Source organism: Lepidochelys kempii, chromosome 2, assembly GCF_965140265.1.
Source record: "Lepidochelys kempii isolate rLepKem1 chromosome 2, rLepKem1.hap2, whole genome shotgun sequence".
In the NCBI taxonomy this organism is placed as follows: domain Eukaryota; kingdom Metazoa; phylum Chordata; order Testudines; family Cheloniidae; genus Lepidochelys; species Lepidochelys kempii.
Genome location: NC_133257.1, coordinates 129,963,688 through 130,035,776, shown reverse-complemented (window position 1 = coordinate 130,035,776; position 72,089 = coordinate 129,963,688).

The window sequence follows — 72,089 nt, the reverse complement described above, 5'->3', positions numbered from 1 at the left end:
ATGTTCTATAATTAGATTTTACCAACTCAGTAACAAGTGTGAACTCCACAAGCACTATAACAGACTTACCATGGAGTCACAGACAGTACCCTTGGGCATTCCAGTATATCTTGCCCACCAAGCAAGCTGGACTGTGTGATAGATGGTCACTTTACACCAAAAATTACAATAATATTCAGGTAACTTTCAGACCCAAAGAACCAATCACTTAACCCAGGACAATTGTACTCAGATCTCAAACCAAAGACAATGCTTGCATCCAATTCTGTAACAAATTAACTAAAGGTTTATTAACAAAGAAAAAGAAACAAAGAGATATTTACAGAGTTAAAGCAGGTAAGCATACACATACAACTGAGTTACAGTCAAGTTTCAAAAGGTAATACAAACTTTTATAGTAAGCATTTAGGCCTAAGTCAGGCAAACCACCTGGGGATTCCTTGCTTATGCTTAGAAATCCTTGCCCCTCAGAGTTCAACCAGCACTGGAATACGTTTTTTTTTTAAATAGGCATTTTTATTCCCTTCCCCCCAGCATTCACGCTGTGATGCGATGAGGGCTTGGGCATATACCTTCTTCAGAGCCAAAGAGGAAGCAATCAACAAAGTATTTTGTTCACAATGGCTTATCTGATGTCTGTAGATCTTCTTTTGTTGGGGAGGAGACAACATCTCTTGTGGTAAACTAGTATTTTGTACTTGATAATGCTTCTCCCATGGCTATGGGGGATTTACAGTTCCAGGCTATGTCTACACTATCACTTATGTTGGCAAAATGTATGTCGCTCAGGGGTGTGAATATTCCACCCCTCTGAGCGACATAAATTACGCTGGCGTAAGTGCTAGTCTGCTGCTCGCGGGGGTGGGGTTTTATGCTGATGGGAGAGCTCTCTCCCATTGGCATACAGTGTCTTCAGCACACATGCCCTTAGCAAACACTTTTATAGTCACAGAGCAAACATTTAAATATTAACGTATCACATGGAATGCAGATATTATAACATATGTTTCCTCCTACAAGCTATTCGAAAGGTTTAAAATCATCAAGTTATCATCTATTTTAACAATACTAACACAGAGATGAACCAGACTGGTTTCCAGCTATGCATTTGTCAGTGTTCAACGAGGCCCGGGGCCTTGGCATGAGCTGGCACCTGGTCTGCCAGCATCGCAGTCATCTCTCCCCCTCTTTACTGCTGTCGTTTCAGATGTGGGACTTCAGGGGGCCACTACAGTCAGACTCAGATTTTAGTGTTCAGATGCTCTATACTGTTTTTCCACAGTGATTCAAAGAAAGCTTTATGGATGCAGGAGCAGATTCTGAGAAATAGCCGATGCACCAGTAGCTGCCATGCCTCAGTTCTGTCCCTCTTTGTCCTCAGCGTACCCATCATTTCCCAAAGGACGAGATGCCATTACACCCAAAAAGACCAGTAACACATGGGGTGGAGTTAGAGAAAACTACCCATGAGTTAATAAAAATATTGATGAAGAAACAATCTTTGGCAGTTGCCATAAGAGAATTTGTATGCCATGGGGTAAATTCAACTACTCACATATCCGCAGGGTAACATATAAAAGCCAAAAAGGCATAATCGAAAAAGCTCCTCTCTTATTACACAGAAGACAACTTTATCATCTATAAAATAACCAACTGGAATGAACCTGTCCTGGATGGATTCCTTAATGACAGAGAGGAACTGACTAAGAAGCTTGGTAGGAGTCACTATGAGCTACTCAACTTCACCTTAGTAAGGAAAGGGCTCAGTGTACAACAAAACCATAAATATATTAGGTTTCAAGAAGGTACTTTTTGCAGGAATTAAGAACTCTAGTGATTAAGGTGCAATACAAATAATTATTATAATAGGAGGGGGCTGAGGGGATAGATTATAATAAGGCTATAGGATAAGAAAATCCAGATGACATTTCCTTTGAAAATGATAGAAGGAAAAATGTGGATTCATGAGAGACTACTCAGAGACCTGAGGGTAAAAATAATACCCTTTACTAGAAAGACTGAAGTGGGGAAGCAATCAAAAAGATGTGAGTTTATAGCACAGAGCTAAACACATCACTCTTCCTCTCATGTCTAAGGTAATTTGCATCTGTTATTTGAATAGCCAAAAGATTGGCTGCCTTGTTGCTCTGTGGAGAGTGCATCACATTTCCACCTGAGATACCAAGTTTCTATTTCCAGATCCAATTATTTACTCCCTTAGTGCGGCAAGTGTTAGGAGCACTGAAGAGATAAAACAATCTGGGCTTCCTAAAGAGAGCAGAAAATATTTTGTTTTGAAGTACCCCTTGTAGCAGAGCAAGGTTCAGGTTTACCGGAAAAAAAAGAATCCCACCCAACCCTCCAAGGCCAATGAGAGTTGCCAGAAGGGCGTGGGGGACTTCGGAGAGTTCTGTAAACTGAACTGTTGGGTTGGGGAGAACACAAGAAGATGTAAGGGTTACAAAAGCATTTTTTTCTTAAGAAAAAAAATCAACCCACATATCTGATGCAACATTCATTTGCTTCTTTAAAACTTAGAGCCTTATTTCTGTGGAACACCCATGCAAACAAATGAAATATTCCAGTGGATCTCAACTTTTTCCATCCCAGAACATTCCTTCCCATCTATCCAGAACTCTTAACCCGTTTAGCAATATGGGAAGGACAGTGTGTTTGTGGTGCCAACATGTGTTCTCATCCTCCCTAGGCTGAGAAACCATGAAATATTCAACCACGCTGGATACACATTTTAGTCAAGAATGATGATCCGTGGTTTACAGTATTATGAGTACACTTGATGTGAATATGTTCAGCAATGAAATAGTTAATTTGACATTTTAATGTCATCATTATGTTTCAAAGATAACATCTCATTTGGATGAATGCAGAGAAATGGCACCACTTGCAGAGCTATTATTTCAGTTTCTCAGAAGACAGTCTTGCATCTGCATCACATTCAGAAGGTTTATGTTGAAATTGGATTGGTTGGAAACCTTGTTGTTCAACATAGAAAGCTTAAGTTCTATGAGAAACAGAATATCAGAAATAGCAAAACTTGTGGGAAAAACCCTAAATGTGTGCAGAAATTTTACACACACACACACACACACACAGGTTTCCTTGAAAATAGCTTGTAAAGTTATTTGCTGTAGGTAACGAGTTGGCCACAGTCAGACAGGATGTGGCTTCAACTCTTGAAAATAATAATAAAAATAATTCTGCTCCCTTAAAAATGCAGGAACAGTCTAGACCACAGGCTCCCTGACTTCTTCTGTTCTGGCTGCCTAAGCATTCAAGTGGTTCTCCACTAAAGTAATTTTTTTGCTAAGTATTACTACCACAGTAAAGGAGTCATCATAATGTGTAATGCTTTACTAGTCATCCAAATTAAATTAAGATACAGCTTGGCACAATAAAATCTTATCAGCACCTCTCCAGAAATCCAATTATTATATTGATTACACATATCCAGGAGTTTTCTTGCTTTTATAAAAATAATAATTTCCTCATAGATCAGACCTCACTACACAAAGCTTTTGTTGTATTTACGGACATATAAAAAAGAGATTGTACTTGTCTGTCTGTCTTCTGCTGTCCAGCACAAGTGCTGCACATGAATAGCACTTATACATGCAGCAATTAAATAATCCTCCAGAACCCTTCCTTGATTAAAAGGTGGAAACCATCTTTGTCAAGGTGGAAACACGCTGCAAATGTAGCTTCACCAAAATATTTTCTTTCCTTTTGAGGCTACTGGGGACAAGATCTCTGGCTACTTCCTCAGAGTACCTTGTGTTTGAGAGCCACTGTTCACTATGGACTTGATCCAGCTCTCATGGAAATCAGTGGAAGTCTCCCTAACACGAGTAACACATGAGTATGTGTTAGTCATTTATTTAGATTTTTTTTCAGTTCTGCACATGCCATACTCCAGGTCCATAGCAAAAATTAAAATACAAACATTTATCAAATATCCATTACAGAACTCTTTAAAAATACTCCCCAACCACCAAATTGCCTCCATCCTATCTCCCATTCATGGCCACTCCCTATTCTCACCCCAATCCAGGAAAACCTTGGGCAGGGAAGCAGGGGATGCACAGAGGAGAGAATGACTCTTGCAGCATTCCATGAAGGTAACCAAAATCCAGGGTTTGACAAACCAAGTGGGAAGGGGAAGTTAACCCCAGAACCCAAGATCTCTGAGGGTCATCCTCCTGCCATTGGCCCCTCCCTAGCAAACCGGGGGCTGGTAGCTCAAGCATCTCAGATTACAGCAACTGCCACAGTATTTCACTGATTGCCTGTCAATCAAAACTTACACCTTAACTTCACCCAGAAGTTAAACAAGTGCAGATGACAGAGCACACATCTAATGCACTCTGTACATGAAAGCATCATTCAGAAAATGGGCAGTCATGCTCTGTACTAATCACAATTTCTGAAAAGCTTTAAATAAACAGTGCATTGCAATAATCTAACCTCAAAATGACAAAGGCATAATCTACTTTTATGGGGTCTGCATCAGAGGGTCCAGGGCACACAACCTTGTCAGCAAGTGTAGATGGTAAACAGAGTATGCTTGGCAACCTCTGTTGCCTGTGCCTCAAAGAGCAACTGAGGATCTAACTGGTCCCTAGTGTAATTTACAGCATCATTTAGACTGTTCTACATTATTTTGGCTAGTCCTTTTAAAAGCTGGTGTGCTGGCCTGTGATCACCCCTTCATGACTATAGGAACACCCCCTATACCTGTGGAGGGGAAGGGGGTGCAGAGTTGAGAATGGGTGGCATGGAGCTTCACAGCACCTGGAAATTCCCCTCTATAGCATGAAGCTGTCCTACTGGGACAACTCGTGATTCCCTTTGCACTGCCAGAGTTTCTCTGGCACCAAGTCCTATTACTGGGGAAGGGAGAGGGGGAGGATGAGCAGGGTTGAGAGTGGGATGGGATGGAACTGGCTATGCTGGCTTTACAACACTCAAATACTCCTTCCTTCATCAGGAGGAGGCCTGGCCCCTTGTTAGGACAACTCTTCAACTCCTTTGTAGTGCCAGAGTTTCTCTGGCACCTTCCCTTCTCCCTCAGAATGGCACTGAAAATTACCTCAGAACCATGGCCCCAGCACTTCTTTGCTGTGCAATTTTGTCCACCTTCAGCAATGAAGTGTCAAAGAAAGTTGCTGCCAGGGCAATGGGGAAAGAAATGGCTTTTATAGCTCTGGTTCTTCCTGGCAGGCTGCAGAAGGAGCACAGTGATATCTTTGCCTCTGCCCTTAGCAACTGTGGGAAGAGAAACGAAAAAGTAAAAGTAAAAATTAAGCTTTAGCTACAGTGAAATTTGATGTGGGACAAAGTACTTCACTGATTGTTTTCTGCAGGTAAAAGTAGAGAACAAGTTGGTGAAATTTCCTGATGATGCTAATCTATTTAGTTACTGAAACCTATTAGTATTATTATAGTTTATTATTACTGTAGTGCCGAGGAACCTGACGATCTTAGCCTGAGGACCTCATTGTGCTGAGTGCTGCACAAACACAGAACAAACCTCTAGTGGATTATGAGAAAGTGAAAAAGGATCTAACTAAACTAGCTGATTTTATAACATCATTGTAAAAAGAAATTTAAAATACGTAAATTCAAGGCAATCCAGACTAAACAATATAATGTAAGTGTAAGCGGGGGAATAGTCCCGCTATTGTGGGGATCTTTCCTGGCTTCTGCAATACCCCGGTGAAGTGGGCTAGCGAAAGGATCATAGAATCAGAGAATATCAGGGTTGGAAGGGACCTCAGGAGGTCATCTAGTCCAACCCCCTGCTCAAAGCAGGACTGATCCCCTATTAAATCATCTCAGCCAGGGCTTTGTCAAGCCTGACCTTAAAAACTTCTAAGGAAGGAGATTCCAGTGTTTCACCACCCTCCTTGTGAAAAAGTTTTTCCTAATATCCAACCTAAATCTCCCCCACTGCAACTTGAGACCATTACTCCTTGTTCTGTCATCTGCTACCACTGAGAACAGTCTAGAGCCATCCTCTTTGGAACCCCCTTTCAGGTAGTTGAAAGCATCCGAGTCCTCACTCCCACTTCCTTTAGCCAGTGGCCTCCCTGCCCTTGAGGACTCCCCTTCCACTCTCCTGTCTGGCAGAGTCCTCGTAACCCCAACAAGGCTGGGCGCAGGATTCCTGGGGGGCTCGACCACCAACCCTGCTGCGGTCACCTAGGACAGGGGCTAGGGTGTCCCCACTCCGGGGTACTCTCTCTGCAATGGGCACCTCTCTGACCCACTGATTATTACATACAATTTGAAGCAAATGCAAGTTATTTAATCAACAATTAATTTTAAAAAGAATAAGGGGAAATGGGAAAGGTGAAAGGAAACACACCAACCCGCTCTGTGGCGGGGAACATCACAAACGGCGTCTCTGGAATGTCAGGGCAGTTCACAGTCTGTTTCTTGTAAGTCCCAGGCCTCCTTCTCAGGCCCTGGCTGTGCTACAGGGATGCTGTGGCTTGGACACTTGCTCTGGTGGTGGCCACAGACTCTAGGTGGCAGGGCACTTCTTCCCAGCATTGCCCCCGCCATGTCGGGGTTACCAATCCCCCTTCAAATCTGGCCTGCAGAGCCTCCTGGCTGAGGCATCTCCCTGTGCTGGGCCCACTGCCCAAGGTCCCCCTCGGTCTCCCCAGCTGCTCACGACACCCAGCTCCAGACTGCACCAGCCCCAGCTCCACCACTCTGCTCTGCCTCCAGCTCCCTGGGCTGCTTCTCTGGCCCCTCTGGCTCTGGTTGCTGCAGCTCTGCTCCCAGGGCAAGTCTGCTCTCTCTGGGCTGTGCCTCTGGTTTTGGGGCTGCAGCTCTGCTCCCAGAATAGGGTCTGCTCTCTCTGGGCTGCTTTTCTGGTCCCTCTGGATCTGGCACAGCTCTGCTTCCCAGCTCAGCTCGGGCCCCTACTTTCTCCTTAGCTCGGCCCCACTCTGTCTGATCCAAACAAATCCAGCTCACACCAAGGACGGGACCTCCCTGGCCTCCTGACTCCCTGATTAGCCTGCGTGCCCTGTCATTCAAGCTGACCTGGAGCATTGGCCTCTCCCCATTGTTCCTGGGATCTGTCAGTCTCAGGATCCTGATTCCCCATTGACCCTTCCCCTTTTTGGTATTGGGAGCTAGCAACTAAAACACCCCCACTAAATGTTAGTAAGGGGGCAACAGCTTCACATGTACATGGATAGGGAGTGAAATAAATACTTTAGATTCACTCATTGAGATAATAACATGGCATAGGTTGAAAAAAATCACAACAGTAATGGCTTTTAGGAGAAGTGATGATTGTTAGCACTAGCTAAATTGTTAAAAGATGCACCACGCAAAACTCAGGAGCTCAGAGTTTACCAGCAGTAAAACAACAGTCAACTGCCACCTGCTGGCCACTGATTGAAACAGGAAGTTCTATATAGTTCTAATTCAAAGATCCAAACATGCAAATTCTATTATTATTGTTACTACTACTCGCATTAGGGATGGATTCATGCATAATGAGAGACTACAAAGTGTGGTATTATTTATCTTAGAAGGCGAGGAGTCAGAGGAAATTTAAACGAGGTACCCAAAATTGTCAAAAGCATAGGGTGCAATTCACCCTTTCACAAGTCAGCGCACAGCCCAACCACCACTTAGATGCTCCAAGTAGGGCTTACGTGGCATTCAAGAGGTGTTTAGGCCTTGTGCTGGCCCTCTGTACAGGGGTTAATTTCACTTATATTGAATAATGTATCTGATGCTCCTTTTTATCATGTCCCATACAACACGAATAAAGGGAGAGTCCATGAAATTAAAAGACAACCAGTTTAAGGATACAGAATACTTCATCATGCAGCATATAATCAACTGGTAGAATTCACTGCCCCGGGAGAGCATTGAGACAAATCATGTATCCTTGTACATATTTTTGAAAGGATGAGATGTTTCTCTGTGCTGTTAAAATTTGCAGCTGTACAATCTAAAAAACAGTAGATATAAGGGAAATGGATTTCATGCTTCAAGACATAAACTGATCAGCTGAGAAGTTTAGGGAAGAATTTTTCTCTCACACACTGTATTGTACTGTTGGCTAGCTGCAATAAGGAAGTTCTTCACTTTCATTCAAAGCAGTGTTTCCCAACTTCGATGGGAGGAGGCAGGCTTGACCTTGGTGGGAAGGGGGCATTTAGGGCACAGAACAGTAACACTAAAGAAAGCTGCATGATCCTGGATTTGTCCCTCACTACCCATCCTCCGACCCAAATTCAAATATGCTCATGTGGCTGCAGGTAAAGTAGATCCACCTTCCATCCCTGCTCACACAGAAATTCCTGTTGCAGTCTGTGACAGGAGCTAACTGTACAGTCTGTGATAGGACTGCTGGATTATGCCACAGTTTAGCAACCCACGTTTCTCTCCTCTGTTCCCATAGCACTCAGTTACACTACAAATGCATGTATGACTTGTTACCATAAAGCCAGACAACAGCAGATGCTGCCACCTAACGGACCAGGCAGTCTTGTGCCTGCTGGGGAACAGGGAGCTGGACTGACGAAACAAGAGAACAAAAAGGTATAACCTTGAAAAAGCAAAAAGAAATACAGAGTAAAGGGGAAGGAAGAAAAAGAAAGAAAGAAAGAAAGAAAGAAAGAAAGAAAGAAAGAAAGAAAGAAAGAAAGAAAGAAAGAAAGAAAGAAAGAAAGAAAGAAAGAAAGAAACGCAACAGTCACCAGGTGGACTTCACCAGAAAAGGTTTGTAATAAAGCATCAAGGATAAGCCACCAACCCAGACAGTCAGCTCAAATATGGCAATTTCACTTAGCTCAGAAATAGACTGTGGTCTAGAACAGACTTTTCCAGTCATTTTTAGTGGAGCCCCATTTAAAATAGATTGGCAGATGGACGATCTTTGTATGTGCAGTGATGGCTCCATGAGCCTAAGTCATATATTTTCTTTCACTTTAGCTGGTGCCATCGGAAGAAACTGGGGCCTGTGGCTTACTGATTTAGCCTTCAGTCCTACACACAGGACCTGCTTCTGTGTCCAGCAGTAAAATGTGCTTTCAAAGTACTAACCTCCTGTTTTGCCCACAGTCTCAGGAGCTCATTTGCACTAGAGGGTGAGGATGGAAAGATCCAGGATTATATAGCTTTCTTCATCATTACCGTTCTTCCCTGTACTGCACTTGTCCTCAACTAGTCTGGTGCCAGTCACAGAATGTGAAACACTGGGATAGAGCCACTGAAAGAACAACAAGCAGCTAGAACAATGAGCACGAACTATGGGATGTTGTTGTTTGTCACATGTATTGTAGCTATTTGTCTGTTAATGCTTACTTACACACCATGTGCAATGCATATTTTTGTGCAACGCATCAGCTAAATGGTATATGCATGAACATACATCCTTTGTTTGCACATATTACCTGATTCATATGTGCAAATGAATACTCCGAGGGCATGAAAATGGGGGTGCATTTTCTCTTGCATTTGTTGTGTATGTGAGACTCCACTAAACAAACTTCATCAGGCCTTCAACTAAATTACATGAGTGAATAGTGCATACCTATGTATTCAGAACCACTCTCCTCTATAGCAGCAATATATGGACTATTTTAAAGTGCCACATAAAATGCTTGGACCAATTCCACTTACAATGTCTATGGCAGATAGCTGGAATTAAGTAGCAAGATTTGGTTCCAAACACCAATGTATTTGACTGCATCTCAGACATTAAAACTTTTATAGAGAGAGTGCAGCTAAGATGGTGTGGTCATGTGGTCAGTATGCCTGAAAGCAGAACACCAAAGGCCATGCTTTACAGAGAACTGCAAATGGGAACTTGTTTTAGAAGCAGACCAAGAAAACATTACAATGACACTCTTAAGGCCAATCTTGCAATGTTGACCTCAACACCTGGGAGCTCTTAGCCCATGACATGATCTGACAGCGGCAGCTCTGGCACCTCAGTTGGAAAGGTTTCAAGAGTTTGCAAGATTGCTGCAATCCAGGAGAGACATGAGAGGCAGAAAGCAAAAAGCAGAGCACATTCATCCATTGTTTTCTCCTGTGGCACTTGTGGACAGGACTGCAGGTCTGAAATTGATCTTTGGTCTCATCTCAAGACCCACAATAACTGACTGTCGCTCATCCATGGAACTCAATAGAAGACTCCATCATGTATTTAGAAACCGGCAGAATTTCTTCTTTTTTCCTCTTAAAATTACACAGATTAGCTTTTCACTGAACATAAGCATACAGCAGGCACCACAGCACAACCAGACTGGTAAGATGTAATCGATTTATATAAAAAAAAATTAAGTCTAAATTAAATTTTGTACTCAGCATTTAGACTCCACAATTAAGCTGCAATGACTTCAGAGACGTGTTATCATCATCATCCATTTGGCCCCCTGGATGTCTTTTGATGTTAAGCAAAGTATGCAAAATGTATTTTATACAAGCCAAAACCAAGATAAATGCACTGCTTTCAGGTGCAGTATTGATCCACTCCAGTACTCAGAAATAGAATATGAATAAATATTACATATTGAAAAAATGTACTCTGTCATTCTACAAGAGAAGCATTTAATTTACTGTAATAAATTACTTAGCTGACAGATTGCAGACACAGTAATGTTTACTGTATTTTAAGGTCTATCTTGTCTCTTTGTTCTTTGTGATATTTGGCCCTCAGAGATAATTCATGATTTACTCTTTATCTTCTCACAATGGCAAGTGCAGTAAATAATATCTGGAGTTATTTTAGCCAATCAGGAATCCTGATTAGTTGTAGTCTAATTAAGGAATAATGAATGGGGAAGTGAAAAATTTCCCCTTCCTCATTTATTCTTGTAATTAAATTACATCAATCAAATCTATGTTACTAGGAATTGCAAACTTTTTCAGGGGTTCAAATGTTGTTTCATTGGCAGGGAAATTCATCAGGTTTTAAGGCCACCTGTCAGATAATCACAAAGCACAAACTTTAAGCTAACTAGCTAATTGTGACCTCAAGGACAGATGGAAAACAATTAACCAAAGCTGTTACAAGAACTTCATGGTCTTACTTCTTCCCAATCAGTGTGCCATCATGGAATTGTGCAATGCTCTCACAGGGCACTGAAGAGAGTCAGGGCACTGATGATCAAGTAATTATTTAGTATGCCAGCCAAAGATTGAGGTGCAATACTTACCCCTGGATCTTTAAGTCATGCACCAATTTAACACAGCCTAGGCTGCCTATTGTCCTCACACAGTGTCCCCCCTAAGACTTGGCATGGATTGAACAGTAATGGACTGGAATGCGATGCTGACTAAACTAAAAGCAAATCCTCCATAGAAATAAAGCCAGACAGCACCCTACATCCCATCACATTTATCAGTAACACATATAATGTATCCAGGAGGCAGAATAGTCTAAAGAAATAAGCACAAAGTTTGGACTCAGGAATTCCTCAGTACTAAAACTTCGAGCTGGTCAGTAAAGAATAATTTTTCAGTGCAAAACTTTAATTTTTCAGAGGAAAAAAATAAAATGGAGATATTTTAGCCAAAATCAAAAATTCACAACTGCAACTCCAGTGCATCCTGAGAGTTGTAGTTTAAGTGCCTCATGGTCCTTTTCTCCTGTACAGACTTGTGCCCTGGTCAGAGTATGTTTCCATGATGCACCATAATGAGATGAGGCAGTGCATCATGGGAAATGAAGTCCAGCTGGTAAGCCTGGCCCACAGAGGAGAAAGGGGACATGAGACAACTGAACTACAATTTCCACTATGCATCACGGTGACATTTCCCATTAGAAACACTTTCTTTCAGGCATTTGGGATTTTGATTTTCAAAGAGTGGAAATTTTCCACGGAAAGAGGACACTTTTCACAAAACATTTTGTTTAGTGAAAATCCTAGTTTTCCATCTAAAAATAGTTTTTAATAAATTGTGATTAGCCCCATTACAACTGCTGCTAATTCTGACAGTGCTGTCTGACTCTGTGTAACTCACTTTGCTTCCTGTTATAAATTTCCCCATCTGTAAAATGGGTAGAATAACACATGATTACCTAATAACCGTACAGGAGTGTCATTAATCAACATTTTAACAGTGCTTTCAATATGCACACTGGCATGCAAGTACTAAATATTGTTATCTTCATGAGAGTCTGTTCTCAAAATTCCCCTCCAAAACAGGATCCAGTCTCTTGCATATGGATCAGATTGTTTTAGCTGCCCTTTTTAATGTGGAATACCTGCTATATTCCTCTTTTTATGGTTTGATGCTTTCATTCCCTTTTGTTATTTCATATTCCACCATGCCAACTCTGATTGCTGCAATTGGGTGACTTAACCAGAACTGTGGGATACAAAATAACAGTAATAAAAGACCAGAATGCAGAAATTGCCAGGTGAAATATTTATGCATAGAACATAAGCACCAGCTGTGTTATGCCAGTGTCAACAGCCAATTGATCCATGCTAAGTTCATCTATCTATGGCACTTGTGACTTTTGTTCATTAACCGAGTATAAAATGAAGTTGCACTGAAATGTTGGAGTTGAAGTAGACACCCACAAGTTAAGAGTGGAACTGAAGTAAGTTCAATTTTGCCCCACTCCTGTATTCCAAAATACACCAGAAAAAAGGTCACACTGGCCTTAAAATTGGTAAATAAGAGCTCAGGCAGAGGTATACCTTTTCTATAAAAGTTGAAGTGAAATGGACAAGAGGTTCCTGAATTATTATACACTTCAAATAGAGGTGTTTACCAAAGTTCAAAAAGCCTCTCTCTTTTCCTTGTATTTAGCTGTGACGCTCTGAGTATCTTTCCTAGACCTGAAGAATAGCTTTGTGTACCTCGAAAGCTTGTCCTTCTCCAGCGGAAGTTGGTCCAATAAAAGATATTTCACCCAACTTGTTTCTCTAATATTTCTTTTCTGCACAGAGTTTTCAAAATGGAAACCAATCACTAGGAAAGTTGTGAGTAGAAAAATAATTATTTCCACCAAATGTTTCCACCAAATTTCCACCAAATGTTACATTTGAGCCAATGAGCATCCTAAGACTCAAGAATTTGTGGGCAACAAACATTCTAATGCTCAGTGGAGATATTCCATTCCTGCTGACAGCAGGGAGATCCACAGGAAGGATGGGTGGAAATCTCATCCCAGATTGCTTCCCTCCAACCACCTCATCTCTCCAGCACACTACCCTCCAAAGGCTGTGTGTGCATCTCAAAAAAGACACTGACTCTCATTCAAATAACAACCACAACCTTAATTCTAACCCAGAAAAGACAACATCAGGGTAGTGATATCTAAAGTATATAATCACACACAATATACACATTAAAACGCCACAAATCATTCTGTAGATCTTAGATCTTTCTATAGACTCACTCCCCTTACAGGGTCTTGTAGCCCAGGCTCCAGCCCGAGCCTGAATATGTACACTGCAATATTTAGCCCCAAATCCTGCAGCCCAAGTCAGCTGACCAGGCCCAGTTGTGGTCGTTCTCTGGGTCTTTTATTGCAATGTAAACATACACTTACAGGATGTCTACACAGCACACTAAGCCTGGGCTCTGACTCAGGTTTGAGGCCAAGCCCCCTTCCATCCTCACACCAATCAGTCCAGCTTGGGTCAGCAATCACTCAGGACTCAAGTCCTAGGTCCCTGCTAGAGGAGTGAGTCAGAGCCTGAGTCCCACTGTGACTCAGGTCCAAGCTCTTTCATTTTATAGTGTGGATGCAGCTCAAGCCGCAGACATGAGTCAGAAGGTCTGTGTAGTGCTGTACAGACGTGTTAGCACAGCTGTGAGACCCGGTTCAGCAACTGTAAGTGAGGTTTACAATGCAGTGTCAACATTCAGGAGTGGGCTTGGAAAAACCAGGTCCACAAACCCAAGTGCCACAGACCCGGAAATACAATTCAGTGTAGACATAGTTTTCGTCTCTTGGTCCCTCAGTTCCCCATATGTAAAATGACATTAATGGTTCTTCCCTACCTCACAGAGACTCCATTATCTATAATGCAATTTCACTTTATGTTCATCAACATTAATAAAAACTTCCAAAACACAGAGTTATGAAACATACTTAAATAGCAAGAAGTACAATGCTATAAAACTATTGGGCAGAATTAAGGCTGTGGTTATTCACTGAGAAAATCTATGTTTTGCTTGCAAAATGGCTCTTTGTACCCTCAAGCCATTTTTAAATAGCCTTGGAAATGTTGTAAAATGCTAGTAATCATAATGTGAACTGAGTCTGAAAACTTTCCAAATTATCTCTATCACGTTTGAAAACCTGAATGTTCTTGGAGACAGTAATTAACAGTGAGATAGAAATTGGGAGTGGGGATTTTGGCCTGCACAAAGTGGCATGTACAACCTCTGTTTGAATATCGTATTAAAGTTTAAGTAATCCATTTAGGATAGAGCTTACGTATCAACAGTACTTAAGAGACTAAACTAGCATGGGCTGTAAACTTCAAAATGAATGAATACTTATTGATCTGTGAAAATGATTATGCTGCTGATGTAGGGGGAAGAAAAATCTCTTTCTATTAAAGTTCAGAGATAAACATCGTGAGGGACTTTCAGGAAGTGAATGAGCTGCAACTATTACCAAATTAGAATATGCAAAACTTCCCAGAATTTTGATGTGGTACACATTTCAAAAACCATTTTCTCTTCTTTCACTGTAAATATGTAGCACTAAGCAGCTGGGAAATCTAGTTTAGTTTGAAAATCCGCTTAAAATTTTGATATTTTAATATTTCTAGGGAGAGTCCAGCATAATGCATTTAGATTAGAATAAAAACATAACATAATGAGAGATGAATGCATTATAAAGGAATAAAATTATTTCATTCATTGTTGCACATCCGCAACTTTTCCTCGTATTCCCCATACATCAGGGGAACATGATTTTGATCACATGGAATTATGTTTCCAGTTTTTGATGTAGATAGCTGGGAAAAGCAGGCACATTTCCAAGGTTTATGAAACTGGTGGTGGGGGGGAGGAGCGTGTGGGTGTCTGTGTGTAGGCGGAAAGGGGTATTACCAGGTTTAAATGAATTTAGAAAAATTGGCTACTAGTCCTGCCACTAATGAACACTTGTTGTCTCTCTGCAGTTACATTTATCATTGTCTAGCAACAAGGAAAGCTGAACAACATTTACAGGGGGTTTTCCATTTGGATTTTACAAAATCAGTTGTTTTTCTCAGGAAAACATTCTTGTACCATATAATACTTCTCTCCCTGTCTCTCTCTCTGTCCTCCCAGTGACAGAAACTGATTGAGCTTCTTTAAAAACAACAACAAAACTAATTCACTTGGAGATAGAGCATCATCTCTAACAACAATCACTCCTTTATCAAGGTTACTTATGGAGCTGGTAACAAAGATATTTGGTGTTCTGATCCCTCACCCTTGATCATAAAATTTAAGGTAAGAAAACATAATGAACCTACTTCTTTGACCATTCATATTTTAGCTGCAGTCTGTATTAACCAGTAGTGTTTTATGGTTAGCCGATGAGGGTTATGGCACTTTTATTGGAAGCATTTAACAAGGTTCAGTCCTGGAGCAGCCTGACGGTCACTTTGTGTGACTGCAGTGGTTGGTAAGAATAGCCAGACTATTTACAAACAAGAGAGAAGGGGAGGTAAACCTTAAGAACGCTCATACACTTCTACAAATTTTCACTTGTCCATTCCTGTCACCAAGAGTGCTTCAGATTACTGTTCCTCTGTGAGGAGTGTCCTGCAGAGTAAAAGACAATGTGACCGTATCGAAAAAAGACACTCTCGTGTTGGCACTGCTGCAGTGTCTTCACGGTTAGAAAACTTTCCTCTCAGTGCTTGTGCCCGTTCAAGACTGTTCGACCTGACACCAATAAATCAATAAAAAGCCTTTGGAAAGTATGAACATGCTCTCTCTCCTCATCAAAAGCTGCTGCACAAGCACAAAGGAAATAATACTACATATATATGAGCCGCTTTCATTGTAAATAATCTGCCACAGAAGGTCAGGATCAGCTAACCTTCCCCACCAGAAGAAGAAAAGAGGGAGCAAAAGACAGAGTGAGGCAGAGATCTGATTTCTGCTAATATCCAGCCCGTCTGTTCAGCCAGATGGCCCAATGGAACCACAAGAGGCAGGTGTCACAGTCAGAGAGAAGCCTGACCCTTGCCTGGTTTCTCATCTCTGGAGAAAAATAATAATTCACCAGCAGCTAGCAGAACCCTCAAGGCTTCATGGACTAGCATAGTGAGCTTTCCTGTAATCACTGGGATATCTCCAGGAACAAAGGGTGGCATGACTCATTATTTGGCTGTGATAACATGACCCACACAAACACTAGGGGATAGTGGGCAAGTCTGCACTCTGCAAATCAAATCGCACCATGATCTATCATTAACCTAAGTGATCCATTGTTTTACTGAAGTAGCCCTCTAAATGAACAAGTCACAATCTAGTTTAAAAACTCAGAGATTTGTCAATGCTCCAAGGATTTATGTTCTTTTAGAACATACAGTCTGAGCATAAGTTAAATTGTAAGCATTCCAAGAGTGGGGGAAAGGAGGAGGAGGGATGGGAAACACATGATTTATTTAACTTCTGAGCTATTTTTAAAACATGTCTCTGTTATATTTAGATATATAAGTATATGGACAGATATTTTTATGTATAATAGTAAATTAGGGATTTGTATAGAAAAAAAAACGAGAAAGAAATTCACCATTTGGAAAAAAGTTTCCACTCCTTGCAGGATTTCACAGTGCAAGGAGTTCAGAAGAGACTCTGATATGGTGTGGAAATTAAAGCACTGCCAGTTAATATGAAGCAGCAATTCATGCAAAATTAACATTGCCCTTCAGAACAGATCTACTGAATTGAACCTAGGAGGAGTTTAAGATTAAGCCATTTAATTGCTACTTTAGGAACTCTGGATTTTGCATAGACATGAGTCCAGGTGTTAAATCTGATTCTTCTCTGTTCAGTTCAGATAACAGGACTGAGCCTCAGAACCAACTAAGACAAATCCTTCAAAGATTTCCTCTTCTTTTCAGTCCATCTTGGGAGTTTATTTTAATTGTGGACACCACAGGGAATTGGGACCATTACACTCAGAGTGTTGAGTCTTGAAAGAAGAGAGAGTTCTTTCTCTTCTAAATTATTCTGAACTAACATTTATAACAATAATTATTAATTTGGCCTTGTGATAAATATAAAGGGAAGGGTAACAACCTTCCTGTATACAGTACTATAAAATCCCTCCTGGCCAGAGGCTCAAAATCCTTTTACCTGTAAAGGGTTAAGAAGCTCAGGTAACCTGGTTGGCACCTGACCAAAAGGACCAAAAAGGGGACAAGATACTTTCAAATCTTCAGGGGAGGGTTGGTCTGTCTGTTCTGTGTGCTTGTCGGACACAGATCAAGGAAGCAAGCAATCCAACTCCATTTGAATTAGTAAGTACTAGCAAGGGAATGTGTTATCTTATTTTTGTTTTGGCTTGTGATTTTCTCTGTGCTGAGAGGAAGGTGTATGCCTGGTTTTCTTTTTGTAACTTTAAAGTTTGACCCAGAGAGAAATCCTCTGTGTTTTGAATCTGATTGCCCTGTGTCATAAATATAAAGGGAAGGCTAACCATCTTTAAATCCCTCCTGGCCAGAGGAAAAAAACCCTTTCACCTGTAAAGGGTTAAGAAGCTAAAGATAACCTCGCTGGCACCTGACCAAAATGACCAATGAGGAGATAAGATACTTTCAAAGCTGGGGGGGGGGGGGTGGAGAAACAAAGGATTCTCTCTGTCTGTGTGTTTTTTGTTTGTTTGTTTGTTTTTTGCTGGGACCAGAGCAGGAATGCAGGTCAGAACTCCTGTAAAGGGTTAATAATCAATCAATCAATCTAGTTAGATATGCGTTAGATTCTGTTTTGTTTAAATGGCTGATAAAATAAGTTATGCTGAATGGAATGTATATTCCTGTTTGTGTGTCTTTTTGTAACTTAAGGTTTTGCCTAGAGGGATTCTCTATGTTTTGAATCTGATTACCCTGTAAGGTATTTACCATCCTGATTTTACAGAGGTGATTCTTTTACTTTTTCTTTAATTAAAATTCTTTTAAGAACCTGATTGCTTTTTCATTGTTCTTAAGATCCAAGGGTTTGGGTCGGGGTTCACCTATGCAAACTCATGAGGATTTTTATCAAGCCTTCCCCAGGAAAGAGGGTGTAGGGCTTGGGGGAATTTTTGGGGGGAAAGACATTTCCAAGAGGGCTCTTTCCCAGTTATATTTGTTAGACGCTTGGTGGCGGCAGCAATAAAGTCCAGGGACAAAAGGTAAAATAGTTTGAACCCTAGGGAAGTTTTAACTGGTAAAAATAAGCTTAGGGGGTTTTTCATGCAGGTCCCCACATCTGTACCCTAGAGTTCAGAGTGGGGAAGGAACCTTGACACCCTGTAAGATTATTTTCCATTCTAATTTTACAGAGGTGCTTATTTTACCTTTTTTCTTTCTAAAAAACCTTCTGTTTCTTTTAGAATCTGATTGGGTTTTTTTTGTGTGTGTCCTAAAATAACAAGAGGTTGGTCTGTGCTCATCTTGTTTATTCTCAAGCCTCCCAAGGAAAGAGGGTGCGGGGACTTGGGGGGATATTAGTGGGGAGTAGGAACTCTAAGTGGTCCTTTCCCTGAGTTTGGCTAAATCACTTGGTGGTGGCAGTGTTACCTAATTCAAGGTACAAGGGAGAATTTGTGCTTTGGGTAGTTTTTAACCTAAGCTGGTAGAAATAAGCTTAGGGGGTCTTTCATGCAGGTCCCCACGTCTGTATCCTAGAGTTCAGAGTGGGGAGGGAACCCTGACAGGCCTTGCAATCCAATTTATATTCTTTGTTTTCATCTTGATGACACCTAAGCTCACTCAAGTTGTTTACATGTTGGATGCTAAATGAATGAGTATGACTGGCAACAGTTACACACTCAGCTGTCTCAACAGAGACAGAGTTGCGTGGGAGTCAGCAAGGTGCACTGACCACATGCTGTGGCCTAAAGGGAACATGCTGGGCTACAGGACAAGAGGTGCCCTCCCCCACATAGGAAATGCTGGTGGGAGGATGCTGGGCAGCATAAATTCCTACATAACAATGGTAATCCATGTTCCTTCCCATCCTGCTGCTTTGTTTTTTTGCTTGCACACACCCAAACTCCCCCCACCCCCAACCCCCTGGGCCTGCTAGTGGTGGCAGACCCCTTCTACTCTCCCCATCACAGTCAACTCCATTATGACTGTCCTTGAGTAGATGGGCAGGGAGGTAAGGGGCTTCTTGAACACTCTCCTGCTTCCAGGGCATCAATGCAGGGGCAGACTTTATTTGGCTGTATGTTTCTAAGGCAACGCCAAATAAATAAATACATACATACATACTTCTGTACAAGCTGTTTTGTTAGTTCCTCATCAAATGTATTTCTTCTATTCACCATGTACTTCTTTCCCTTTATTCTTCCTCAAGCTCCTCTTAGAATTTTACCTACTGGATTGAAATTCACTATTCCAGGCTGCTTTTATCAACTAGGGTGAACAATTTTCTTCTCCACCTGTAGCTTCAAGAACATAATAAAACATGCATGCTTAGGGGACTGGATTCACTCTTTCAACCATCCTCCAGTTGGCACCCACAGCCAGATGAGCCAAAAACAATGAACTAGCTTGCATGTGCATGATAATGAAATCCCTGTGAACCACTCACAGCTTCTGCATGGATCTCGGAAACCTGAGTATGTACTTGTGTCTGCCTCTCCTCTGACTTCAAAACCTAGCTTATACTCATATTGAGTTAACCTAACTGAAATAATAATGATGATAATAATGAGACAACTAAGCCAGATTGTTAACTTTTATTTATAGAGTTTATTTACCTTTGAACATTTAGGTTTCAATATGTGTGGTGAGATGGGCCAAATGCTCCCGTCTGCTAAGACTACTTTGCACAGTTTACGAAATAGACTTAAAACAGCCAGCAATATCTAATGGAGAATTCACTGTCCCTTCTCAATCAGCTTCCCCACCGCCTGCACTAGCTGATCCTGACACCACCCTTTCACCTTCAGGGCACATCTGCACTGCAATCAAAGGGAGTGTGTGCAGCTCCAGTAGAAATACCCAAGCTAGCTATTATAGATCTAGCTCAGGTCCTGGAGTAGTGAAGTAGTCACAGCACATGCTTCAGTGTAGGCTATCGCCGCGAGTAGTAAAAGTGTCTTTGGTAAGCTAGTACAGCCTGTGCTGATGCCAGTGTTGTCATGGTTTCACTGCTCTGGGACTCAAATTTGCTAGATTAAAGCTGGCCTGGGTATGTTTACTGGAGATGCACACACTCCCTCTGATTATAGACATAACCTCAATGCAGAGAAAGTGGGGAAAATAAGATACTCCCCTGCTGCTCTATCTTGGACCAGGATAAAATGGTTCAGGATCAAGAAGCTGTAACCTGCCCCCGATGGCTTCCTGCACCAAAGCCTCTCAGTGGGATATAGAATCTGCCTCATTAGCTTAAAGCCACTTCATGCTTTGGATGGGGCATAGAACTAAAGCATGGCATCCACTTTGAGAGGACTGAGGGAGCACACATGGCAATGGGATTTCATTTTATTGGTTGTGCATGGCCCAATCCCTGAATCCATCCTCTATGGCATTTCTAGTGCCATTGTTGACACTACGGACCTGATTCAGCAAGGTACATGAGTAGTCTCATTGAAGCCAATGAAACCATTCAAGTGCTTACAGTTAAGCATGAGCTTCAGCACCTTGAAGAACTGGGACCTGTGTGAGCTCAGTATAGTTTGGCGGCTCACGGGGATTCATGCAGACCTCTTCTTTGGTTTTAATCAGTGTGGTTTCACTCTTGTGTTTTGCTTTGAGTTGGGAGGTTATTCATCAAAGCCACAAATTTTCAACTGTTCTGACAGTGCAAGAACTGGAAACCAAGAATTGGCCCAAGGCCAGGCTCAGGTTCATTTGAAAAATTTACATTATCTTCTTAAGAGCCTGGATAAGTTCTAAGTTAGTAACAAAACCTGACATGAGGACAATTTTGCCACAAAGATTTTTATAGTTCCATACTGATAGCAGTTTATTAATAGATATTATTAGAGAAAAGATTTGTTCCTAATACTCAACAGACACATATATGATGTATGTCATTTGCAGAAATTGCTCCAGAATACAGAATTTTTTAGGAATGGGATCATAGGTAGGGCTAACCAGAAATCAAGAATTCTTTTTTTTCCCCAAGAAATAAATAAACAAAATAGATGTTTTAGAATTTCTTTTTGTTCTGTACTGGGGTCTTTTGAAATATTTTGCAAAAAAAGAGAGACATCCACCACTCCAGAATAGCCACCAACCCACTGGTTAGATACTTTACTTGGGATGTGGGAGACCCTTGTCCCAGTCCCTGTTTTCTCTCTCTCTCTCTCTGTCCTAATCACTGGGTTGTTGGCTATTCTGGGATGATGGGTTGGTGTGTTTCTCTCTCAGTTTGACCTATATTCCATCCTGGACCTGAGAAACCTTCCCAACCAAAGTTCATTGAAACATACATTTTTGTGAAAGCTTTGGGTTTCACATTTACAGAAAAGCGTTTCATCCAAAAAAATCCTGACCAACTCCAATCATAGAACCAACATTTTTGATGCATTAAGGCACAAAGTTTCTATAGGTCTCTTTTTTATTTGCACACAGACACACACACACACTTATTTACACATGCAACAACTCCAACACCACATGCAGACATTCCATTTAACTAACTGCATACATGACCATAGTACCCAGTTTTTACATGCAAACAGCAGTCTGCACAATGTAAATGTGGGTTTTCAGTATGTGTGCACACCTGTTTACAATCTGAAAGACCTTTAAAGGTCCACATTTTCAACATATCCCCACAGGAAAGATGTGTGGGAAAAACATATGTGGAAATTCATGCAAAAGACTAGTACTTTCACCTGGGAAGAGCTAGCTAAGCACCTAACCCCCTTTGCATTTACAATTGTCCAGTTGGCACATTTGACTGCAAGTAACTTTGCACTTCAGCAAGGTGCACGCTTTAAAAAAAAATTGGTCCTTGAATCTCCATGTCCTGAAGGTCAGTTTCAAAGGACTTCCATTTAGTCCACACACAAAATGTGTGCACTGTCATTCCTGTGTGAAGTCCTGCACTGCCTATGAAAATATGCCTCCCAATTTCCCAAAGGTACAGCTTTAGGCCACAATATGGCACCTAACGATTATTTGTGATCAAAGAGAAAGAATGCATGATAGGACACCTGGGGCTTGATCTAAAATGTATTTTTTAAGTGAAACCAACAGAGAGAGAGCGAGAGGGGGCGGGGGCTAAGTAGACTGGATAAAGTACTGGTACAGATCCTTGCCCAACACTTAACTGAATCTTCTCTTACCACTTCAAATGTTATTTTTCCTCCCTTGGTATCCTGCTGTTAATTGATTTATCTTGTTAGACTGACCTCACACTTGGTAAAGAAACCCCCCTCCTTTCATGTATTTATACCTGCTCCTGTATTTTCACTCCATGCATCTGATGAAGTGGGTTCTAACCCACGAAAGCTTCTCCCCAAATAAATGTGTTAGTTTCTAAGGTTCCACAAAGAATCCTCGTTATTTTTTTTTAATCTTCTCTGAAGTTCATAAATTTTGGCTACGTTTTAGAATTACTTTTCATTTTCATACATCAATCCAGCTAAGCCCAGAAGAAGGAAGCAGCAGAAATTTCAAAGGAGGGCAGTCTCATGGCTATCCTAAGTTTCAGGAGTTACAACAATTCTACGAGGGGCTGTTCCGGCAGGCAGGGATTATCAGGGCACAACAGCAGCATTCTAGCCATGTTTTCTTTCCCTTGACAAATACCTACCATGTGCCAAAAACACAGCTGGATATATTGCTTTAGGATTCCCCAATGCAAAGAAAATACCCAGCAAGTTGGTTCAATCACCTTTCTGCCTGCTCTTTATTTCCAGAATGGTCCAAAGTAAATGAATCAGGGCTCAGGATGTGGTCCAGTTTGCATAGGTGTAAATGACTACTCCTGGAACGCAAAGTGTGAGGTCTCCATCAGTTCCAGGAATATTTAGATGACCAGGTTGAATTTAATCAGATTGAATTAACTTCTCCAGCCAGAGTCTTTATACTAAGAAGGTATATTAGAACTGTCCCTTCCCCAACTCGCACCTCTGCTTTTTCTCCCCCTAATCCATGTGCCCAACTCAGCAACCCACTCAATCCAGGCCATTTTTATTTTCTTTCAGAAATGTGTCTCTCCTTCTGCTCAGTCATGTGCAGGGACATCTTCAGTTCTGAACACATTGCATAACCCTTCACATTGACTGCAGTGACACCAAGATTCCACAGTGCATAGGAGACCCAGAGGTGCCCACCTACACAAAAATGAGCAGAAACAGAGTGTACATCCTTTTGAGAGTGAAAAGGGATCACAGGTTAAAACACTGCAGTCAGAAGAGACTAGACTGGGAGAAGCCTACTGGTGAGTTACTAGACCTGAGGTGCCCCCTTGGAAGTCATGCGCTAGGCAGCTGAATACTTAACTGATGCTGAAGGCAGACTTTGCAGGTGGAAGGAATTTTTCCATACAGGAAAAGCAGATAAAAATATAGAAAAATTCAACAGACAGTGAAATAGTAGATGTAAAGTTTATAGGGACTAAAAGTGTTTTATAACTACAAACAACTGATATACAAATTGTCATATGAGGCATCACTGGACACATCAGTGAAATGCAGCCACAGTAGGTGGTTAAGAGTGTCCAGCAATAGCTTTGGCTAGGAAGAGAAGAATATCTTCTCCCACTGAAACAAATTAAAACATTGGCCAGAATTACTCAAGCAGACATTTTGCCAGGACCCCAGATCTTACACTACTATTATTTCAAAGAGTACTATGTAATCCTTAGTGATCACAAGTGGTTAAGGTTTGCATCTCATTGAAATAATATCACTTTTTGCAGCTCAGAGTCCCTTAACACTATGCTAGGAACCGGGAACCCAAATTCAGGAAAGTATCCCTATTCAAGACTTAAACACACATTTTCTCAATCCACATTTAAATGATGTACTGAATAAGGATCAGTTTAAAAACATGCTTTCTTGAGGTGGAACCTGCATTAAAAAACTGCTCACATGTAAGAGGGATACTGACTGTGTCCCCACTACCTCATTTTAAAATATCTAGCTTTTCCTTAGATGCTTCTCATCTAACCCAGGAGCCAACATTATTTTCTGAGAGCTGATAGAATCACAACACATGACAGTGTGAATGTACAGGTGCACACACATCAGTTGTCCTACATTTTGGACACAGCTACTTCTATAACATGATGATATTTTAAAATACCATATAGTTTTCAAATGTAGGCCAGTCTGACTAAGTTTATGGTGACAAGTTGTTGTCACAACAGGGCCTGGACTCCTATACAATACATTTAAGGCAACGTAACATGGACGTGCACGGAAAGAAGGGGGCATGGCTGTGCTGCTGGAGGTGTCATTCTTCATATAACATGTTAAACCCCAAATGGTCTGCCTCTGATTTACTTATCTAGCTGACAAAGCTGAAGATCATGTGACATTTTTCAAAGCGTACAGTGCCTTACACCACATGCTTTCTTAACATCATTTGTCTATTCAGCCTCTATGACCAGCATGCTTTGTGATACTTTGAGTATGATAGGTGCTCTATAAAACCAAATTCTATTCTATTTTAAAAAATGACTCATAAAGAAGTCTCCACTTAAAGAGTATGTGTGTCCACTTTAATTGTAGGTATACACACACACACTTCTTTATACACACCAATGCTTTAAGTCGGGGGGTGGGCAAACTTTTTGGCCCGAGAGCCACATCTGAGTATGGAAATTGTATGGCGGACCATGAATGTTCACAAAATTGGGGGTTGGGGTGCGGGAGGGGGTGAGGGCTCTGGCTGGCAGTGCGGGCTCTGGGCTGGGGAGAAGGGGTTGGGGATGCAGGAGGGTGCTCTGGGCTGGTACTGAGGGGTTCGGAGGGCAGGAGGGAGAATCAGGACTGGGGCAGGGGGCTGGGGCACGGGAGGGGGTCAGGGGTGCAGGCTCCAGGTGGCGCTTACCTCAAGCAGCTCCCAGAACCAGCAGCCTATCCCCTCTCTGGCTCCTACATGGAGCTGTAGCCAGGCAGTGCACGCTGCCCCATCGCTTGGTGTGGGGGCAATGTGCGGAGACCCCTGACTGCCCCTACGCATAGGAGCCCAAGAGGGGACATAACACTACTTCCAGACATTGTGCAGAGCGGGGCAATCCCTGCTCCCCAGCGGGAGCTCGAGGGCCAGATTAAAAATGTCTGGAGGGCCGGATGCGGCCCCCGGGACATAGTTTGCCCACCCCTGCTTTAAGTGGACACATTTTCTAAGTCATTTTTCAAGTAGAATAGAATTTGGCTTTATAGAGCACCTATCATACACAAGCACTTTACAAAACAATGGTTTAGAAACTGGTAATGCAGTGATTCTGTGGATACATACACATAATTTAAGAGCAGCAGATATGTGTATGAGTATTACAATTTTCTTCATTTACCCATGAGCAGAAAAGCCACAATTAAATTATGAAAAATCCAGATGCTACTGGATCTACATTAATTTATTCTCTCTTTCCACCTTCCACCCATCTCTGAATTTTAAGTTTGCACTTTGTACATTCAAATATTTCACCTGTCATAAATGAATGACATAATGTGGAAATGAAATTAACATGTGCCTGATTAGGTGAGTAGAAAAATTAAAATTTACCAATGTATTTAATTAAAAAACACATTTTAGTTCTCATAGAAATATTTTTCTTCCCACTTGTTTGGATTGTAATTTAATTAATGATGTTTAATGTAGATTTCAATGAACTGATGAGGAGATCTACACTGCAGGTATTTCACTTTTTTTTTTTAAATTATAATCACATTCTGGCTATAATCACCTTGTTAACAAAGAGAGTAAGAAAACAATTTTCTGTTCATGACAGAGAAACAATATGATTTCCTAACAGAAACAGCCCTAAAGGTAAAAGTTGTGATTCTTTAAAAAAAAACATGTAAAGTGCAAATTGGACAACTGTGTTGTATTACCAAAGTCAGAAATGAAGTTCCAAGCACAAAATTGTTTCATACCCTGCTTGATATCTGGTATTGCCAATGATATTTACATATAATTATATAATATATTCACAGAGATAGCACTTAACTTTAATCATACTTGGAATTATCAGGCAGTGCACACAGAATTTTGCTGTTAATGTCAGCAGTTAGCATATGTTGTTAGGACCACTAGGAAAAACAAAAGACACAAAAATAGCTTTCAGAGCAAATCTATTTTATTGTAAGAGAACTTTTGTTTTTAATTATGGCAGTTTCAAATTATTGTGGTACATGACATCTGTCCAAGAAATAGATATGTATAGTGTATATGCACATACCACACCAAAATATTCAAGAACAAAGTGGGATATTTTGTTTGAGCAGATATTGTCATCTTCAAGATTATGCAAATCTAAGAAATTCTATTCTTATATACATCCTTCTCAAAGAAAGTTAGTGTCCATGGCCAGTTATCCTTAGCATGATAAAATATTGCCTTCCATATATTCATATTTTTTTCATATTGTCAGATTTAATTACTTCTTATGTACATTGGGCCTGATCCATGCTCACTAAAGTTAACAAGAGTCTCTGAATTGACATTTATGGACTTTGAATCAGGCCCATAAATGACATTTATGTGTGTGTGTGTACACACACAACTACTAATCATACAGTTGGCTACATGTGTTAATGTATAACAGATGCAGATATGTGCACACATATCTTTGCCTAACTATGCCTAATCAGCACATGAGAGTTGTGTGAAGACAGTTAACATAATTCCAACTCTTTTGTTCTAATATTAGAGTTATTGAATGTTTATTTCAATAATGCATTTCTGAATATATCATGTAGGTTATATTGGTCACACTTTATATTAAAGGTATATTTATGAACAATTTATAAAGGTTTAACATATGATTAATATTTGTGTTAAGCGTGTTACAAACATGAGTTATGGGTTATAGATTGTTATAAGCCATTGTTACATGCAGCCTATTGTGCTGTTCAATTCTATAATAATTATTTATTAAAACATCTATTAATCATTTATTAACTCTTTATAAAATATTTATAAAATGTACCCTTAATGTAAAGTGTGAACATAATACCTACAGTTTCTGGAAGGAGGTAATGAGTGTTGAAATTTAGAACCCTCTCTCACACACACACACACTCTCTTCTCTAAACACACACACACACACACACTCTTTCTCTCAACATGCCAAAGTATATTCGAGAACACATGGACATATCAGGTCATTAAAATCATTTAAATATTGGGGAGAATAAAGGAGTATATACCTAAAGATTATTTGGGGATAGTTTAGGTTCTTTGTAGTCCATAAACTTTTGGAATTCCCTCCCATTTCCAGCACCATCATTGAAGTGATGAGTTATTTAAGGCTTGAAAAAACTGTTAAATGAATGGATATGTGTTTTCCTACCTAAAAACTGGTTTCTAACCGCTGAATATTTATGGCTGTTAGTAGGATTTGTTTGGAAAGAGAAGAGCCCCAGAGATGGTTCCAGAATATGAAGCTGAATACAGTAGTGCAACACTGTCATATTGATTTGGCACATCTTACAGATACTATTTTTTCTTACATGGCTCTAAAAGTGGTGGGCTAGTAGGATCTGAACATTCTTAGTGGGCAAACTTCCTTCTACTGTTTGTGAATATAACATAAATGGTGGGAGACTGTACTATCTCCAGCTGCAATGCTATCCACCAGAAGCCATAGGTTTAGCAATAAATACGGATTTCTTTTTTTTAGCAACTGTATCCAGATAAAGTAAAGTTTAGGCAGCAAAATATGTAATTTAATGATAGCTATGAGAAAGGCAAATGAGCTATTTTCCAAGGAAGCTTTTCACATTAAAGCATTTTGTTTCTTATCAGAAGAGAGAGTATATGTTTTCCATACCTTCTCCAGAATGGACACTTTCATCTCACCACAGAACATCATAAGGCAACTAGTTTGATTAGTTAAGATGTAAGCCTCTAGTTTATGTGCTGATACTGTATGTACCTGAGCACTCCAAATCAATTTAAGCAATTAACTGCTTATGACTTTGTAGTGTAACCATCTGGCTCTCAGTTCTGAGGAGAAATTTTGTAAGAATCCTGGAAACTGCTCAACAGTAAAATGTGATAAATGAAATGGCTCATAAAGGTGTTGGCAGGAATGAAATGAAGACTTCTTGACCAGTTCATGAATCTCAAAGCTTGAATTCTAAACCCCTTGTTTCAGTGAAATATTTTTCTTCTGACATCATTTGTATCTGAAATCTTATGAGCCTCTGCATTATTACACCTGCTCAGTATGCTTGAATTGTTATGCTTTTGTAATACACAGTGCAATTTAAATGTTGGGGTGGGGGGAACAAACAAAAATTGCTTTTGGGTGTTATCCAGCACTGAAATAGTGCCTTTTTTTATTTAGCTCCCTGTACATATGTTTCACACTATATGAAAAACTGCGAATCATCACAGAAGATCATAGAATTAGCGCAAACGTCCAACAGTACCTATCCCTGCAGTGAAAGTCATGTTCCAAATAGGAGAGACATGTATATTTCATAATGTAATCTAGAAAACATCTTAGAACTAAGATACCAAAGTCACTAAACTCATCACATTTCTACTTTTCATTTAAAAAACAATTATTCAAGAAATATTTATCAAGAAAGAAAGATACAGAAAAAAACATGTTAATTTACCTGAAAGGCATGCTTGTATCTAAAAGGCATGAATTGCAATTTAGTGCTAAACTGTTAATTTAAATATTTATTTAAGGATTATGTATATTTTGCTTATCACCCACATGACTAATTTGTACATGATCACTTTGAAACATAGACCATAATAAATCAAAGCTTGCATTTTGATACCTTATTTACCAAGGCTGAATTAATTTCTTGCCATGAAACTAATTCTGCAATCTAGTTCTAAATAAAATAGAAAACAACAAAAGATTTATCAGGTTGTTTCAAAAGTTGTCTCAAGTCAAATTATTTTGTCTTGCCCTCTTTCTTTAATAGAACATATCTCTTTAAAGCTTCCCCATTCCTCCCCCACCCCAACCCCTAAAGAGACTGAATTTTAAAAATATATGAAATCCTGATCTACTCAAGTTTTGCAGTATACCTTATTTATATATACTTTCCAACAGATTTTGCACAGTATCTTAATATTTGTCAGAATTGCTCTACTTGCCACCAGTTATATATGTGCGTGTCATACCTATGTGTTTTAAAGCCACTTAACAAACCCTTTAATAGTCAAGCACCTGCAAGATTTCAAGGGGCAGAGAAATCTCCTTCTCCCTCCCCTCCCTTTAACATCATCTCTTGGAGACCAAAGACTTATTCACTTTTTTTTAGAACTTATTGAAGTTTTCTGATTCCAAATAACAAAAGCAAAGGGAAAACAACCTGCTAATTCAGACATCAGATTTCTCATGTATGCCACTCCAGCTTCTAAACAGACTTGATATCTTTCTATGCATTGTTTATGAATCCTGTACATAATAACAGATGCAATCACAAGATGCAATCACACACAAAAAAAAGGCAAAAAAGCCTTACCTGCTAGATGAAACTGCAGCAGCAACACGCACAGTAGCTTGTACTGAGGTAATACCTTTTCTCTCTAAATCACTGTGGCAACAAACTGCCCTTTCTGGTGTCCCCCTTCATTCACAAAGGATCTTACAGGCAAGGCAGACAGGTAGAAAACACTTTCTTACTGGAAGAGGTTGTCTCCCTTCTCAGAAATGACTGTATCTCTCTCTGTGGGTCCCTACACATTTACCCTTCAGATCAATACTGCTCTTTAGCAGCAGCTTGAGCTCAACTGCAGCTGATAGAGTCTAGCCAATTGGTATTGAGGATTCCCTTTCTGTCACTCCCTCCCTCAAAAATACACAGCATGCATTTGAAATGGTATTAGTTGTGAAAAGTAATTTTAACCCATTGGTTGAAATCTAACCTGTTCTTTTGGCACTCCCCTCAGCTTGCATTTTCTTCTTGTTTTCAGAAAATCCCTGACTGAACAAAATATTCCCAGCTGGAATCTTTAAAGCTGGTCTAGTTCCACAGTGTGAAAACTAAAAGCTCTAAAAGGGCTCGTGACTGACCAAAAAGCTACTGCTGCTCTGAAATGGTTGCAATCTATTAGGTTCCAAATATCATAAAAACTGCAGACGCATCAAACTGCTATTGGCTTATCATCAATACTGAGGTATTTTCTCCCCTCCTTCCAGCATTAATAGGTTTCTGACAAGGAAACTTGTCCAAAATATGATGAGATTTTTTTCAAAGATCAAGTTCCAGGACCCTATTGCTGATTCTATCAGTACATTTTTTTATATTTATTTACTTTGATTTTTTTAGAGCACCCAACCAAAACTCTATATGCACATTTATCAATTCCATCTACTAATATAACACAGTCTAAAACTGCTGAACCAAAGTGTAGGAATTAATCATTTTGGAGCGATATAAAAAAAACATAACCTCGTATTTGTAATCCTGAAATCAAGTGTATTCCAAATGAGTACACACACAGCCATAATAAGATGTGTACGAAGAGAGACTGTTTTGGATTGTATGGAAATATATTTTATATGCAAGATTTTTTTTTAATTCAGTCAGAGATTCTGGATGCTCAGAACTTTAGAAAATCAGGCCACTTAAGTGCAAAACTTTCAGAGCCAAACTTTACATATCCATTAAAAAAATTGGCCTATATTGAAAGACAAAAGAATCCCAAGAAACCTTAATTCTGTCCAGTAGTGCCCCTATGCAATAAACCTATCCTTATGATTATAATAGTTTAGGGTTTGTGGTTCCAGATTAGTTAAACTGATTTTTACAGTCACGTTCATTTTTTTCCCTCTCAGCTAATAAGTGTGTGATGACACAATAAGTGTGTTGACACAAGTGTGCACATGACAAAATACTCAGATGATCATGACAGTGAGAGGTTAAATGACTTTAGAATGCACAACCAAAAGGACTCGGTCCGCCTCTAAATATTCTCACCTCTCCACCCATAAGGAGAAATGAGAGTACCACCATCTGCAAAACAGTTAAGGTTTCCCCTTCTCCTGATAGGCTAATAGCAGCCACAGCTGGGATCTCTCATTCATGTTTACCAGAGGAAACAGCCCTTTCAATCTTTCAGCTGCACTAAACACCGGTCATGAGCTGCAATGAATGAGGCATTCTCAATTACTTCCTCACATTGCTGTTTACCTAAAACATGGCCTTCAGGTTGCTGCGCAAGGTAAACAACATCCCCCTCCTTCTGGATACCCTGTCAATTTGGCCCTTAGAAAAAAAATCCCTTTCTTATCCCAAAATTGTCAGTCTGGTCAGAAATGCAGCTCAGCAGTGCCTCAACTACAGGACAGAGGGCAGGTTCAGCAACAGCAATGAAATGGCCATTGGATGCCTAGGAGGGCTGTAAATGTGGCCTATGAGAGCTAATTGGTCCCCCAATGCCCCCTCCCCCTTATTTTAGCCAGTAGGGACTAATGGAAGCAAAGAAAGCTCTCCCCTCCCCATCACATTTTCCATGTGCATTCTAAGGCACAAGGAGAGGCAGGGGCTAGGGGGTACATACGTGGCTCCAGTGTGATCAGAGTGTGAGTACTCTTACTCCCCGTGTCGCCTCAGGACTAGTCATCTCCCTGTCAATTTGACCAAACTCTACACCCACCATCACGGACATGGGAGGAGGAGGGTTATTGTCTAAATTTAATATGTGTCCTACGCCTCAGTGTGCAACCTCCTCAGCAGCACTGTTCTTGTTGTATTTGACAGTGGTAATATGGCACCATGCAAAACAGGCCACCTCATGACTATGTTGACTACTAGAGCCATTAATTTGTCCTTCTGCAATGTCCAGAAATGTGTTCTTCTGAAACAAACACAAATGAAGTTGAAGTATTTGATGTGAAGAAAGCCCTGTGTGTCATGATAAACTCAAATAACTCCAGGGGACCCAACAAGCCAAACAATTTCCTTTCCCGTCCATCATGTGAATAAGGCATGAAAGTGTGTGCAGCTGACTACACTGGAGAAGTGTAGTGAGGAGTAGAGTTTATGGTCTAGCATTTACACAGTCTGCATGAGATCATACATAAGTATTATTTTCAGCATAATTGTCTCCATTTGATGAGGTTGGGGGAAACATGGTTATACAGTTTCACAATATTGCAAGATACCTGGGTGCCCTTCAAAAGTTCATTCCAGTTCTACAGATGGTATCAGCTCCAGGGATATTTCCTATACATAAAATGGGGAATATCACCACCAAAACTGGTATCTCTAGAACCAGTGGGAGCATTTTAAGTGCACCTACTGCATGTTGGAGCTTGTTTGAGCTATTATTTCTTTGTGGTTATATTAAAGAGTTTGGAGGTTGCAAACAAAAACAAATCTTATAAGGTAGACTAATAACACCATGTTACTGAAAATATTACCACTACTTGCCATGTAATAAAATTATATTTTTAGTTCAATCTCAACTTATGCTCCATGCATCAATCATTGCAGTGAATGTTTATTTTTAAAATCAGATTTACACTGATTTTTAAAAATCTTTCATTGAAGTTTTCTTCAATTCTCAAAAAACATGTAGCACCAACAGACAATTATTAATTATAAATTATTTGTATTATAGTAGCACCTAAAGGGTTCATTCAGGGACTGAAGTCCCATTATACAAAGTACAGTCCCTGCCCCAATGAATTTACACTACATATGAGATAAGGTGGATGCAGTAAACTGATGGGAGATCCTAAGGTAAAATGTAGATGATTATGCTAAATATAATAAACATTAGTCACAGCATACAACTGCACAGCCGTTGTTGAGTGATTTGCTGGCAGGCATCACTCTTTCAGGGACATAGAGGTAGAAAGGAGGTGGAAGTGTTTTTTAAAGCCTACACCTATCTCTCCCGTTTAATTTCTCACCACAAGAATTACTTCTTATGTCTTGCTGATACATCCAGAAAACCGAACATCATTCTGGGATGTATTAGCAGGAATGTTGTAAACAAGACACAAGAAATAATTCTTCTCCTCTACTCCATGCTGATAAGGCCTCAGCTGCAGTATTGTGTCCAAGTCTGGGCACCACATTTCAGGAAAGATGTGGACAAATTGGAGAAAATCCAGAGAAGAGCAACAAAAATGATTAAAGGTCTAGAAAACATGACCTATGAGGGAAGATTGAAAAAGATGGATTTGTGTAGTCTGGAGAAGAGAAGACTGAGAGGGGACCATGATAACACTTTTCAAGTATATAAAATGTTGTTACAAGGAAGAGGGTGAAAAATTATTCTTGTTAAACTCTGAGGAGAGGACAAGAAGCAATGGGCTTAAATTGCAGTAAGGGAGGTTTAGGCACCCACTTCCCCAGATTGCCTGCCCTATTTCTGGGAAGTTAAACATGAAAAGGCTTCCCCTGAAACATGCCCCTCCTACTGCTGCTCATCTCTGTTTAATCCGAAGGACTCAACCATTTTGTCTCGCTCTCACCCAACTCCCACCATCTAACTATTGAGCCATCCCATTTAATAAAATTTAATACTTGATGTAGACATGGAAACAATGAAACACAGACAACATAACATGGTTAACCACAAAAGCCGTAACTTTATCGTCAGCTGACACCAACTGGGTAACCACCCCAAAACTGCTCAGCAGTGTTGTTCCAATGTGGATCTCAACTGGTACCAATGACCCCCAATGCACAATCAACCTGAGGGTGAGCATGAAGGTCATCCAACCTGTACACCTTCAACCTGCCTGACTGGAAACCCCTCCCTTCCTGCATGCCACAGATAGGAGAGATGGCATGAGGGCAGATGCAAGATGTGCAAGACATACATGCAATCCCCTCATCATGCCATGTGACTACGTAGGACCCATATCCAAGCAGCCCAGTGGTTTATGGGACCATTCTTTACCTCCCAACTACACTGGAACCAGCCAAAGCTTCAAAAACTATAATTTAAATATCCCCAGAGCAGTGGGTCTCCCATTCCATTCCAACTGGGTGACTCTCTTCTTGTTCTATGTACAGTGCCTTAGTCTTGGTGCATGATTAGGGCTCTAGGGTGCTACAATAATATAAATAAACAAATGCAAATAATGGTAATAATAATGAGAAAACTCAACACAGCAGCTAGACAGTTTTGGCAGACCCTCCAGACCCCAAAACTGTTGATCAGCTGAGCCCCCTAACTCACAGGAGATACAGCGACCAGCTGAAGGGTAGGACTGAAGCATGAAACTGACAATGGCTACTCTGCCCAAGAAGCAAACTGTATCACCCCGTCGCCCAACACCACCACCAGATAGGAGCCAGTCACCTGGTCTCACATCACCCCCACTACCCAATGACAGGGGAAATGGGCAGGACAAGCTGCAGAGCTGGGACCTAGATGCACCATAGGCCTCCTACCCTGCATGCCATGCAAAACAAGGAAGGGAGACTAAAAGTGAAGCAGCAGCCCCCCACATGCCGGTTGTGAAGAAGGGAAGGGAAAGGAAAAGGAGGGATCACGTAAAATATAGCATAACTTGCTCTCTGCTGGGGTCTCCCACTACATTGAGGGGTTTGCCACTCCTCTCAGCCCCAACAACCTCTTCCCCACAGTTAGTAGGAGCAGCACTTTTCTTCCTTACTTTTTTTTGGTCACAATTTCAAAATATTCATTTTTTTCTCAATCAGCTCTAGTAGTAAGCACTACATCCAGCAGTCAGTGTTTGAAGGATTGGGCCCTTAGGTACACATCAGGGAAGCAACAGATGTGATATATCTTGATTTTAGTAAAGCTTTTGACACAGTCCCACAGGACAGTCTCTAAAACAAACTAGGGAAATGTGATCTAGATGAAATTACAGGAAAGGAGGTGCACAACTGGTTGAAAACCCATATTCAGAGAGTAGTTATTAATGTTGCACTGTCAGGATGTATCCCCTGGGGTCTTGCAAAGACACTAATCTGGGAGGGATTGAAAGCACTTTGGTAGACATAATTAGTACTCAAAATGGCCTTAAGAAATTGGAGAATTGAGCTGAAATCAACATGTTGAAATTCAATAAAGACAAGTGCAAAGTACTAATTAAGAAGGGAAAATCATACAAAATGGGGGATATGAGTCTGAGTTGGAATATGGTATCCCGTTTTGGACACCACACTTTAAGAAAGATGTAGACAAACTGGAGAGAGTATAGAGAAGTACAAGAAAAATGATAAATGGTTTAGAAAACCTTACTAGGAGGAAAGGTTAAAAAATGGCTATATTTAGTCTTGAGAAAAGAAGACTGGGGAGAGGGGGGAGGGCTTATATCAGCATTCAAATATGTTATTGGCTATTAAAAAGAGTACTGTGATCACTTGTTCTCCATGTCCACTGAAGGTGGGACAAGAAGTAATCGGCTTACTCTTCAGGAAGGGAGATTTAGGTTAGATTTTAGGCGGGGGTGGGAGGGTTCTAACTGTAAGGATAGTTACTTACTGGAATAGGTTATCAAGGGAGGTTGTGGACTCCTTGTCACTGGAACTTCTTTGAAGAACATGTTAAACAAACCCCTGTCAGAGATAGTTTAGGTAAACTTGGTCCTGCCTCAGCATGGGGGAATAGATTAGATGACCTCTTGAGGTCCCTTCCAGCCCTACATTCTGTGATTCTATGTAGCATTTTCTTCTCATTCTTGTATACCTATACTAATTTCACTGTCAGAATGATCTAGTATAGCTATATTGACTTACACTTTTAATTGATAAGCACTCTGTTCTTGAAGAAATGTATTTTGATAATGTTGTCAGTACTTATATATCATTGTTTTCTTTTGAGGACAGAGAGATTTCTGTAAATTGTGATTTAATATCTCACAAGTTGTTTCTCAAAAAAGTGCCATTAGAGAAGTATTAACAGTGTCCATTTATAATCACTTCATGTTTTACTATGTCTCTAATGAGCAAGTGTATTTGTATCCTAAATAGGGAAATTTATAGTTTCCATGTTACTTATCCTCAGTCCTTCTTAGTAAAGCTCTGAGTAATGGAAATACTTCCTTTAAAACGCTGTTAATCTGTCTTTTTTTTTTTTTAAATTTCATGTTAGAATCTGTCCACGGAATTTTTCTTGGCTTGCTACTGATTTGAAAGTTATCTATATATTTCCAGCTGGACAAGTAAATTGAAAACTGACTCTTTAAAAAGACATGAAGATGTGTGTGTATTTCCACATGAACAGCACTTCTTAACAGCTGTTCACAAATGTGCATCTAAAGGGGGTAAGGAGTTTATTGTGCACTTAGGGCCTTTATCTCAATAGAGTGGTTCGTTCTAGTGTTTTGCACTTATATAGCACTTTTAAATATGTAGGTCTCAAATCACTTTACAGAGCATTAGTAGCACCATTTTTTCCGAAGGTGCTGAGAGATATAAAGCAATTGTTGGAGAGGCACTGTGGATAAAACATGGTTAGAGTATTGGACTGTACTCACGGGCCTGGATTCTATTCCCAGCTCTGGCAGTGGCCTGCTTGGTAAGTCATTTCATCTCCCAGTAACTCAGTTTCCCCATCTGTAAAATGGGGATAATGATACTTATCTCCTTTGCAAAGCACTTTGTGATCTACTGATACAAAGTTCTAAGTAAGAGCTAGGTATTATTATTATCACTGCATAAGAAATCAGCATTCTATTCCCAACTCTATGACAAACTTCCCAACGTTAATCACGTTACCTAATCTCTGTGGCTCATTTACCTAACTTGTAAAATGGGAGTGAATGCTATTTACCCTCATTCATGTTCTGGTCTGAGGCCACATTAAATATTGGAAACATGAGAAGATGACTGACAAAAGAAATACTGGCTGAACATGCAAAGAAATTGAACGTATCATCACTGGCCAATCAATCAGAGATTTCCCTGACAGCCCATTTTTCAGAGACCAATATGATATGTCGATATTGTTTCTTAAAAACCCCCGCAATGAGTTTCAGAGTGCAGGTCTACAGACTCATGCTATGACGCTATAGACAACAGTGTAAATGTTGTGGCTTAGGTTGGAGCTCTGATGCCTGGGGAGAGGAGTGGGTTTCAGAGCCAGAGCTCCAGCCCAAGCTGCAATGTCTGCACTGCTGTTTTTAGCACTGTAGCATGAGCCTGAGCCTATAGACCTGGGCTTTGAGACTCGCTGCAGTGTTGTTTTTTTTCAAATGCAGTGTAGATATATGCATAGAGAATGAGTGTATAGTCACTGGAGCCCCAAGGAAGTCAATGGGAAGTTGGCAGGACTTTGCATTATGTGTTTGTGTTTTTTACAATCTGTTCACACCCATGTCTGTGCTCCATCATAAACTATCTTTCACGTCTTTTCTTTTCCTGGAACACCTCTAAATCTCCCTGAAATACATTATCCTCTTCCTAAGATTTTTAGAAGTGTTACAGTTAATCAGCAACTGGATACCTGAATAACCGCATGTGAAATAGCAGTATTTTATTTCGCATTCTCCACAAAGATGCCTGAGGAACACCAGGGGACCTCCAGCTTACCTGCTCACAAAATGTATGTTCACAGTTCACAAAACATCTATTAATGGGGACTTATTTTTTTCACTCTGTACTATGCTTACCGCTGATGGATAGGGGTTAGTGCATCCCTTTCTGCAGCTGAAAACACGATAATACTAATAGATGCAAAAAGAAATAGATGGGAAATAAAAGCAAAAAAAAAAAAAAAAGCACACCAAAAAAAATCTCATCCCACCCCCTTCCAAAAACAAATTGTATTTTTCTAAGGCTTTGGAAAAGCCTATGATCATGTTGCTAATAATAGGAAAGCAAAGGATCTTCTGTGTATATCTCACTATATCAATTCACTGCCGTTGTAGGGGCCATGGGCATTGGTGCACCTAAATCCCTCCTGTTCTTTACTTGTAGCACACAATAACAGATTCCTCTGAGGGCTGCAATACTTTGACCAAAGTCTGATTTTTAGGCTTTGGATGGGATGGGAAGGAAAGGGAGGAGGTGGCTGGGTGGTGTTTAGTGGCCTGTAATATACAGGAGATAAGACAAGATGATCTGGTGGTCTCTTTCTGGCCTTAAAGATATAAACTGAACACAAAATTTTGTTAAATTGTGTATTTATAATATCATAACGTATTGAAAAATATGTTTTCCTATATTTTTAGCAATATTTTAAAAAGATTTTGTAGATTCCTCAGTGTAGGCCCTTCCAGTGCTCTGGGTGCATATTTCAAACATTTAAAATACACCATCTAAACATCACAATATAACGGACTGCTCTCCCCACCTTCCAGATTCTAAGGAAGGAAGTGTTCTGGAATGGACAATAGCAGGTAAGTTCTGGCACAGGAATGCAGGCCTAGAGATGTGCTATTTGAAAAAAAAACAACTGTATGGAAGAACCTTTGAAACACTATCACTGAATATTTAGGAAGATCTGGATTATGTGCATTCTGCTGACCATTGATATAATAAATGCCCTGCTTTAAAACATAAAATAAACCCCCCAAACCCTCTCCCTGTTATCCTGTACCTACCTACTACAGCCCTGGCCAAGGCAAGTTGCATGGCTGACGACTTTGTAGAGCCAGTTGAAATTTTCTGAATTTCAATTTATTTACCAAAAATATTGTCAAGAAATTAAATTTTCAATTAAAAAAAACCTCAAAAAGAGACTGCTTTCCCACCCTCAAAATTATTAATCTCTTTCAACTCCCTCTAATTGTGTCATGACTACAAATAGTTCCATAGGGTAGTGGACATGTTTTATCTGTATTGTGAGGAGTTAAGCACATTTTTGTGCTGTAATGTATAAGATTAATCATCCTAATAATTTTCATCACGAAGGTTGATTGGCTTTCTAACTGGGGGGAAAATGTAGGCAACTAAAGACCTGTCTCTAAGCTGTGTACGGGACCGGTCCTGTGTGCACCAGCTATATACTCTGCATAGCACTACCTCACTCTCCTACAGAGGAATGAAAATGTCTTATGGTATAAACCAAGTTCTCAGCATGCATTATAGCTTTATAGAAATATAGGATTGTCATTCTGCATCAGAATATTGATCCTGTCTTCTAAAATTATAACAATATTCTACACTAATGGTCCTAATTACTAGAGTTTACAACTGAGATACAACGATGGGTTGTGGAGCTATTATTGTAGGATACGATAGTAATTATTTTTTTTTAAAAATGTTCCAGGTATGGTATCTGCCTCCAGCAGTGGTGAGTAATTGATGCTTCATAGGAAAGTGAAAAGATTCTATAATGCACATGGCCAATTGTTCTATCCTGTCTATAAAGCAACATTCCTTTCTGACCTCTATAGTGATAAGCTGAGGTCCTGAAGCATGAGATTTTGACTCGATGCTTTCATTTAGAATGGTGGCATTGGCTATTTTTCTTTAAAATAAGCAATTGTTACAGTAAGTGTTTGCTCCTTAGAAACCAGTTTTTATACAGAGGAAGGCTTAGAACAGTCAAAACAATTTGTTTTCCTTCTTTCCCAGACTGTAGTTCTACGCTTCATTGACAATGCAATCACATTAAAGTCAGCATTTAAAATTACTTTTGTTGGAGTGCTCAGCCTGTTCCCCTCCTCTCCCTCAATAAAGTTAACTTTCTTCCAAAAGACAGACTTAGAGCAATGATACAAAGTGAAGGTGATGATACAGACATGCAGTATCACAAAGTATTGTTTTACCAGTGCCAGATATTGAAATATAACACAAGCACAATTGAAACCATTATCTAATAAAGGCAGCTGTAATTAAGAGGGGGAAATCTGCCTGAGTGAACAAACAATTTTTTTTCTTTAGACCTTCTGTTATCTCTCAATGCTAGAGAAAGCTTGATCTAAGATAGTGAAGAATCAAAAAAAGGGAGGCTAAATTCAGGACACAAATTATGGCACATGAAAGACATTTGATTTTATGTTTGATAGCTACCCATCCTTGATTTCTTCTAGAATGGACTTTTCAAAAACCAAAAGCACTATTTTCCCATTTACCAGTAAGCAGTTACTGTCATATTTCCTATAATTGTATAGGAGAGAGCTTTGGTTGGAGTTAGAAGGCACGAAATATAATGTTACATATTATTGTATTCTTACAGTTTCAATAAAAAATGAGACTGAGGAAGACTTGGAGGAAAGGATAGTGGCCCTTGATAATCATCAACTGTATTCTTGTTTTACTCAGCACTGAAACCATGGTGTTCTTTAGATCAGTGGTTCTCAAAGCCGGTCCACCACTTATTCAGGGAAAGCCCCCGGTGGGCCGGGCCAATTTGATTACCAGCCGTGTCAGCAGGATCAGCCAATTCTGGCTCCCACTGGCTGCGGTTCGCAGCTCCAGGTCCAAGGGGGCTGCGGGAAGCAGCATGGGCCGAGAGATGTGCTAGACAGTTTCACAGTGACTCAGAATGAAGAAGTAGCTAAGTATGATATAATTTTGACATAACTGGTATCACAGACTTGGTGGGACAATTCACATGACCGGAACATCGGTGCGAAAGGATACAGCTTCTTGAGGAAGGACAAGCAGGGAAAAAAGGGAGCAGATGTTGCCTAGGAGATCAAAAGATGTACACACTTGGACTGAGGTTGAGACAGAGTGGGAGGCAAACCTATTGAAAGGCTCTGAGGAAGGATAAAAAGGTAAAAAAATAATGGTGATGTCATTGTAGGGGTCTATTGTAGATCATCTAACCAGGATGAAGAGGTGAATGAGGCTTTTTTAAACGACTTAACAAAATCATTCAAAGTATAGGACTTGCTGGTGATGGGGGACTTCGACTACCCAGACATCTGTTGAAAAAATAACACAGCAGGGCACAGACTAGCCAACAAGTTCTTGGAATGCATTAGAAAAAAACTTTTTAATTGAAGAAAGTGTAGAAAGCATCTAGGGGAAAGGCTGTTATAATTTGATTCTCACAAATACAGAGGAATGGGTTGAGAATTTGAAGGCAGAAGGCAGCAAGGGTGAAAGTGATCATGAAATGATAAGTGTTCATGATTCTGAGGAATGATAGGAGATAAAATATTAGAATAAAGACAATGGACTTCAAGAAGGCAGACTTTAGCAAACTCAGAGAATTGGTAGGTAAGATCCCATAAGAAGCATGTTAGGCCTGGTCTACACTGGGGTGGGGGTGGGGGAATCAATCTAAGATACGCAACTTCAGCTATGAGAATAGCGTAGCTGAAGTTGACGTATTTAGATCGATTTAGATTCACTTACTTTGCGTCCTCGCAGCACGGGTTCGATGGCTGCCGCTCCCCCGTTGACTCCACTTCCGCCTCTCACCGTGATGGAGTTGCAGAGTCGACGGCAGAGCGATCGGGGATCAATTTATTGCGTCTACACTAGACACGATAAATCAATCCCGATAGATCGATCACTACCCGCCAATCCGGCGGGTAGTGTAGACGTAGCCTAAGGAAAAAAGGGTTCAGGAGAGTTGGCAGTTTTTTAAAGAGATACTATTAAGGTCACAAGAGCAAACTATCCCAATGCATAGGAAAAATAGGAAGCATGGTAAAAGGCTACTCTGACTTAACCAAGAGATCTTCAGTGATCTGAAACTCAAAAAGTTGTAGCTCACGAAAGCTTATGCTCAAATAAATTTGTTAGTCTCTAAGGTGCCACAAGTACTCCTTTTCTTTTTGCAGATACAGACTAACACAGCTGCTACTCTGAACCTGTCAAAAAAAAAAGAGTCATAGAAAAAGTGGAAACTAAGTCAAATTATGAATATATATATATATATATATATATATATATATAAACTAACCTCATAGGGACAATATTAGAAAGGCCAAGCCACAAAGTTAGATTAAACTAGCTAAGGACATAAAGGGTAACAAGAAAACATTTTATAAATACATTAGAAGCAAAAGGAAGACCAAGGAGAGGGTAGGACTATTAATCAATGATGCACGAAAGGCAATAGCAAAAAACACAGCAATGGCCCAAGTGTTAAATGCCTTCTTTCATTTTTCACCAAAAAGATTGGCAGTGATTAAACAACTGACATAGTGGACATCAGTGTAAATGGGGTAGGATCTGAGGCTAAAACAGGGAAGAACATATTAGGAATTATTTAGACAAGTTACTGGTCTTCCAGTCAGCAGGGCCTGATGAAGTGCATCCTAGAATACTTAAGGAATTGGCTGAAGAGATCTCTCAGCCATTAGCAATGATCTTTGAGAACTTACGCAGGACAAGAGAGATCCCAGAGAACTGAAAATGGACAAATATAGTATTTATCTATAAAAAGGGGAATAAGGACATTCCAGGTAATTATAGACCAATCAACTTAACTTTGGTACCCAGGACGATAATGGAGCAAATAATCAATCAATTTGTAAGCAACTACAAGAAAATAAGGTGATAAATAACAGTCACCATAGATGTATTTAGAACAAATCATGTCAAACCAACCTAATATCCTTCTTGGAAAGGTAACAAGCCTTATGGAAATGGGGGAAGCAGTAGATGTGGTACATCTCAACTTTAATAAGGTTTTTGATAATATCTCAGATAATCTCATAAATAAACTAGGGAAATATAGATTAAACAAACCTATTATCAGGTGGGTACACAACTCTTTGGAGAACTATTCAGAAAGTAGTTATCAGTGGGTCACAGTCAAGATGAAAGGGTGGGGTTACGGAGGAATCTAACCTGGATCCAGTTCTATTCAATATCTTCATAAATGATTTGGATAATGGCATAGAGAGTACACTTATAAAGTTTGTGGATGATACCAAGCTGGAAGAGGTTGAAAATACTGTGGAAGACAGGATTAGAAATCAAAATGCTCTTGACAAATTGAAGAAATGGTCTGAAATAAATAGGATGAAATTCAATAACGACAAATGCAAAGTATTCCACTTAAGAAGAAACAATCAATTGCACAAATACAAAATGGAAAATGACTCCCTAGGAATACTGGAGAAAAAGATCTGAGAGTTATTATAGTGGATTATAAACTAAATATGAGTCAACAATTTAATGCTGTTGCAAAAAAAGCAAATATCATTCTGGGATAAAGGAGAGTTGGACTGTTGTAAGCAATACACAAGAAGTAATTCTTCCACTCTACTCAGCACTGATAAGGCCTCAATTGGAGTACTGTGTGCAGTTCTGGGCACAACACTTTGCGAAAGATGTGGACAGATTGGAAAAAGTCCAGAGGAAAACATCAAAAATGATTAAAGGTCTAGAAATGACGACCTACAAGAAAATACTTTTTTTTTTAAAAAAAGGGATTGTTACGTCTGTAGAAGAGAAGATTGAGGGGGGACAGGATAATCATCTTCAAAGTTGTTATAAAGAGGATGGTGATAAATTATTCTCCTCAACCACTGAAGACAGGAGAAGAAGTAATGGGCTTAAATTGCAGCAAGGAAGATTTATAGACAATAGGAAATACTTCCTAACTGTAAAGATAGTAAAGCATTGGAACAAATTAATTAAAGAGGTTGTGGAATCTCCATCATTTGAGGTTTTTAAGAACAAGTTAGACAAACACCTATCAGGGATGGTCTAGATAATACTTAGTTCTGCCTCAGTGCAGGAATGAACTAGATGACCTCCTGAGGTCCCTTCCTTCAGTACTACATTTTTATAATGTTGTCGTTCTATGGACATTTGTATAACTTGGCTGATCAAGAACTGCCTTCATACAGGGGTTTTATATTTTTCAAAAATACTTTGATAGACAGCCAGAGGCAGTTTCAGGAGGAAACCTCATGTGTCTCAAAGTAGGTAGCTAGTTCCTGCTGACCTTTGGGCCCAAGATATCCATAATGCCTTACTGGAGGCTATATAACAATCAGTTAGCCTTTATTTCCAAGATAGAGGAAATACAGTAGTTTATTTCAAATTACTCAACAGGAGCATTAGTTTAAATTTGAAAAACAGAACTATTACAGTAAAAAGTAAACTACTCTTGCCATTCTAAAAATACATAAGCAGGCAGTAAAGCGGCCTACAATTAGCAAAATTACAGACAAATCTACCATGTGGTGGGGCTGCATGGATGAGACTAAAAAGCTTTTGTTTCAATAAGTTTTAATGTCTATTCCAACTCTCAGATTTCATTGAGCCCCACATAATCCCCCCTTTACTTGTAACAAATCCATCCCTTGGCAAATATTTATCATCCCTACTTGTCGTCATCTTAGAAATGTGAAAGAAAAGATGGCCATCAGCCTCTCCCAGGTTTTTCTGCTACATGGCATGCCCACTCCACTTCCAGCCAGGCAAACCTACTGTTATCCAATCCAACTCAAGATGGTCTTTTGGACTCATGGAGGGAGACAGGTAGGGGAGGGTTAGCACTTTTACCTTTTTATAAAAATTGCTACAGATTAATCTCTACAAACAGTGTAATATTACTATTGTCAGATAAAATCCTTTGGACCACTATCATAGATTACTTTAGTTCTGCATAATAAGTTGCACACTAGCACAGAAACACTTCATTGTATTACCATTATCTGCCAGGGCTGCCTTAAAATTTTTGAGAAAAATTACATACAAAATACTACAAGTTTGTGGAAGCCATGATAACTGGAAAAAAGGGGAATTTCAAATGCTTTGAATTTTGCTTTGAATATTTAAACTTTGAAGTGCAACTTGAATCAGTAAATTTACTGTAAAATAACAAGGGGGGGCGTGGTTTCATACTTATTCTCTTTCAGTGACTTGAATGTTAAATTTGATCTGTTTAGCAGTCACAAGGTATTTCTAATTGCCAATATTGCAAATTCAACCCAGAACCTGAAAAATCAAGCTGTGTTTCTTTTTTTACTCTTACATCATCAAGATCTGGAACTTTGCCTAACAATTTTCTTGATGGTGCAACACACAGAAAAATCCATCTGAATTTTCCATAATGTATTGTCTCTGCACTGCTAACAGTACAGGACAAAGTTGTTTGTTGTTTTGTGTCAGTATAGAGCATAGCTACATTTGGAGGACAAACAGGAAGCTACTTTATTCAGTAAGATGGTGACATTTTTACCTAGACTTTATTCTATCTACAACCATAGCTTAACTGATGTGGTTTTATTTTTGTCCTCTTCTCACAAAATCTCTTTTTCTTTCCCTGACTGGTCACGGGGACAAAATTATATATAAAATGTAGCAGAATAAAAAGATAATGCTTTCAACTTATCATGCAAAGCTATTTTCTCTCTCCTCTTACTCTCAAAAATTGGAATTTAAATACCGGTTCCTTGTTCACTCAGTAGTATGATCTCATAGCCAACACTATCTTAAATGCTCAGAAACCGTCATTTGAATTTTTCAAAGGTTTCTTAGGACAACTTTCAGGAGACTATTTTAGATGCATTCTGAGGCATAAATCAAAAAGTCTTGTGGCAGGAAGGCGACAAGATAAATGTCCATGAGCTTGTTTACTGCTCTGATCTGTGATTGACAATTCAGTAAATATAATAACCTTCTTAATTGAGGGACCGAATGGCTCAGGGGATTGGTAATGAGCTATGGAGACTTTCAGATCCGGGTACTCATTTTGCATCCAGTCTGACTTAATTTTGATTCAAAGTTGTTACTATCTGATAGCTGGTCAGTAATCTATGCAGAACGCATTAGGACTCTCAGTCCAGGTTACAGTGGACAGGTGTATATCACATGTCAAATACCCTTGATGGAGCAGGTTGGAAAATGTTTGATTTTTCTGCAGAAAATTTGAACTTTTCAGGGAAAACAAATTCGAAACTGAAATTTTTTGGCCAAAAATTTTCATCTGAAAACCAAATACTTGGACTTGGAAATGCTGCTAAGGAGCTTGATGGGAGTTGGGGTTCAGGTATCTTATACCACCATTCTCCTCTATGGGACAAGCTGCCTAGCTGGTGTTGCAATAATTAGGCCTACGAATTTACTCTGATTGTTAAGTTCAACTGTCAAAAGTGTATGAAAGTTCATAAATGTTATAATAACCTATAATAGCAAATGTTAATAAAAATAAGTCAAGTTGCTTTCAGTAATACTGTAATTAAAGGTTCTTTGAGATGCGTGGTTCCTATTTGTATTCTACACCTGTGGTATGCATGCGCTCCAGGTGCCTGACTCTGGAAGTTTTCCCAAGCAGTAACTGTTGACCTGCATGTGAGAAATATCTTCCCCTATACTTCTGACCAGGTGTGTAAGGGGTGGTGCAGGTTGATGCCTCTCTAGTTCCTCCTCTTACCACAATAAAATAGAAGTTCAAAGCAGAGGGAAGGAGGGTGGGTAATTGAATACAGATAGGGGCCACACATTTCAAAGATCTTCCAGTAACAGTAAATAACCTCAATTTCTTCTTCAAGTGCCGGTCTCTATGTGTCTTCCACATGAGGGTGACTGGCAAGCAGTGATCAGCGTGGAGGTGGGTGCGAGGAAGCTGGTAGCAGAGCTGCTTGTAATACAGTCGTTCCTACTGCTGTGTCTGCAGCTGCCACTTGAATCAGGGTGTAGTGTGCTGTAAATGTGGGGAGAGATCGCCAAGCTGTGGCTTTGCAAATGTCCTGCAATGGGACATCTAATAAGGGTGCTATGGAGGCTGCTTCTGCTCATATGGAGTGAGCTGTAACACCCAGGAGGGAGAAGCTTTGCTATTTTATAGCATTCTAATATGCATCCTGAGACCCACTCTAGAAATCTTCTGTGAGGATATGGCTTGGCCCCTTGACCTTTCTGCCATGGTGACAAAGAGTCTCGGAGATTCCTAATGGGTTGGTTCTTTGCACGTCTGATGTTGAGGGAGTGCTGTCTCTTGTCCCCAGGAGAAGCATGAAGTTTTGGAAAAAATATGTTTTTATGTTCTTACGTACATGAAGAGAGCTAAGGGCTAAACCTGATGTCTTTAGAGCAAGGAGCTAGTCAAGGATAACTGTAATGCTCACTGTGTTGAGGGAACAGTGATAGAGTACTGCCAAAGCCAAGAAACAATGCCATTTAGCTTGGTAGCGTGCTCTGGACGAATATTTTCTGCTTTGGTTAAGGATCTTCTGGACCAAGGTAGAGCATGAGTGTTCTGTGTCTGATACCCATCCAAACACGGGGCTGTGATGTGGAGTGAGGTCAGGTTGGGGTGCCTGAGTCTCTTCTGGTCTTGGGTTAGGAGATCTGGGAATGGGTGGATCCTGGTGGGTGGGAGTGTAGACATCCTTAAGAGATCTGTAAACCAGAACTGTTTGGGCCAATATGGTGCTACAAAGATGATGGTGGCTGTGTTCCAAAAAACCTTCTGAAGAACTTGTGGTATGGGAGCGGAGGGGGAAGGTGTATTTGAGGTCACGTGTCCAAGGGAGCAGGAGAGTGCTGCCCTCTGAGTTGCTGCCTGTGGCTCCCCTGGAGTAATACATGAGAAGCTTTCTGTTTGTCTGGGACACAAACACGTCCCAAAGGGGAGTACCCCACTGTGTAAAGATGTTGGTCAGAACATGTATTTCCCATTTGTGGTCTGTTGAGAGACTTCTGCTTATTCTGTCTGCTAGGGAGTTCGGAGTACCTGGGAGGTATATGGCTTGTATGATAACCTGATTTCTGACACACCAATTCCACAGTGTGACTGCCTCCAGACAGAGGGGATAAGATCTCACCCCTCCTGGTTTGTTTATATATACCACTGTAGAAATTTGTCTGATAGGATGTGCACGTGAGTGAGACCTCCAAAGGAAACAGTGACTCTGGAATTGATGCAGACCCTGGTCAATTGGTAGGTTGAGTGGAGCCAAGCTGCCAAGCTTTTAGGCACCATAAGTGGAGTCTAGTGAAAGGTGTCACATAGGTGCATGAAGCCATACAGCCCAAGAGGGAAAGGCACTCATGCATCTTAATTTGGGACTTATGGGTAATGCAAGCGATCAGGGTGCTCATCACATAACACCTTTCCGGGGCAAGGAAAACCATTCTGTCCAGTTCCAGTATTGCCTCTGTCATAAATATAAAGGGAAGGGTAACCACCTTTCTGTCCACAGTGCTATAAAATCCCTCCTGGCCAGAGGCAAAACCCTTTCACCTGTAAAGGGTTAAGAAGCTAAGATAACCTCGCTGGCACCTGACCAAAATGACCAATGAGGAGACAAGATACTTTCAAAACTGGAGGGGGGGAAACAAAGGGTCTGTCTGTCTGTGTGATTCTTTTGCTGGGAACAGATCAAGAATGCAGCTTAGAACTCCTGTAAAAAGTTAGTAAGTAATCTAGCTAGAAATGCGTTAGATTTCTTTTGTTTAATGGCTGATAAAATAGCTGTGGTGAATGGAATGTATATTCCTGTTTTTGTGTCTTTTTGTAACTTAAGGTTTTGCCTAGAGGGATTCTCTATGTTTTGAATCTGATTACCCTGTAAGGTATTTACCATCCTGATTTTACAGAGGTGGTTCTTTTACTTTTTCTTTAATAAAAGTTCTTCTTTTAAGAACCTGATTGCTTTTTTATTGTTCTTAAGATCCAAGGGTTTGGGTCTGTGTTCACCTGTACAAATTGGTGAGGATTTTTTATCAAGTCTTCCCCAGGAAAGGGGGTGTAGGACTTGGGGGGATATTTTGCAGGGAAGATGTCTCCAAGTGGGCTCTTTCCCTGTTCTTTGTTTAACACACTTGGTGGTGGCAGCATAGGGTTCAAGGACAAGGCAAAGTTTGTACCTTGAGGAAATTTTTAACCTAAGCTGGTAAGAATAAGCTTAGGGGGTCTTTCATGCAGGTCCCCACATCTGTACCCTAGAGTTCAGAGTGGGGAAGGAACCTTGACAGCCTCATTTATTGGAAGGGCCACACTGGACACATCCTCATGGCTGTAAGATGTCCAGGAGACAGTATTGGGAGTCTGCATCTTCCTCCTTCATGCATCATCGGAACCGGCTGACGAGAGGGGGAAGAGTGGTAGGACACTTGCAACAGTCCCAGGCATCCACTATAAGGATCCCAGGAGCCCCAGTACAGCCAGAAGGAGGGATCTATCAGTTGTGATGATCCCCAGGGGAATCAATAACAGGTGTCCCTGTGGGGGACATAGCAGGAAAATAGGAGCGCCTTGGATGTCTGTCTGTGGTGCTGCGCCTTCTCAGAAACATTGGTGGGGCTATCTCCTCTAACTCCTCCAAGTCTGAAGACAGTTCCATTGGAAGCGGTGGTACCATCAATACAAGGGTGCTCCTGTCTGATGGATAGGAATGGGGTCTCTCCTGCAACAGCAGCAACAGTTCATTTTCCAGGGTAAGAATGTCTGAGAAGGTCAGGGTCTGACATAAATAGAGCCTACAGGTAAGGGAGGAAGACATCCTTCAGTATTAGAAAAGTCTCCGTATGGCCTGGAGTTCCTAGGGACCCAGTTCATCTATGGGAGCCAGCCGGTCTCTGTATTGCCGAGGCCAGTGGTGAGCTGGAGCCGGTTCACACCAGTTCGCTAGAACTGGTTGTTAAATTTAGAAGCCCTTTTAGAACCAGTTGTTCCGCGAGGGACAACCGGTTCTAAAAGGGCTTCTAAATTTAACCGGCCAAAAGTGGCGCCTTAGGTGCCGACTCCATTGTTGCTCCAGCCCTGGAGTACCCAAGGGGAAAATTTGGTGGGTGCAGAGCACCCAGCGGCAGCTCCCCACCCTGCACCCGGCCCCAGCTCACCTCCGCTCCGCCTCCGCCTCCTCCCCTGAACGTGCCACCCCGCTCTGCTTCTCTGTCCCCCCAGGCTTCCCGCGAATCAGCTGTTCATGCGGGAATCTGGGGCGGGCTGAGAAGCAGGCCGTGGCTTCCTGCTCACGCCCAGGGAGGCGGCAGTGAGCTGTTGGGGGGGGTGCGAGGAGGGCCACCCGCGCCGCAGCAGGTAACCTGGGTGGGGGACACGCAGAGGAACCGCTCCCCGCCCCAGCTTCCCCGTGCACTTTTCATGTGATCAGTGGGGGAGCGGTCACTCCCCCTGCTCCCCCTCAGCTATGCTTCCCTGCCCCTAGGAGCCAGAGGGACCTGCCGGATGCTTCCTGGGAGCTGCCCCAGGTAAGCACCTCCGGGAATCCCCACCTCGCCCCCCGGCAGGTGCCTCTGGCTCTTAGGGGTGGGGCGGGGTGGGCACCCAATACGGTGGCCCACGAGACCCTCCTGCCCAGTTCTGGGAGCAGTCAGGGGACAGGGAAGGGGGGTGGATGTGGCGGGGTCCTGGCGGGGGGCGTCAAGGAACGCGGGGGGGTTGGATGGGGCAGGAGTCCCGGGGGGTGGGGGTGGGCAACGACCCCGTCGTGGAGGGGAGGAGGGAACCTGTTGTTAAGATTTTGGCAGCTCATCACTGGGTACCAATGATGCATCTGGACCTGCGCTCCTGGAAAGGAACCGTAAACACAGCCTGCCCCCTTCCCAGCCCTTTGGGCTATTGTTCCTGGCTGGTCATCCAACTCAGTGGTTGAAATAAAATAAATGTGAGAAGCCATAAAAACAAATAAACCCAAAAGTCAAGTCAACACTAGCTGAACACTCATCTACCGAAGTGATGGGAGAATCCAATAACAACAATATTGGACCATGACTGGGTTATGTTAACACCTTTGGCCCATTTACTCCATCTAAATTAATACAGCACTGGACTAAATCTCACATCATTCACCACTGTCTCCTCTCTTGCTGATGCATGCCAGTGTTCCATGGGAAATGTTGTCTCCCAGGGAACCAGGCACAAAGAGAAGAATGGGGACATGAGGGACATGAAATACAAAAACCCAAGTTTCCACCAAAAAAACAATTTTGACAGAAAAAAATTAACCAGCTCTAAATATAGGCACTAATTGCAGCTTCCACAGAGGCTAAGGATTGAATAGGTATTGAAAATTAACTACCTTATCATCCATTGTGATAATGGTTAGATTAAAAAGATTTTGGTTTAAAGAGAAGACACATGGAAGGTAACATGATAGTGGTAAAAGCCAAATAATCATTGGTACACAGTGATGGGTTCAATGAATATGTAACATGTGGAACTCATTGCAACAATATATTAAGGCAAAGAATGTAGCATGATTCATAAAAGGACTGGCATCAATATGACTAATATCTGAAATTATAGTAGCTAGGTACATGTTTAGGAAGAATACTGTCCTACCTTCTTAAGAATGTAACTTAATTATTAACTAATCAAGTCCAATCAAACAATTTTTGCATGTTGTTCTATAACTGTTATGGGGATCCTTATGTCTTCTTCTGAAGCATCTAGTACTAGGTATTCTCAGATAAAGGATAATGGACTAGATGAATCACTGGTTTGGAATTACCAGTATGGTAATTCTTATGCTCCTATATAAGAAGGTATTACATCTGGCTTCAGGTTGAGGCAGGGAAACTTAGGGAGGCCTGAACTGTTGTCTCATGCTGTTCAGTAGCTAGAATTCTAGTCTCTAAGGCCTTGGCTGCACTTGCAGTTGTAGAGGGCAGGGAGTTAAACCAGCCTTCGGAGACTGCAGCAGGGAAAATGCTGCCATGTGTTTGCACTGTCAGCTGCAAGCACACTGGCATGGCCACATTAGCAGCTCTTGCGACGCCACAAAGAGCAGTGCATTGTGGTAGCTGTGCAAGTGGCTGCAACGTGCTTTTCAAATGGGGGGTGAGGGCGGAGTGTGACGGGGGTGTGTTGTTTGTGTATGTGGGGGGAGAGACAGTGTGTTTTGGAGGGATGAAAGTGTGTCAGCATGCTATCTTGTAAGTTCAGACAGCAGCAGACCCCGTCCCGTCCCCCCCCCGCCAGACACTCACAACAGCAGCTTTCCACACTAATGCTTTGCTTTGTCCTGAAGCAGATAAGCATGCGGGCTGTCAGAAAAGGACCTTTGAAAGGGGATATTCGCATGCTTGCTGCCGATTTGAAAACAATGAGAAGAGAGGCCACTTGACTTCAAGGGATTATAGGATGTTTCTAGAGGCCAATCACAGCGCAGTAATGCAACAGCTCGTTCACACTGACGCCCGGGCGTTTCAGCCAGGGCGCAGCAAGCTTTATGCTTCTCGTGGAGGTGGATTACCAGGAGCGCTCCAACTGCAGAGTCCAGGCGCTCTAAGTGCCTTGCCAGTGTGGACACATCGGGAGTTAGGGCACGCGGTGCAGCTTTAATGCGCTCTAACTTGCAAGTGTAGCCAAGCCCTCAATCTAGCAAGCCCACCCGTTACATGAGTACTACATTTTTTTAAGTAGCAAAGTTAGGAATTTTGTGAAATATCTGTTTTTCTCATATTTAATTGGACATTTAAAGTATAATCTAATACAGTAAGAGTTGCTCTGCAAACTAAACGTAAAAGCTAATCAACCCCATGTCCTTTTAGTGAGGGTGGCTCGGAATTGATTTTTTTAAAAGAAAACATTTACTGTTTGCCACTTTCCCCCACAAAAAAAATCTTTGAGTGCAATGGATTTCAATAGAGTTTAAAAGGTATGTCTATCTTTCTCAGCAAATGTCCCTACTTGCAGCTTTCAGATGTTGGCAGCTGTATCCGTGCTGCTCCCCATCCACACACCCCCCATTTGGGGAGTGCTCCCTGTAATTATTAGCACTTAAGAAGAAATTTAATATCTGTTTGCTGTTTAAATTAGAAAAGTGACAGTCTCCATAGCAAAAGGATGAAATAATTCTTTCAAGTCCCTAGTCTGATAAGCCCAGAGGCAGCAGCTGCTGTCACTTCAGCTCTTTGTCTTTAAACATGTACTGTTTGGAACCTCAAGATGCCATTTATTCTTCCAGCAGAGCCTGAAGCTCACAAAATCATCTTTCAGTGTAAAGAATATAAATGTAACCAAACTGTTCCTCACTGGTACTAAGCTAAATAACCTCAAGCATACTTCATCTGGAGGTAGATGCTAATGTGCCAGCATCTAAAACACAAACATGTCAATTCCTATGTTCTAGACTGCACAGTGATATCTCTTAAAGATTCTTGTTTCAAACCGAAGCAGGAAGAAATATTTAAAATTGCACGCATACTCTACAGAAGCATATAATCTCTTTTATATGTCATATTTGAATACACAGATTACTTTCTTACTTCATTTTCCTGAAGATTGGAGAGCAAAGAAATTATAACCACCCAGCTCTCATCTCTGCTAATAATCAGTTCAAAAGAGCTGGATCTCTCCTGAGTCATATTTAGAATTAATTAGAGCTGACCACGTAGCACAGAAAGTAATTTGTGGATGGTTTTGCAATACATGTGAGGAGTTTGCTCTGCTGTTAGTGGTGGGGTCATGTTATTTGTTTGTAGGTTACATGGACCACCAATTTTTATTTATAAAAAGGTTAATGACCACTGAAGGTTACGTGAATTTTAACATGAACAGTGATTCACGTTCCAACCAGTGGTGCATTATTCATTATTCATGCTTCATTATTTGCTATTTCTTAGTAGTTATTCTTCTATTTAAGAATTTTCAGTCCTCCAGTCAGAGAGCAGAAAATACCATGTAATTCAGGTGACAAATAATACACCAAGAAAAATACTACGTAGCAAACAACGGAAGATATGTTTAGAGCTGGCCAAAACTCAGAACTTCCATTTCATGGGAAATTTCGGCATTTAACCATTTGTTTTCATTCTAATTTTGAACAAAACCAAATACTTTTGAAATCCCCTATGAAAAAGAAATGCAAAAAAATAGATTTTGAAAAATTTCATTTTAGAAATGTTTTTGAAATTCTGTTTGATTTGATTTAAATAAAATTAAATAAATTTGATTTAAAATTTATTTTATGTTATGATTTTTAATTTTATTATTACATGTATTATTTGTATATTATTTCACCACATCACTAGGATTATATAGTACTGACAGGTCATAGTATGACATGTCATGTTATGACATAACATAATAGTTGAAATATTCTATTAATTTATTTTATATTTTGATATTTAAAATAGCTGCTACTTGGTACTAATTAAAATATCTCATTTTATTTTCAAAGTATCTCTTGTTTGTATCGCAATGAAACAGTTTGACATTTACACTTTGATTTAGAAAATAAGAAAAGCACTCAGACTCCTAATTAGAGGCACTGCTGTTTTCAATAACATGGTGTTAGCCTTTTAGAATATTTTCATTTCTAAAATACTTTTGTGGGGAAATGTCAAAATAGATACCATTTTGTGAAAAAAGTTGGTTTAATTGAATTGGTATTTTCAGGTGGAAAACTATTGACAAAATTTTTCTGACCATCTCCAGATATATACCACATGAATAGCTCATGAACAATGAATGCGTTGAATTTTGTTTGTACAGGGTTTGGTCAACATCTTCAGCTGGTGAAAATTGGTATAGCACCATTGACTAAATGCAGCTAGCATTCATAAATATACTTAGTGACCAGAAGTCAATGAATGTGGTTCACTTGCTGACCCATAATGAATTCTGCATAATAATAGCACTCAGACACTTTGCTGATGGGGAGCCAATGTAAATGATGAAAACTTTTGTAGAACTAATTTTAAAAAATTGTGATTAATTGCACAATTAAAAAAAATAATCACAATTAATCATACTGTTAAAGAATAATAGAATACAATTTATTTAAATATTTTTGAATGTTTTCTACATTTTCAGAATACAAAGTGTACAGTGCTCACTTTATATTCTTATTTTTATTACAAATATTTGCACGGTAAAAAACAAAACACATAATATTTTTCAATTCACCAAATACAAACACTGTAGTGCAATCTCTTTAGCGTGAAAGTGCAACTTCTAAATGTAGAATTATGTACAAAAAAAACCCTGCACTCAAGAAACCAAAACAACGTAAAACTTTAGAGGCCACAAGTCCCCTCAGTCCTACTTCTTATTCAGCCAATCTCTCAGGCAAGTAAGTTTGTTTACATTTGCAGGAGATAATGGCTGCTTGTTTACAGTGTCACCTGAAAGTGACAACAGGTGTTTACATGGCACTGTTGTAGCAAGATATTTACGTGCCAGATGCGCTAAAGATTCATAGGTCCCTTCTTCCTTCAACCACCATTCCAGAGCATCCATGCCAATGACGGGTTCTGCTTGATAATGATCCAAAGCACTGTGAAATGACACATATTCATTTTCATCATCTGAGTCAGATGCCAGCAACAGAAGGTTGATTTTCTTTTTTGGTGGTTTGGGTTCTGTAGTTTCCACATCGGAGTGTTGCTCTTTCAAGATTTCTGAAAGCATGCTCCACACCTCATCCCTCTCAGATTTTGGAATGCACTTCAGATTCTTAAACCTTGGGTCGAGTGCTATAGCTGTTTTTAGAAATCTCACATTGTGGTACCTTCTTTGCATTTTGGCAAATCTGCAGTGAAAGTGTTCTTAAAACGAACAACATGTGATGGGTTATCATCCGAGACTGCTATAACATGAAATATATGGCATAATGCATGTAAAACAGAGCAGGGGACATACAATTCTCCCCCTAGGAGTTCAGTCACAAATTTAATTAAAGGTTTCAGAGTAACAGCCGTGTTAGTCTGTATTCGCAAAAAGAAAAGGAGGACTTGTGGCACCTTAGAGACTAACCAATTTATTAGATTAATAAATTAATAGATTAATAATTAATTAAATTTAATTAACACATTTTTTAAAATGAACATCATCAGCATGGAAGCATGTCCTCTGAAATGGAAGCCGAGGCATGAAGGGGCATATCTGGCACATAAATACCTTGCAATGCTGACTACAAAAGTTCCATGCAAACACCTGTTCTCATTTTCAGGTGATATTGTAAATAATAAGAAGAAGGCAGCATTAAGTCCTGTAAATGTAAACAAACTTGTTTGTCTTAATGATTGGCTGAACAAGAAGTAGGACTGAATGCACTTGTAGGCTCTAAAGTTTTACATTGTTTTGTTTTTGAGTGCAGTTATGTAACAAAAAAATCTACATTTGTAAGTTGCACTTTCACGATAAAGAGATTGCACTACAATTCTTGTCTGAGGTTATTTGAAAAATACAATTTCTTTTATTTATCATTTTACAATGCAAATATTTGCAATAAAAATAATTATATAAAGTGTGCACTGTACACTTTGTATTCTGTGTTGTAATTGAAATCAATATATTTTGAAATATATTTAGAATATATTAATATATTTGTATATAATATATATTTAGTAAAAACATCCAAAATATTTAATACATTTCAATTAGTATTCTATTGTTTAACAGTGCGATTAAAAGTGTGATTAATCACGATTAATTTTTTTAATCACAATAATTTTTTTGAGTTAATCGTGTGACTTAACTGCGATTAAACAACAGCCCTAAATTCTGGATATATTCAGAAACAATTTGCGAATGGAAAGACTGCATTCATTGTCTGATTTACTATTAAATTGGCAACACTAGGTATAATGTAAGTATAATTTATTATTTTTGGGGAGGTGAAATTAGGAGGAGGCAGTGCGGCGGGGCCTAGAGATCTTTGTCATTACTTTTCTCTGTCTTTTTTCAGCAACACAGCAGGTGACAGCAAGTTGCTCATAAAGATCTTGTTTATGGAATTGAAGATGCATGGCTATTTTAACACAGGTAAATGCTTCTGGAATACAGATGAGCACTTGTTGGTAGCACCATTTGGAAAGGTCTTTCACCATAATTCATCTAAATAGACTTGTTTTCCTCAGTTACAGCTTCACTGAATATTGTGTGAGGAAAAGCTTGGCCAAATGCCTTCTTTTCCCTGATCTGCTTTTTCCATCTTTCTCGCAACTCATGACCATCCATAAGTTCTAAAAGCAAGCAGGCCAATTTTCCTTGCTAAATATTGAAATAATAAATTTGGAATCTCTTATATGTTACAATATCAGTTTGCTGGATCCAATGGACCAGAAAAGGAGGTTGGTAACTATTTTCCAACAGACTGTGTGTTAATGTCATTGTTCTATTTAAATTTCATCTGTCTTGTGTGTGCTTCTGAAGTTTAAAAAAATGCAAGATAAGACAGTAATATCATCTTACTGTGTTAAAGATACCTATTAGTCATGTCCCAGGCAAATAGAAATTTATGACTCAGACATAATTCTTCCAAATATGCCTGCTGTTCATAAAAGGCAAAGATATATGACTCAAAAATAACATTGAGACAGGAATAATTTTACACTTCACTTTGCAACATTGACTTTCCTCCAGAATGTGCAGCAAAATCTCCATGTTTTATGAATAGGTTTCTGTCAATACAAGAGATTTATGGCTCAGACTTCCAAATCAAGTGAAGAGGAGATCAGCTCTGATAGAGAAGAAAGGAAAATGTAGATCTTTCTTATTCCAAGTAACTGTGTGCTATTGGGAAATTGAGGCACATGCCACACATTCTGTATGATGTCTTCAATTAAGTGTCCCTTTTGTCAAAATTGACCTAGCAATAAATACAGTTAATGGGCAGGACCTTCCCCAGGACATTTTTCTGCATTCCAATTGTAGCTTGGAACCACAATTGCTTCATTCTGAAAACAACGATTTATAGAAGGGGTGGTAAACATCACTAAGTATTGTATGTATGCAGAGTAAATGCTTGAGGAAGAGAAACACAACTGTTGAATTGCAAGTTTTGCCCATGCTTTTCTACAGCCCCTAAAGGATGTCCCTCTAGATTGAACATTCTTGCATTTAATAGCACATATTTGTAGAGTCCTTGTGGCACCTTAGAGACTAACAAATTTATTTGGGCATAAGCTTTCGTTGGCTTGAACCCACTTCATCAGATGCATGGAATGGAAAATACAGGAGCAAGTATAAATACATGAAAAGATGGGAGTTGCCTTACCAAGTGTGAGGTCAGTCTAACGAGAAAATTCAATTAACAGTAGGATACCAAGGGAGGAAAAAATAACTTTTGTAGTGGTAATGAGAGTGGCCCATTTAAAATGGGCCACTTTCATTACCACTACAGAAGTTATTTTTCCTCCTTTGGTATCCTACTGTTATGTCTGAAATGGGCCACTCTCATTACCACTACAAAAGTATTTTTTCCTCCCTTGGTGTACTACTGTTATGTTTGAAATGGGCAAATCTCATTCTGTAGTGGTAATGAGAGTGGCCCATTTCAAACATAACAGTAGGATACCAAGGGAGGAAAAATAACTTTTGTAGTGGTTTTGAAATGGGCCACTCTCATTACCACTATAAAAGTTATTTTTCCTCCCTTGGTATCCTACCGTTAATTGAATTGTCTTGTTAGACTGACACTTGGTAAGGCAACTCCCATCTTTTCATGTATTTATACCTGCTCCTGTATTTTCTACTCCATGCATCTGATGAAGTGGGTTCTAGCCCACAAAAGCTTATGCCCAAATCTTATGCCCAAATAAATTTGTTAGTCTCTAAGGTGCCACAAGGACTCCTCATTGTTTTTGTTGATACAGACTAAAACAGCTACCATTCTGAAGCATATTTGTGGGTTGGTGTTTTATTGTTTAGTTTGTTTTGGGTTTTTTAGAGGTTGACATGATTCATGTCTCTTGTTCCTGCTAAATTCATAAATTCATAGTGTGAATCTAAGAGTTAAGGACACACCATTTTCCTAGTGAAGACAAGGCCTATAGGGTGCTCCCCTATAGACAAGGCCTATAGGGGCTCCTAGTAGTGCTGGAAGGGGATGCAGGAAGGGAAATGGTGTGTTTGCAGCTTTCTTGGTGAACAGCAGCCATTCAACCAAAGTCTACAACCAGAGCCAGGATTATCTTTTTTTTGTGAGCCTCCAAAACTATCCCTCATGCTTTGATTACATTACTATGTACAGAGCTGTGCAAAGAGTTTGGAAGATAATTAAGAAAGATACACTCAAACATAACCATTTTACTTTCAAAGTAATTGTATGGGTGTATATCTTTAAGTCAGACTCCTCTTGCAGAATTGGGGCCCAGCTGCTAGTTTCTTGCATCCCAACAATAATTTATATTGGTTTCATATCTACACTTATAAGGCTATCTTCACAAAAGAAGAGCTTAAAATGTCCATTTTTGAAAAAAAAATGAAAATGGATGTTTTTCCTTCATGACACCCAAAGGCCATTGCTCGCTCTAGCTGACGTGCCCCGTCCTGCTCATCAGTTAAATGCAGTATGTCATGACTGCCTCCCTCTGCTTTGCTGCTAGACTTAAAAGTTCACTCATCCCTCCTTATGGTTTATGAAATGTGTTTTAAATTGAACTGCAATACTCACATACTTCCACAAAAAGTATTTATTGGTAATGCAAAGCCAGAGGAGAAATCTCCTACGAGGCATTTCCTCTTTCAAAATCAGCAATAGTGCTTTTAGGCAAAAATACCAGCCAACAGTAAGATAGAAGCTTAACTGTTTTCACAGACATTTCAGAAGGGACTAGATGTCAGCATATTTAAGGTGGAGGTACATATTGTTCGATAGGATAAAAGGATGAAGAGAGCTCATCACTTGCTGTCAGTTCATTTGTGAGATTTGTCATTTTTATTGTGCATATAACTAGTTCAGTAGGATGGGTGCATTTTTTAGAAATGGAGATTACTAGCGAACATACAAAGCCACCCATACTTAGAGATACCATTGGCATTTTCCATTACACATGTAATTCCTTTATTTAATCTGCATTCTAAACCTATACAAAAGGGTCCTTCCTAAACTAGGGATACATATGGTATGTCAACATAGGTGAAGGGATCATGGATAGCCATTGAGACATCTCTCACGGTTGGACTGGAGCCATCAGTCACCTTTCTCCTAATTAGACTGTCAATATACTATGGTGAGTTGCCTTGTACAATAATTCATGTTATTTCCTCTTTCATAACTCATTCTTTGATACCAGCTAAAGCAACCTATAGGTGTAAGTATTAGAACATGAGTACTTGTGGCATCTTAGAGACTAACCAATTTATCTGAGCATAAGCTTTCGTAAGCTACAGCTCACTTCAATAAATTGGTTAGTCTCTAAGGTGCCACAAGTACTCCTTTTCTTTTTGTGAATACAGACTAACAGGGCTGCTACCCTGAAACCTATTAGAACATGATGACCTGGTTTCACATCCTGCAATTAAAAGGCAAGTGAAAATCCCAACATTGCTTCCAACTCAATGACTCAGTGAAAAAAACAGCAAGATTGAGATGTGAAGATACCTTTTATTGTCTTTGCATGAAACATTACACAATATTTAACTCTCATTTGCTTTCCTGATTAGATTTGTATCTGCATATACCACATTTTCTTGTGATCTGCTGTTCACATAGAGAGAGCATGGCTTTGTGTTCCTTTAGAATCATAGAATCATAGAATCATAGAATATCAGGGTTGGAAGGGACCCCAGAAGGTCATCTAGTCCAACCCCCTGCTCGAAGCAGGACCAATTCCCAGTTAAATCATCCCAGCCAGGGCTTTGTCAAGCCTGACCTTAAAAACCTCTAAGGAAGGAGATTCTACCACCTCCCTAGGTAACTCATTCCAGTGTTTCACCACCCTCTTAGTGAAAAAGTTTTTCCTAATATCCAATCTAAACCTCCCCCACTGCAACTTGAGACCATTACTCCTCGTTCTGTCATCTGCTACCATTGAGAACAGTCTAGAGCCATCCTCTTTGGAACCCCCTTTCAGGTAGTTGAAAGCAGCTATTAAATCCCCCCTCATTCTTCTCTTCTGCAGGATAAACAATCCCAGCTCCCTCAGCCTCTCCTCATAACTCATGTGTTCCAGTCCCCTAATCATTTTTGTTGCCCTTCGCTGGACTCTCTCCAATTTATCCACATCCTTCTTGAAGTGTGGGGCCCAAAACTGGACACAGTACTCCAGATGAGGCCTCACCAATGTCGAATAGAGGGGAACGATCACGTCCCTCGATCTGCTCGCTATGCCCCTACTTATACATCCCAAAATGCCATTGGCCTTCTTGGCAACAAGGGCACACTGCTGACTCATATCCAGCTTCTCGTCCACTGTCACCCCTAGGTCCTTTTCCGCAGAACTGCTGCCTAGCCATTCGGTCCCTAGTCTGTAGCTGTGCATTGGGTTCTTCCGTCCTAAGTGCAGGACCCTGCACTTATCCTTATTGAACCTCATCAGATTCCTTTTGGCCCAATCTTCCAATTGGTCTAGGTCCTTCTGTATCCTATCCCTCCCCTCCAGCGTATCTACCACTCCTCCCAGTTTAGTATCATCCGCAAATTTGCTGAGAGTGCAATCCACACCATCCTTCAGATCATTTATGAAGATATTGAATAAAACCGGCCCCAGGACCGACCCTTGGGGCACTCCACTTGATACCGGCTGCCAACTAGACATGGAGCCATTGATCACTACCCGTTGAGCCCGACAATCTAGCCAGCTTTCTACCCACCTTATAGTGCATTCATCCAGCCCATACTTCCTTAACTTGCTGACAAGAATACTATGGGAGACCGTGTCAAAAGCTTTGCTAAAGTCAAGAAACAATACATCCACTGCTTTCCCTTCATCCACAGAACCAGTAATCTCATTATAAAAGGCGATTAGATTAGTCAGGCATGACCTTCCCTTGGTGAATCCATGCTGGCTGTTCCTGATCACTTTCCTCTCATGCAAGTGCTTCAGGATTGATTCTTTGAGGACCTGCTCCATGATTTTTCCAGGGACTGAGGTGAGGCTGACTGGCCTGTAGTTCCCAGGATCCTCCTTCTTCCCTTTTTTAAAGATTGGCACTACATTAGCCTTTTTCCAGTCATCCGGGACTTCCCCGGTTCACAAATAGGCATTTGGCCTACAACTCAACAGCATTGTATGAGAGGTATTCAGATAGTGAAAAAGGAAACAAACAGGAAGCAAAGGTACACAGAACATAATGCCACAAATTGGTATTTGCTGATGGCATCCAAGATACCTTTTCTAGTGAGTTCATTTCCTGAGATGTAAAATATGAAAGGATTCAATTCTGAACATCTTCATCAACAGCCAGCCAGAAGAATCTGATATTCTGATTCAATTTTTTTTCATTGCACACGTGATCTGCTACTTTGTTACTACAGTATTGCCACCCCTAAACATTCACTATGACCCAGGCCCCCAAAATCTTGAAACTGGGTTAAAAAGTGTGAGGTTGATAAATGATACATTTGGGGTTCTTTATATTTGCCTTCTGGCACTTTAACCTTCATGGTGCTTGTTGGGCATGTTTTCAAGCTTTTATCTGTACCCAGGAGGACTAGAACCTTACTTTAAAAAAAGAAAGCTAAAATACTCATGAAATTGCAAGATCCCCAGGAGCTGGAGCTTCAAGAAAATATAACAAGAGTTGGCAACACTGTTCCCATGGATTCAGAGTAACAGCCGTGTTAGTCTGTATTCTCAAAAAAAAAAGGAGTACTTGTGGCACCTTAGAGACTAACCAATTTATTTGAGCATAAGCTTTCGTGAGCTACAGCTCACTTCATCGGATGCATACCATGGAGATATTCTAGTACTGTTCTCTGTAAGTTTAGTGGCAAGACAAATCTGTTTCCTTAATACACAAGGACCCTGGTACCAGGATTAATAAATGTCATGTCCGGGGACTCTTCTAGTAGAACTGTTGTACTGGAAGTACCTCAGAATCCTTAGACTGTTCTTGGAAGAATGAGCTAAACCAATCAGTGTGTTTTCTCACTGCACCTTCTTAACTAAGTGCATCTGTAACCACATTATGCTTTCCAGGTTTATGGTGAACTATAAAAGTGTATTTAAAATCTCTTCAGGATTTTGCTTTGTCAGGGGTCACTGTAGAGTACTGTGGTCTATATAGCCTATGAATAACTAGCAATTATGGATGATAGGCTTGAGTGCCTCCACAATATCCCAACACTCCACAGATGTCTCACTCCCCTAAGCCAATCTCTGTATTCACAGCACCATGCTCAATCCACTCAAATACAAATCTGACATAGTTCTCCGATATATCATATTCCCACAAGTTAGGTCGGAGAGTTTAAACACGATGTGATTTAGCAGTCTTTCTATGAGGCCCTTTGGTCTTCTTCATTCAGAATTTTTTTTCCCAAATTTGTAGAAGCCATGAAGAACTACAAACCATTGTACTGCCTCTAGGTTTGTAGGACTCTTCTAGTTCTTTAACTTCCTGTCCAAGGAAGTTTATGTGGGACCTTGTTAAATTACATTTGTTTGTCTAACTCCTTAAGGAGAAATACAACCCTCTAAGTCCCCAAAAGATGTTGCTTCCATATTTTATGGAAACTAGTGCTGGCCAGAAAATGGAAATCCCTTCCAACACAAAAATAATCACATTTTTTGGGGGAAAATACATCTCAAAGCATGACAAAAAGTCTAAAACATTTTTTTTCCCCACAGGAAGGGATTTCTAGAAAAAAATCATCTGGGGAAAGCCAACATGGATTTTTTTGTCTTGCTGGAAGTTCACCTGAATAAATTTGCCCATTTCACTTTCTCCCTGCAAACAGAAAGACAAATTGTCAAGAGCCTTCCAAGTGAGCTGTGAGAGGCAGTGTGCCCTGTATTTCTTCATCTCTGTCTCCCTCCATCCCAAGCCTACCTGCTGGAGAGGCAACTGGGTGGCAGGGAAGCAGAGAACTGGGGTTCTCATAGGTTTTAAGGCCAAAAGGGACCATCATGATCATCTAATGTGATCTCCTGCACGTCACAGGCAACAGAACCTAATCTACCCACTACTGTACTAGACTCATAACCTCTGGCTGAGTTACTGAAGTCCTCAAATCTTGATTTGAAGACTTAAAGTTATGGAGAATCCACCATTTACTCTGCTTCAAACCTGCAAATAACCCAAACCCCAAGCTGCAGAGGAAGATGAACCCCCCAGGGTCTCTGCCAATCTGACCTGGGGAAAAATTCCTTCCCAATCCCAAATATGGTGATCAGTTAGACCCTGAGTATGTGGGAAAGACCCACCAGCTAGACACATGGGAAAGAATTATCTGTAGTAACTCTGCACACTCATCCTTTAGCATCCCATCTCCACCTGGAGATCTTTGTTAACAGCAGTCACGGATGGGCCATATTCCACTGTAGGCAATCTCATCAAACCATCCCCTCCATAAACTTATCAAGCTCAGTTGGGAAACAAGTTAGGGTTTTTTGCCCCCAGTACTTCCTTTGGAAGGCTGTTCCAGAACGTCAGTCTTCTGACAGTTGCAAACATTTGTCTAATTTCAAGCTTAAACTTCTTAATGGGGAGTTTTCATCCATTTGTTCTTCTGCCAACATTGGTCACTGATTTAGATAACTCCTTTCCCTCTCTGTTTTTTATTCCTCTGATGTATTTATAGAGAGTATCATATTTTCCTGCAGCCTTCATTTGGTTAGGCTAAACAAGCCAAACTCTTTGAGTCTCTTCTCATAAGGCAGGTTCTCCATTCTTCTGATCATCCTAGTAGCCCGTCTCTGCACCTGTTCTAATTTGAACTCATCTTTTTTTTTTAAATGGAAGACCAGAACTGCACCCAGTATTCCAGATGAGGTCTCACCAATGCTTTTTATGATGGTAACAGCACCTCCCTATCTGTAATGGAGATATATCATCTGATGTATCCTAGGATTTCATTAACATTTTTTATGGCCTCATCACATTGGTGGCTCATAGTCATCTTGGCTCATAGTCATCTTGTGATCAACCAATACATCCAGGTCTTTCTCTTTCTCGTCCAACTGATAAATTCCAAGCTTATAGCAAAAATTATTTTTGTTAGTCCCAAAGTGAATGACCTTCCACTTTATACTATTACATTTCATCCCATTTCTATTACTCCAGTTTTCAAGGTTTTCCAAATCTTGTATGATATTCTGGTCCTCTTCTGTATTGACAATACCTCCCAACTTTGTGTCATATGCAAATTTTATTATCACAATCCCACTTTTTCTGCAAAGATTGTTAATGAAAATGGAAAATAAGATTGATCCAAAGACTGATCCTTGACAAATTACACTAGTAATCTGCCTCCAGCCTCCCTGACCTTGCAGCATGATCTGTTGTAGTCTCCCCTTTAACCAACTCCTTACGTACATTTTACTTCTCATATTAATCCATATCTTCTTCAATTTAACTAATAATTACCCATGTGGAATTGTATCAGATACCTTACCTTATCCAGATACATTAGATCTACTGCATTTCCTTTGTATAGAAAATCAGTTATATCAAAAAAAGAGTTCAGGTTGGTCTGGCACAAACTACCATTTATCTCTAAATCCTTAACCACTTTCTCTTTCAAAATTTGTTCTAAGATTTTGCATACAATTTGAGATCAAACTAACAAGCCGGTAGTTTCCCAGATCACTTTTTTCTATTTCTTAAATGTAGGTAGTATATTTGCAATTCTCCAGTCATGAGGTACGACCCCCGAGTTTACAGATTCACTAAAAATGTTTTCTATTGGACTTGTAATTTCCTGTGCCAGTGCCTTTAATATTTTTGGATGGAGACTATCTTTGCCCCCCAATTTAGTCCCATTAAGCTGTCTGAGTTTGTCTTCCAGCTTGGATGTGGTAGTTTCTACTTCCATATTCTCTTTCCCATTAGACACCCAGCCAATGACCCCAAGTTCCTCATTACTCTTTTTAAAAACTGAGGCAAAGTATTTGTTTAGGTGTTGGACCATAATTAGATTATCTTTAAATTCCAACCCATTCTCAGTGCTTAGTGGGTCTCACATCCTTTTTCCTTGTTTACTTTTTATTTATATGGCAGATCCCAAGCACTAATCCAGTGAAGCCTCTGTTACCTTTCTTCCTCAAAGTGATTTTGATCTGAACAGATTCCATTTCATCCATTCCATCACTTCTAATTTATTTATAGTCCACCTTGCCATTAATATACAATGCTACTCCACTACGTTTACCTAACTTTAAGGGTAGTTAAGCACTAGAACAAATTACCTAGAGAGGCTGTAGAATCTTCATCATTGGAGATTTTTAAGCGCGAGTTAGACAAACACCTGTCAGGGATGGTCTAGAATATTTACTCCTGCCATGAGTGCAGGGGACTGGACTAAATGTCCTCTCAACATTTCAATTATGCAAAAAAAAGGTATTTTCCACTGGAAAATACTTCTGACTTAAAATTCCTAATCAGCTCTGATGGAAACAAATTAAGTATTCTACATAAATGCAGGTGTCTCCAATTTTCAAGACATTGAATAGACTGTTAATTACCTGATGGAATGTCACAGGCACATTCTTCAGTCTGTTATTATTATTTATATCACTATAGCACCTAGGAGGCCCAGTCATGGACCTGGTCCCCATTGTGTACAAACAGAACAAAAGGATAGTCCTTCTTTCAAAGATCTTGCAGAATGGCCTTCCTCTGATACTAGAACAATCTCCAGAGTGTCACAAAGAAATTTTTCTTTCTCTTCTTTCACCATTTCAGTTTGACAGTATTCAGGCACCAAATCAATATTTCTAAATGTTCTTGCTCCTGCCATCTTAGTCAAGTTGTTATCTATGTTAAGGTGTGGGTTGCCTGCCTTAAACTGACAATTAAGTCTCCTATGGCAAACACATATTGCTCTGTCTCCATTAAACTTCTAGACAATTACAGTTGTGGGACATAGATTGCTCAATGAGACCATTCTCTAGCATAACTCTTAAAAGAAAAAAAAAAGTTATGTGGCATGGTAGGTGGGATCTGTTATATGACCTACCTCATATAACCTCATGGAACACTTTTATGTTTAAGGACTGTTCAATGCTGCACTCAGTCATATCTGCCCAGTTTTAGTTTTCCATTAGAACGTGTTGGTATTTTGTAGAAACAGATGTTTGAATTGCTATCTTTCATTCCTTTTCACTGTGGATACTATCAAGTCTGCTCAATCATTTACTGAATGGGTTGCTTTATAGTCTTGGTTCCTGTGAGGTTGTGAGACAGCATTAACATGCAACTTTGCCCCCATGTTCTAATGTTTCACTAGCTGAACATTTCTGCCAGTCATGTTGATTGCTCCTATGTGCAATTCTTCTTCTGAAGCAGCTTAAAACAGAATTCGGCTGAATGCAGGCCACCCTATTAAGTGGACATTGACACGAGCAGCATATTGCACTAATGTGCTCTGTGATTTTACATTTTACACATTAAACTAACTTGGACCCACCATCATCTACTCTCAGGTACATTGCTAACAATGTAAAAATATATTTTTTAAAAAACTTAACAGTTGCTGCAACATGACAACTCAAATACTTATCAGCCTAAGCCCTGGTCTACACTAGGACTTTAGGTCGAATTTAGCAGCGTTAAATCGATTTAAACCTGCACCCGTCCACACAATGAAGCCCTTTATTTCGACTTAAAGGGCTCTTAAAATCGATTTCCTTACTCCACCCCTGACAAGTGGATTAGCGCTTAAATCGACGTTGCCGGCTCGAATTTGGGGTACTGTGGACACAATTTGATGGTATTGGCCTCCGGGAGCTATCCCAGAGTGCTCCATTCTGACCGCTCTGGACAGCACTCTCAACTCAGATGCACTGGCCAGGTAGACAGGAAAAGAACCGCAAACTTTTGAATCTCATTTCCTGTTTGGCCAGCGTGGCAAGCTGCAGGTGACCATGCAGAGCTCATCAGCACAGGTGACCATGATGGAGTCCCAGAATCGCAAAAGAGCTCCAGCATGGACCGAACGGGAGGTACGGGATCTGATCGCTGTTTGGGGAGAGGAATCCGTGCTATCAGAACTCCGTTCCAGTTTTCAAAATGCCAAAACCTTTGTCAAAATCTCCCAGGGCATGAAGGACAGAGGCCATAACAGGGACCTGAAGCAGTGCCGCGTGAAACTGAAGGAGCTGAGGCAAGCCTACCAGAAAACCAGAGAGGCGAACAGCCGCTCTGGGTCAGAGTCCCAAACATGCCGCTTCTATGATGAGCTGCATGCCATTTTAGGGGGTTCAGCCACCACTACCCCAGCCGTGTTGTTTGACTCCTTCAATGGAGATGGAGGCAATACGGAAGTAGGTTTTGGGGACGAAGAAGATGAGGAGGAGGAGGAGGTTGTAGATAGCTCACAGCAAGCAAGCGGAGAAACCGGTTTTCCCGACAGCCAGGAACTGTTTCTCACCCTAGACCTGGAGCCAGTACACCCCGAACCCACCCAAGGCTGCCTCCTGGACCCAGCAGGCGGAGAAGGGACCTCTGGTGAGTGTACCTTTTAAAATGCTATACATGGTTTAAAAGCAAGCATGTGAAAGGATTACTTTGCCCTGGCATTTGCGGTTCTCCTAGATGTAGTCCTAAAGCCTTTGCAAAAGGTTTCTGGGGAGGGCAGCCTTATTTCGTCCTTCATGGTAGGACACTTTACCACTCCAGGCCAGTAACACGTACTCGGGAATCACTGTAGAACAAAGCATTGCAGTGTATGTTTGCTGGCATTCAACCAAAATCCGTTCTTTATCTCTCTGTGTTATCCTCAGGAGAGTGAGATATAATTCATGGTCACCTGGTTGAAATAGAGTGCTTTTCTTCAGGGGACACTCAGAGGAGCCCATTCCTGCTGGGCTGTTTGCCTGTGGCTAAACAGAAATGTTCCCCGCTGTTAGCCACAGGGAGGGGGGAAGGTTGAGGGGGTAGTCACGCGGTGGGAGGAGGCAAAATGCGACCTTGTAACGAAAGCACATGTGCTATGTATGTAATGTTAACAGCAAGGTTTACCCTGAAAGAGTGTAGCAACTGTTTTATAAAATGTGTCTTTTTAAATACCGCTGTCCCTTTTTTTTTTCTCCACCAGCTGCATGTGTTTCAATGATCACAGGATCTTCTCCTTCCCAGAGGCTAGTGAAGCTTAGAATGAAAAAAAAACGCACTCGCGATGAAATGTTCTCCGAGCTCATGCTGTCCTCCCACACTGACAGAGCACAGACGAATGCGTGGAGGCAAATAATGTCAGAGTGCAGGAAAGCACAAAATGACCGGGAGGAGAGGTGGAGGGCTGAAGAGAGTAAGTGGTGGGCTGAAGAGAGTAAGTGGCGGACTGAAGACAGGACTGAAGCTCAAATGTGGCGGCAGCGTGATGAGAGGAGGCAGGATTCAATGCTGAGGCTGCTGGAGGACCAAACCAGTATGCTCCAGTGTATGGTTGAGCTGCAGCAAAGGCAGCTGGAGCACAGACTGCCACTGCTGCCCCTCTGTAACCAACCGCCCTCCTCCCCAAGTTCCATAGCCTCCACACCCAGACGCCCAAGAACGCGGTGGGGGGCCTCCGGCCAACCAGCCACTCCACCACAGAGGATTGCCCAAAAAAAAGAAGGCTGTCATTCAATAAATTTTAAAGTTGTAAACTTTTAAAGTGCTGTGCTTAAAGTGCTGTGTGGCATTTTCCTTCCCTCCTCCACCACCCCTCCTGGGATACCTTGGTAGTCATCTCCCTATTTGTGTGATGAATGAATAACGAATGCATGACTGTGAAGCAGCAATGACTTTATTGCCTCTGCAAGCAATGATTAAAGGGAGGAGGGGAGGGTGGTTAGCTTACAGGGAAGTAGAGTGAACCAAGGGGCGGGGGGTTTCATCAAGGAGAAACAAACAGAACTTTCACACCGTAGCCTGGCCAGTCATGAAACTGGTTTTCAAAGCTTCTCTGATGCGTACCGCGCCCTCCTGTGCTCTTCTAACCGCCCTGGTGTCTGGCTGTGCGTAACCAGCAGCTAGGCGATTTGCCTCAACCTCCCACCCCGCCATAAACGTCTCCCCCTTACTCTCACAGATATTGTGGAGCACACAGCAAGCAGTAATAACAGTGGGAATATTGGTTTCGCTGAGGTCTAAGCGAGTCAGTAAACTGTGCCAGCACGCCTTTAAACGTCCAAATGCACATTCTACCACCATTCTGCACTTGCTCAGCCTGTAGTTGAACAGCTCCTGACTACTGTCCAGGCTGCCTGTGTACGGCTTCATGAGCCATGGCATTAAGGGGTAGGCTGGGTCCCCAAGGATACATATAGGCATTTCAACATTCCCAACAGTTATTTTCTGGTCTGGGAATAAAGTCCCTTCCTGCAGCTTTTGAAACAGACCAGAGTTCCTGAAGATGCGAGCATCATGCACCTTTCCCGGCCATCCCACGTTGATGTTGGTGAAACGTCCCTTGTGATCCACCAGAGCTTGCAGCACTATTGAAAAGTACCCCTTGCGGTTTATGTACTCGGCGGCTTGGTGCTCCGGTGCCAAGATAGGGATATGGGTTCCGTCTATAGCCCCACCACAGTTAGGGAATCCCATTGCAGCAAAGCCATCCACTATGACCTGCACATTTCCCAGGGTCACTACCCTTGATATCAGCAGATCTTTGATTGCGTGAGCTACTTGCATCACAGCAGCCCCCACAGTAGATTTGCCCACTCCAAATTGATTCCCAACTGACCGGTAGCTGTCTGGCGTTGCAAGCTTCCACAGGGCTATCACCACTCGCTTCTCAACTGTGAGGGCTGCTCTCATCTTGGTATTCATGCGCTTCAGGGCAGGGGAAAGCAAGTCACAAAGTTCCATGAAAGTGCCCCTACGCATGCGAAAGTTTCGCAGACACTGGGAATCGTCCCAGACCTGCAACACTATGCAGTCCCACCAGTCTGTGCTTGTTTCCCGAGCCCAGAATCGGCGTTCCACAGCATGAACCTGCCCCATTAGCACCATGATGCATGCATTGTCATGGCCCATGCTTTCAGAGAAATCTGTGTCCATGTCCTGATCACTCACGGGACCGCGCTGACGTCGCCTCCTCGCCCGGTATCGCGTTTCCATGTTCTGGTGCTGCATATACTGCTGGATAATGCGTGTGGTGGTTAATGTGCTCCTAATTGCCAAAATGAGCTCAGCGGCCTCCATGCTTGCCTTGGTATGGCGTCCGCACAGAAAAAAGGCGCGGAACTATTGTCTGCCATTGCTCTGACGGAGGGAGGGGCGACTGACGACACAGCTTACAGGGTTGGCTTCAGAGAGCTAAAATCAACAAAGGGTGTGCCTGTACATCAAGGAGTATTTCAGGCAGGACTGCACGGAGGGTTCCAATAAGAAATGGTGCACCTAAGTTATCGTTGTTATTGGAACAAGGAGGTTAGCCTGGCCTCTGATTGATACATTGCTAGATTTACCTCGCTGCACCTTCTCTGTGAGTGACTGCAGTGTGATCTAGACAGGGGAGGAGGCAAATGAGTACAAAACAAATCTGGTCTATTTCTTGTTCTGACCCACTCCATCTATCTTTTACATCTTTGGCTGGCAGCAGACGGTGCAGAAGGACTGCATGCCATCCACATCTCATGGCTGCTCGGCAGAAGATGGTACAGTACGACTGCTAGCCATCTTCATCTCTTGCCTGCCTGGCATAAGATGGTACAATACGACTGCTAGCAATCCTCATCTCTTGCCTGCCTGGCAGAAGATGGTACAGTACGGCTGCTAGCAGTCCGTATCGCCTGCCCGCTCACCATAAGACGGTTCAATAGGACTGCAGGACTAAAGAGAATGACCTGGTCAAGTCACTCCAAATTTAGTCCCTGCGCCCATGTCTGCCCAGGCGCTCCCAGCCGACGTGGCCAGGAGCACCTCGGACACGACGAGGACGACTACCAATCGTATTGCACCGTCTGCTGCCAGAAGGCAATGGGTTGCTGCTACTGTGCAGCAAAGCCGTACCGCGTCTGCCAGCACCCAGGAGACATAGGGTGACGGTTACCTGAGCGGGCTCCATGCTTGCCGTGGTATGGCGTCTGCACAGGTAACTCATGAAAAAAGGCGCGAAATGATTGTCTGCCCTTGCTTTCACAGAGGGAGGGAGGGAACGGGGGCCTGACGACACGTACCCAGAACCACCCGCGACAATGTTTTAGCCCC